The sequence below is a fragment of the Macrosteles quadrilineatus genome, unplaced genomic scaffold (assembly GCF_028750875.1).
Source record: "Macrosteles quadrilineatus isolate MER2022 unplaced genomic scaffold, UCM_ALF_1.0 Scaffold_10__1_contigs__length_6754688, whole genome shotgun sequence".
Classification (NCBI taxonomy): Eukaryota; Metazoa; Arthropoda; class Insecta; order Hemiptera; family Cicadellidae; genus Macrosteles; species Macrosteles quadrilineatus.
This window is the reverse complement of record NW_026542603.1, coordinates 2,002,625-2,074,713: the sequence shown is the minus strand read 5'-3', so window position 1 is coordinate 2,074,713 and position 72,089 is coordinate 2,002,625. Positions and strand designations below refer to the sequence as shown.

The 72,089-nt window shown below is 35.3% G+C and overlaps 4 protein-coding genes and 1 long non-coding RNA gene across 11 annotated transcripts in view; 1 reads left to right on the top strand and 4 right to left on the bottom strand.

Annotated features, from left to right (window-relative positions):
* Positions 1-20,813: 20,813 nt before the first annotated feature.
* Positions 20,814-54,101, bottom strand: LOC129004711 (uncharacterized). Of its 2 annotated transcripts, none has more exons than XM_054433282.1 (3): positions 53,977-54,101; positions 22,115-22,213; positions 20,814-21,211 (listed from the first exon to the last, which is right to left on the bottom strand). In XM_054433282.1, exons 2-3 carry the CDS (start codon positions 22,196-22,198, stop codon positions 20,915-20,917), a joined length of 381 nt encoding a protein of 126 aa, XP_054289257.1. In that variant the 5' UTR covers positions 22,199-22,213; positions 53,977-54,101; the 3' UTR covers positions 20,814-20,914. The 2 variants fall into 2 exon arrangements, with proteins under 2 accessions (XP_054289257.1, XP_054289258.1); XM_054433283.1 differs by lacking the exon at positions 53,977-54,101 and adding an exon at positions 24,066-24,177.
* On the bottom strand, positions 29,057-53,685 carry LOC129004710 (uncharacterized). 3 transcript variants are annotated; one of them, XM_054433279.1, is made up of 3 exons: positions 53,572-53,678; positions 30,164-30,265; positions 29,057-29,465 (listed from the first exon to the last, which is right to left on the bottom strand). In XM_054433279.1, exons 2-3 carry the CDS (start codon positions 30,248-30,250, stop codon positions 29,166-29,168), a joined length of 387 nt encoding a protein of 128 aa, XP_054289254.1. In that variant the 5' UTR covers positions 30,251-30,265; positions 53,572-53,678; the 3' UTR covers positions 29,057-29,165. The 3 variants fall into 3 exon arrangements, with proteins under 3 accessions (XP_054289254.1, XP_054289255.1, XP_054289256.1); XM_054433280.1 differs by lacking the exon at positions 53,572-53,678 and adding an exon at positions 48,780-48,870; XM_054433281.1 differs by lacking the exons at positions 29,057-29,465; positions 30,164-30,265 and adding exons at positions 50,507-50,909; positions 51,608-51,706 and having other exon boundaries at positions 53,572-53,685.
* LOC129004619 (uncharacterized) lies at positions 34,840-39,935 on the top strand. The gene is made up of 4 exons (XM_054433154.1): positions 34,840-34,853; positions 36,874-37,071; positions 38,088-38,431; positions 39,443-39,935. The coding sequence occupies exons 1-3, from the start codon at positions 34,840-34,842 to the stop codon at positions 38,323-38,325; spliced, it is 450 nt and encodes a 149-aa protein (XP_054289129.1). The 3' UTR covers positions 38,326-38,431; positions 39,443-39,935.
* A 3,852-nt stretch (positions 54,102-57,953) lies between the features above and the next one.
* Positions 57,954-62,204, bottom strand: LOC129004716 (uncharacterized). Its single transcript, XR_008491747.1, has 3 exons — positions 62,077-62,204; positions 60,109-60,207; positions 57,954-58,329 (listed from the first exon to the last, which is right to left on the bottom strand). It is a non-coding gene; the product is annotated as an uncharacterized LOC129004716 (long non-coding RNA).
* Positions 62,205-66,551: 4,347 nt separating this feature from the next.
* LOC129004708 (uncharacterized) overlaps positions 66,552-72,089 on the bottom strand; it is a 6,699-nt gene continuing 1,161 nt past the window's right edge. The window contains exons 2-5 of one of the 4 annotated variants that reach the window (XM_054433273.1): positions 68,912-68,998; positions 67,852-67,885; positions 67,718-67,797; positions 66,552-66,693 (exon numbers count right to left, since the gene is read on the bottom strand). In XM_054433273.1, coding sequence (XP_054289248.1) covers positions 66,628-66,693; positions 67,718-67,797; positions 67,852-67,885; positions 68,912-68,998 — 267 coding nt within the window. In that variant the 3' untranslated portion in view covers positions 66,552-66,627. Of the gene's footprint in view, positions 66,694-67,717; positions 67,886-68,911; positions 68,999-72,089 lie in introns of all 4 variants that reach the window. The other 3 variants (XM_054433274.1, XM_054433275.1, XM_054433277.1) reach the window with 3 other exon arrangements.

The window sequence follows — 72,089 nt, the reverse complement described above, 5'->3', positions numbered from 1 at the left end:
AATTTAAACTCGTCAAATTTCCTTTCAACGGCTGATACTGAATGTATTAAATGACAAGGGCTGCATTCCCCGAATAATATAACGTATACTAGATATTCTGAACACTGTAGACTTGACAGAATGTTGTTTATCGCTCTCAGTCCAGTGAAGCGGGAAATGTAGAGATGCTTTGTTTCACCTTCACAGATGAGATATGACAAAACATGATATGACTTTGAGGTCAGAGTGCTATGAGATGCATTTACATCAAAATTGTATTTACATAGCACTGACATTTTAACATGTGCTATAGCATAGTTTCACACATTTATTAGTTGTTTTACAATGATCCATATTATTGTAGTTGTGTATAAATTTAACCATACTTATTTATAGTGAAAAAATGTAATACAAGTTTTAGGTCACATTTCGCCAACAAATTTTTTAACATCCTTGGGTCTTTTTTTATATAGGTATATATAAAATATAACTTTTTTATACAGTACAATTTAGTTATTATTCATTTTTAGAGTATCAACTGTATTTCTTCCTCGAACAAGTCACCTTTCGAGGAGCTGTATCTCAGTCAAATGATAAAAATCTAAAAGTTACAGTCGAAGCACTAATGCACCTAACGATTTCAGGGCACGATGACAGATGTTTAATTAGCCTTCATGACGGTTCACATGTCGAATGCTGATTGTGTTTAGTTAAGTCTGTGATTTGTGGATGAACACAAAATGGCTGATCTTCAATCATTTTGTTAACATTATTAATCAAATGCAACCAATAAATTATTAATAAACATCGTTACAAAATATACTATATCTTTTTTGGACTCAATCTAATTAATTTATGCATAAAATTCATCCCTACACTCAATATCCGTTATTCAATGTGTTATATTAAATTAAAAATACAAGTTGATGTGTAATTTTTTAACTTTTATAATACTTTGTATGATTTTACAATGCTTAAATACAACCAGAACTCTACAGTATAAATAAGTTTAATGACAGCACTACAAAGAAGATAAAGAATTAATTTGACCTTTACTTTTTTATGGGGAGGAGGTAAAAATGCATTTACGCACACTGAGGTGCTCAATGGCCACTCGGTAGTGCCGGACTCCCGCGGGCTCATTGTCCCCGGACTACCGGCAAAAAAAACCCCTCGTCTCCTAGGACACTAGCCTGGAACTTTTTCGCACATTACTTCGGGCTAGGCCTTTTATACTACGCCCCTAGGGCTTTCCTTCTGGTTTCCTCAGAAAACTAAGGCCGATCGAGGTCGACCTTCTTATCCCGAAGTATGGTTTCGACGAACTGCTTTACACAGTTCCAGCCGAAAATGATGTAAATAAATGTTACGATAAGTTCCATGAAATCTTAAATAGTGTCATAAATGATAGTAATAGAATAGTTAATGTAGATTGTAAACTAAGGAAAGCCAAGTTATTGAGTCCTTGGATTACATTAAAGCTTCTAAGAAAAATAAATAAACGGAAAAAACTTTACAAAATTTCTAAAAAAAGACCTTACGATATGGGATTTATAAATTATTTTAACAGGTTCTCTGCAAATTTAAAATTTGAAATCGATTTTGTAAAAAATGAATACTATTCAAAAAAATTAGAAAACTGTAAAGGTGATGTTTCCCAACAATGGAAAATAATAAATAATTTAACTGGGGGCAGCAAAGTAAAATGCATTGACCGGATTGAACTTGATGATGGGAAAACGATAACGGAACCTCAATCCATTGCTCAAGAAATCAACAGACATCTTATCTCTGTACAGTCATGTCAACAAGGTACAATCCCTACCGAACCACTTCCTACTCATGTCTACAATGATTCCTTCTTCATAGTTTCTACCACAGTTGATGAAGTAAAGACAGTTGTCTATAGTTTGAAAAACAAAAAATCCACAGGTTTTGACCAGATTAATGTGAGTTTATTGAAACATATAATTGATGACATTGCGCCCGTTTTGGTCCACATAATAAATAATAGTTTTGTTAAAGGTATTTTCCCAGAAAGTTTAAAGCTAAGTACAGTTGTTCCTATATTGAAAAAACCAAATTCATTACGATTAGATAACCTCAGGCCAATTAGCCTTCTTTCAGTTTTTTCTAAATTGATTGAAAAATTAATGTTATTAAGATTGACAAATTTTCTGAACAAATTACATTTTTTTAGCCATAAGCAGTTTGGATTTATAAAAGGCAGATCAACGGAAAGTGCATTATTAACTGTGACAGAGTTAATATTTAATGGCTTTAATTCAAATAAAAAAACCACAGGTCTCTTCGTAGATTTCAAAAAAGCGTTCGACATGGTCAACCATGAGATTCTTATCAATAAGCTAGAGGCTGCAGGAATTAGAGGCATAGCTTTAAATTGGTTTCGCAGTTTTATTACAGGAAGAAAGCAGCAAGTTAAAATCAACAACAACCTTAGCGATTCACTCATTGTTCAGACGGGTGTTCCCCAAGGGTCAACGACCTCTGCAACCCTGTTCCTAATATTCATTAACGATCTTCTTGAACTTGATTTTAAAGGAAATATAAATGCTTTTGCAGACGACATTGCTCTTTTTTACACTCAAAATGATACTGTTCTCCTTTCAGATTCAATTAACTACGATCTTTTATTACTCAGAAAATGGTGCTCCATAAACAAAATGCAAGTAAATGTTAGTAAGACAAAATATGTTAATTTTGACTTCTTTGGTTTTGACAGCCCATCTCCTTTAATTTTTCATTCCCCTACCTGCAATATCCACTTATGTACCTGCCAACCTTTAGAAAAAGTTAAATCGATTAAATACTTGGGAGTTTTGCTTGATGAGAAACTAACTTTTGAACACCATATTTTAGAACTACACTCAAAATTAAGATCACAAATTAGAAAATTCTATTTTCTACGAAATTTTTGTAACACTTCACTTTTACGAACACTTTATTTTGCATTGATAAATTCAAGATTACAATATGCCTTGCCTTGCTGGGGAGGTACTTACAAAACATTATTAGAGAAGATTAGAAAAACTCAAAATTCTTTCTTGCGAATAATTCTCAAAAAACCTAAACGAACTAGCTCTTTTCCATTATACCAACAGTTATGCATTCTACCAGTTCAACATCTTTTTATTTTTAAAGTCCTGAGATTGTTCTTCATCCGGAGTGGAAACAGAGAAAATATAATTCCAAATCATCCTTACAGTACAAGAAGTTTTGCAAATAAATCTATCAAATTACCCAAAGTAAATAAAACTTTTTTCAGACATTCATTTCAATACTTGGGTCCAAAATTTTACAATCAGCTTCCGCTTCATATTAAAAATACAACAAATTTCAAACACTTTTGTAAAAGAACAATCACTTGGCTTAGTTCTCAACAGGATGTAGGTTATCTTGCCAACTCTTTGGTATAAGATTGTGTTACTGTTACCTTATTTTATGTGTATTTTGTTAACACTTTCTTAGTCTAAGTTTTGCCCAGATGTTACAGCAGGCGGATAAAATATTTGTCATCTGATGCTAGGCTCAACAATTTATTATTTATTATGTATGATTAACCTTTTAACTGGCCACACTACTTGAAAAGTGACCAGTTTACATTTCTCAACAATTACAATTTACAATGTTTGTAAAGTGTTTTGTATTATGGGAAATAAATTCATTTATTCATTTATTCATTTATTCATTTATTCATGTATTCATTTATTCATTTATTCATTTATTCATATTTATTCATTTATTCATTTATTCAGTTTCCTTCCCCCTGGAGCATAGCTCCAACGATGTTATCGGGAGTAATGTCGACGCCGATCTCGGAGATCAAGGAGGCTCGGCGGACATGCCACCTGTCGCAGAAGAAGAAGGTATGCTCAGCCGTGTCTGCAATGCCTGGACAGTACATACAGTCTGAACTGGCAGCCTTCCCCATTCTGTGCAAAAAGGCCCGAAAGTACCCGTGACCCGAAAAAAATTGAGTCAAGTAGTACCCAACCTCACCATGCTTCCGTTCCACCCATGGTCAGATGCTAGGAATGAGCCTGGCGGTCCAACGTCCCCGAGACTCGGCTTCCCATTCACGCTGCCAGCGGTTGAAACTGCGGTTGCGTTCTTTTCTGGCAGCAGTCTCTCTATCTACTTCAGGTCTCCTGCGGTAGATCGCCTGTCGCTCCCTCGCAAGATGAAAGACGGGGATGACACTGGCAATCACCATGACTGCAGGTTCGGAAACCGTGCGGTAAGCGGAAGCAACTCGCAAGGCACCTCGACGCTGAACACGGGAGAGCCTGTCACGGAAGAAGCCTGCCTCTCCAGCACGTGGGCCCAGATTTCAGCGCCGTACAAGAGTACTGATTGGACGGCAGACATCAGTAGGCGGCGTTTGCAGGAGCGGGGGCCGCCGGCGTTTGGCATAAGCCTACTAAGGGCAACAACTCCCTTTGCGGCTTTGTCAACAGTTCGCTTTATCTGCTCGCCGAAAGACATTTTGCCGTCAATCATAACACCAAGGTATTTGGCATACCGCTTGGTCTCCAATTGGGCATGGCCTACTTGCAAATGAAGGACGGTGGGAATTCTTTTCTTGGTTAGGATCACGATCTCTGTTTTTTCAACCGCCAACGATAAGCCGTGGTCCCGCATCCACTCGTTGACACGGAGCATCACTATACCAAGTTTAAGCTCTGCTTCTTCAACGGTTCTGCCTGCAACCAGAGCAGCGACGTCGTCGGCGTAGCCAACGAGGCGGGTCTCGTCTGGCATTTCGAGACTCGAAATAATTTGACCTTTACTACAAACAGGTACATTATTATAATAAAAAAACTACGTTGGGTGAATGCTAAATAGCCTCCTGAATTTATTAGTTGAAGAATTCGTACTACCCTCTTCTTCTTAAGTAAATTCAGTTGTATTAAGTATAAATATCTTCATAATGTAGTGTACAGACTGTTATGTGACGCCAGATTCATCAAGTCCTTATATGAATCCTATCAGGTGTACTTTTTACACCTCGTATAGTGTATGTACGAGGTCGACGATGTCATAATAACAACAATCACGTTGCTAACATTTCTCTTATAGAATTACCTATCAAAATTTGACTAAAAATCGGCTCGAGATGAGTAACCTATCAGTAAACAGCTTATACAGAAAAGTTTTAACATAAATTCTTAAATTTACTCGCTATATCTAATATTTGTTGAATTTAATTTTTACCAGTCAGGCCAAACCTAACGACATCCCACGTCACATATTGTTTGTGAAGGCATAACAAAACATCTCCATATTTTCCACTTAACTGTGAAGAGCAAAATACAGCATTCTGATATATCTACAGAAAAGAGGATTAATATAAGAAACTAGCCTGAGTTTGTACTCTATACTCAATTTACACATTCATAGTATAATTTAATATCTAGCCTAGATTACATTTTTCTTTGTTAGATGTTTGCGGGACTTGAGGTTTTCTCTAAGTCAATATTGTAGTGATTATAGCATTATTGTTTGTACTTGCTTTGCATATCATATTTTTAAATTTTTTTATATTTAGTTGATGGTTCGTTAGCAATATGCTTAAATACTTCTACGTTTATCCTTGATGATTCCTATAACAATGCTATTACTAAATGAAGTATAGAGGGTTGGAGGTTATTTGTTTAATATATGTTAGGACAGATGAACTTGCTTACTTGGGAACTCAATAACAAGTAATTATGTACAAATAAAATTGTCTTCTCAACTAGAACACACAGAATATAATTGGAAATTAATAGATATTCAGTTAATTATTATATCGGCTAACTTGCATTATTTTGAATCAAGATTCAATTTTTTTTAAGATCAGTGTAGCGTATCCACGGTTGGCAACAACGAGTGAAAATCATGTTTTTCTTCAAATTATGAGGGGTCCTTAGACGATCTTTGTAGACCAATAAAATGGTCTTAAATTGATGATATGTGGTGATCGATGTTATACGCCAATGTTATCCGTCCAAAGGGTCTGATAATATTTGGAGTGTCCAGTCGAAATCGATCACCACATTATCATCTTTTATATGTATTTACCGTGTGGTGAGTTATCAGTATACGTGTAGGTATTATACATTTCAAATGCCGTTAGAGAAATTCGTATTTACCGTCGCAAATTTAATTGCTCATGCAGAGATGATCAAGAAGTAATTTAGAAGAAAACAGTACAAATTGTAACATAAAATATTAAACTAAGAAATTAAAAACATAAAAAGTAAAGCAGCAAAAGATTAAATGGTCTTGAAAAAGAATCCGTCTATTTTTATTATAAAGTGTGTATATCCAATGGGTTTGAAAATAATTGAAAACAGCACATTACAAATAATTCTAATCATAGAATAAGAAAACAGTTTTTATAGTATGTTAGATCATACAAATCACGATATATATACAGCAATTAAAAAAATGTTAAATGTATTCTACAGTGTTTAAAACAAGGGTTAAACAGTTCAGTTTTTTCTTTACAAGAAACATTCCAAATTCAGTTTTGGCAAATCTATCAGAAGTCAAAGAATTAATTTCTTATTGAATTTCAATCATAAATTACCGCAATATTTTAACTAGCATGGATGAAAACCAATCAGTATTGTGATAGTTTACCGTAACAGAGATAATAATTGTATGAACACTTAAAAATAATCAGTTTCCAAATAATTACAATTTTAATCAATTTAAATAGTGATAAACACGGAATTAAATACATTAATTAATACAGTTCCCGAAGAAACAGTTTAGGTAAGATACGTTTTAAAGATTGATACTGTTTAATTTTATAAAAAGTAAAAAGTATATTTTTAACATTCAAGTTGTTTCTCTTTATTCATAACTGTTTACAATTCAATCTCATTGCTTAATTGTTATTGACAACATCTGTTAAACAAATTATTTAAAACAAAGACTTGTAAGTTAATATGTAAGTAAGTAATATACAAACATCTCCCTTTTTTAGCCGTCTTGACTGTCCTTCTTTTTTAACATAGATTTAATTTTTCTTATATGGTGTGTGTTTCTTCTTAAAACAATATTACTTTCTAATTTTACCAAATAAGAACGAGGTTCCGGTAATTTTTTAAAAATCACACCAGGATTCCAAAATTTTGTTTTAATATCTTGTACTAAAACCTCTTCTCCCACTTGGAATTCATCTTCTTTCTTCAAGGCTGATCTGTTATACACTTGTTCTGATACCTTTTGCTTTCATTTATGCTTTCATGTACCTCACAAGAAACTGTTTTAGGCTGTAAATAGCTGTTTGGGATAGGTAGTTTTGATCTTATGTGTCTGCTGTTTAAAAGCTGAGAAGGTGAATAATCCAGGTTTGCAACAGGTGAGTTTCTATAATTTAATAAGAAGAGTTCAAAATCCTGTTTACTTTCAGCACGCTTCCGTAACATTTGCTTTACAATTCCTACAGCCTTTTCTGCTAGTCCATTACTTTTTGGATAGTGAGGACTTGGTGTGATTATTGTAAAATTCCAATTTATAGAAAACTGTTTCATTTCATAGCTATTAAATGGTTGATTATCAGCCACCAAATACATAGGGATCCCATTTCGACTAAATAGCTCTTTGAATTTACCAATTATTGTATTACTGTTTTACTGTTCAACTTAAATACATCAATCCAACGTGAATAAAAGTCAACAGTTACAAGATAGTATTTACCTGCATATTCAGCAATATCAGCTCCAATCTTGATGAAGGGTATTTGAGGAACACTGTGAGCTTTTAAAGATTCATTCAATTTTGAACGTTGGTGTTTCATACATATAGAACATTGAGATACTGTATTTCTTATGTCTGATGACATTCCTGGCCAGAAAAAAAATAAATTGGCAGTTTTCAATATTTTAGTTGTTCCCAGATGAGTCTCATGCAGGTGTGACAGCATAAATTTCCTCAGTTTACTTGGTATTATAAGTTTGTCATTCAAATAGAGTAATCCATCTTGATGAGTTACATCATTTCTCATATTGAAATAAGTCTTTAGATCACCATCATTAACAGATTTTGGCCATTGGGTTTTACTAAATTGTATAACTTTGTTCAAAACATCATCATTTCTTGTTTCTTCTATAAATTCCTCGAGTCTTCTATCACTGAACTTCACTTCAGAAGATTCAATACAATGCACAATACCATCTAAGGGTTCATGCCATTCAACCTCATCTTTAATACCATTCCGAGATAAAAAATCTGCAATATGCATTTTTTTTCCTGGCAAATATTTTAGTTTAAAACTGTATATCATTAATTTAAGTCTAAGTCTTCTTATTCTGTTATTGACAATTTTAAACAATGGCTTATTAAAAATTGACAAAAGAGGTAAATGGTCAGTAAAAATTGTTACATTTTCATTTCCATATATATAGTTGTGGTATTTCTTGCACGAAAAACAAATAGCTAATAATTCTTTTTCAATTTGAGCATAATTAACTTCTGCTGTGGTCAGACTTCTCTAGAAAAGTAACTAACAGGCCTGCCATTTTGCATGCAACAACACCCTACAGAATCCTGTGAAGCATCACATTGTATTTCAATAGGAAGTGATGGATCAAAATTCCCTAAGACCTGATTACTACAGAGTGATTGTTTGATTTTTTCAAGAGCATTAGAGTGATGTTCATACCATTGCCAGGGAACATTCTTTTTTAGTAAATCTCTAAGAGGTGATGCTATTGAAGCCAAATTAGGGACGAAATTTCTGATGTAATTTACCATACCTAAAAATCTTTGTAATCCCAGTCAGCACACGAGGTATTATATACATATATCTTAGGTCAATCTTGGTAAACTATGTAAAGTATATTGAAATATGTAAAATTCACATATAATTTACTCGCTGATATTTACATAGAAAATATCGTTACCTTTTGTTTTAGGTCAACATGAAATACTGTCTTAATTAATATGTGATTGATTTAAACCTATTTTCTGGCCTATTTCTCGATACATTTAATGTATACTGAATGTAACTTATTCACATCCCATATACTTTAATATTGACGTAAAATATACATATATTTACGTCAAATATACATAAACCATTTTCCTGGATTCATACACCAGATAGATTTGTAAATTTTGCTCAAAGCCTTGAGAAAGAGATATTTTCACTCAGACCAAACAATTGCTTTTAGAGAAAGTTTTTCTTAGAAGAAGGGACAGTAGGAATTTACAATACAGGCAGCTAGACAAAGAACTGTAATACAAAGGGGTGGCAAGTGCGAAGGTCACTTGTAGAATTCCTTCACCAAGCCAAGAAGTGTAGTTAGACCGAACCGGTTTGGGATTGGGGTTGGGGTTGCAGCGTTGACTTATTGGATCCGAATAAAAATATCGAAGCCAGACTGATAGATACTAGAATTATATCGATAGTCAATATCAACATCGAACTTGATAGGCTCGATATTTCTATTCGATAGCTTACTGGGCAGTTATGATTAATTTAAATTTATGTAACTACTACAGTCTAAGTTAGAAAAACTAAATAAGTTAATAATTAATAACTAATATTATTATTATTACTAAGGTATAACTGAAATCAATCATAAATCCTTTCTACACGGAGCATTACTGGTCTTTCGATATGCATTGAAAATCGTATTAGCACGATAGTATCGAATGGGTCGGACAGTACCGTAACGCCGACTAGCCGTCAGCCGAGGCCGCCATTGTTGTTTTTGTTTTAGTTGTTTTTTTTAGTTCTGTGTTTCTGCTGCAGTTCGAGTTCTTTACTTTATCTCTTCTGCTTTTTATTCTGTGTAGTCTCTGCCCTCTTCGAGATCAATATTTCAATCGTTGTTTCCAAAACTTAGCTGTTAATTATTCAGTTTTTTAGTTAGTTTTAAAAGTTTATTTTACAGTTGTAACTAATTTAAGTTCAAGAATCAAGAAGTTTATTGGCCATCGGTGTTACCGTTGGTCCTAGGCCTACTTTTAAGATTTTAGCTAGATCAACCTAACTTATTTATGTTTTCAATTCATCATCAATTTTCTACAACCCTCAAAGGTAAGTGTTTTGCTTTTATTTATGGTCTAAACTTACAAATACTGGATTTTAATTAGGCTAGGCTAAGTTAAGTTACATCATAGACAATTGGATAAAGAAGGTTTAAGTTACATCTTCATTTTTACTGGTCTTGGATGATATTTTCGGTAGGTGTGTATTCTTTCAAGATTTCGGTTGCACTTTAGTTTCTGTCCTAAATTTACTATTATAGGACTACTAGCCACGAATACTAGAACACGTTTTCTAGTACCTATTTAGGTACGGTACTACACAAATAGGTAGGCCTATTTGTGCTACCAGCTGATGAAACTGTTCTAAACTTAACTTAACCTTAACCAAACATGCAGTTAAGTACTAGGTAACTTGAGTTATGTGAGTAAATGTAGGACAGAAACTAAAGTGCAGCCAAGATTTTATCAAGTAGGCCTACGATAGTAACTAACTTAGGTTAGGCCTATTAATTAGCACATTAGTAAGTTACAGGGTTTTTAAATTCGCAGAGGATACGCATCCGGCAACTGGACGTGGATTAGGCGTCCAGCAGTTACTGTCATAACCTAACCTAACCAACCAAACTTGCTGATAATGAAAAATGATAATGAATGAAGGTTAAATTATGTTCATAAAATAAAATTATAAATGCCAAAAATTCTAACAAAAGATGTACAGTTAATGGCATTCAAAGCAAAATCTTTGACAAAAAGTTAAAGTTACCGATGTGATTCGAACCAGGGACCTCTTGCGTTAATCAGCCTAGCACACTATCCAATACACCACAAACACCGATGGTTGTACATCGTATCGTTGTGGTAATGGCGTTCCGGGCCCTCACAACCCTGTGACGTCAGTGCCGGACGCCTAAGTTAATCCACGTCCTGTTACTGGACGAGTATCCTCTGTGTTTTAAGTTAGGTAATGGTAATTCCCAGGCCTACACTAAGATTTTAACGCAACTAATTATATGCTTCCTTATGTTAAATTATCAAGAGATAAGTTAATTTTTTGGCTAAGGGTTTTTGAACTTGTCCAGTTTTTGTTAGACGGTTTGTTTATTTACAAATGACTAATAGGTAACTATACTATATGCTAATTAACTTAGGCCCATGTTATACGGACAGCAAGAACGCGACAGATAAAACGCCGACGCTGATCTACAAATTCAGTGCTGTTATACAATCAGCAATCACGCTGTGTCATCGACACCAGGGAGCTGTTATATGAGCAGTAAACATGCCGCGACAGGCTCCGAGGGAGCCCGAAGGTCGCCGAACTGTGAATTTCCACTCCCGATAAGTCGCCTGGAAACTATCCTGTCGGAGAAGTATGGTGGGGTGAAGCACGGATCTGCTGTGTAAAAGCTGCCCGTATAACAAGGTACTCGCATAATTTCTGTCGCGTTTTTTCCGCCAGTTTTACCGGTCCGGTCGCGTTGTCCACGCTGACGCCAGGTTTACAGTGTCCGATGCGACAGATAAAACGTTCGTATAACTTGCACACAGTGACGTCCATTGCTCGGTAGGCTTGGCGTCTACGGGGCGAAAAATCTGTCGCGTTTTTTCTGTCCATATAACATGGGCCTTAGGCATACACAATTTCATTCAACAATTATTACAAGGAATTAAGTTAGCTTATGCATGGATAGGTATATCTGTCATAAGTAAATAAGATAAACTTAATTAATTGTGAATGCAACAAATAGGCCTAATTTAAAAAAACATACCTTCTGTTGCTGTATCTAGGTTATGTTATGTTCACTCCTAGGGGCCAGTTGTGGAATCAGGTCTGGATTTACTTATTGTTTTGGGAAATAGAATGGTTATATCAGTCAAATACACCTAAGAAGGTACTTAGCCGAAAGTATAAAACGATTAAATAAGACTAAAAAGTTTTTTTGTTTTTGTAGATCGATTTCTTTCAAAGGATTGGGGGCGCAACAGTGGTGGACTTTGGCCGTCGAGCCCTCATCAGATCGCGGACAAACGAAGTAGATGTTAGCTTCAGTTGGGAGGGAAGGAAGGGAAAGAGGACCCTCCACAGCCTCAACTTCATAAAACACTGGAGAGTGAGTATAATAGTTGCCTACTAATAGTTACTGGAATCTAATGGAATTTAAATAATAGTCCCTGAAAAGTTATTTTATCTGGGGAGCAGTGATTAACTCTTTAGTTTGAGTTATAATTTTAAATCTATTTTTAAAAAGCTACCCAACTTAATATTTATGAACACTCTTTTTTTAAAGGTGTGTGAAATATTTGATTTATTTAAATCTAATCTGTATCTAATCATGGGGAGACTGTGGGAGAAATTTGTAAGGATGAGATGCCGTTTTTGTTTTCTAAAACTAATAGGCTAATGTTAAACGTGAATCCGTTCTATATTCATCATTAGATTCAATTAATACCCTCTTATGTTCCCAACCGGAGACTTTATTTGGGGCCCCTAATTTAAACCAACAAAAACAGAAAATATCAAAAAGAAAAAGAAGAAATAGTTATAAAAAAAGTTAAAGGAAAATTTTAATAAGCTAACAACAAGTTTAAATTCTTTTAGCGAATTTCCCATATAGGGAATAAGCTATTACTGTAGGTCTCATGGTAAGACCTTGACCCGGGACCGATTTACTTTTTCATTTTGGGGTCCTCCATAGGCCAAAAACACCCTCCGTTTAAATTCATATATATATATGAAATATATACATATGTATGTATATGTCCGTTAGCGCGATATCTCGAGCAAAAATGAACCGATTTTGATCAAATTTGGTACTAATGTATAACCTACGTTTATTCAAAATAATTTGAACAGACTATGGGAACGAGGGTTTATGGGGGGTTTTATGGGGTAAAAATTGGGTTTTCTGATTTTTGACTCTAAAAACACAAAACTTCACGATTTCTTTCCATACCATTTTGTATAGCTTATAAAAGAAATAATTTTGTATATTGAAGCGTTGTTGTATGCCTATCGGTTACGGAGATAATCAAAAAATATTGTAAATTAATAATTTCTATGTTATTCTCATGGAGAAAAACTGTTGTAGGCTAGTTTGCTTGTAGGCTATATAAATATATTTTTGTCAAATTTGACAATTTTGTTTGTTTCATTCTATTTATGAACATTTCAATTGAAATAAAAAAACACTTCAATACCTTCCTTCCTTGTAGCAGCAAACCTAAGTACAGTACTCATTATAATCAATGTTACCTATTTTAATAGGAAAAAAATCTTACAATTTTAAGGGAATGCAGTAGAGTCCCGAAAACTCGGCGTAATGTGGACTGGAAGGGTGTCGAGTTTGTGAAATGTCGGGTTATTGGGAACTAGGGTTATAAATAAGAACCATACAATTTGTAATCCTTTTAGCTGCCTTATTTATTTATATTTATATTACAAGTCAGTATTAAGTCATCAGATATAGTACAATAAATCCTTGGTACAAGTTGGGAATGATTTAACTTGAGCCCATGTTTAACTCATGTCGTACTCAAAAATCACTAATTTTCTGAGCCAGGTGATGGCCGAGTTATCCAATCCAGACTGCCGGGTTATCGAGTGCCGAGTTTGCGAGACTCTACTGTACTTAAGTAGAAATCCAGCCCAGTAAATGGAAATTTGCTTAGTCTGCAGGGTTGCTGTGGCGGGGGTATTTGATATCCATAACATAAAAAAACTTTTTGTAAATCATTACTTGGCCTCTATTAATCTAGGTAACTACAGTTGGCTCTCAATAATCGGACATTTACTTAAATAGGCCCATTAGAATGTCAGTTTGCCAAAAATGTTTGACTTCCAATGTGTGGTGATTTTCCCAATTTCATGGCGATCGTAGGTGGCAATGGTTTCATGATCACAGGATATGTTAACGATTTCGCCGTGATCATAGGATAACTGAGGTTAGTTTGACCTAGGTCCGCAAGTACTCTAATTACGGCACTGTTATTAGTAATGATTATTTCTAGATACACGAATAAGCTAGAGTATGTAGGCTATGTCTAAAACATGCAAAGGTCTACCAGACCAGTCCAAGTAGATGACAGAGAAGTGTTGATGAACGAGTCTATTTGTGGGTCTCCTTAATCCTGAACATTGGATGCGCCATTTTGCTTTGCTTCGACCACGTACTATGCTTACTACTCAAACCGGCCCTGCAAAATATTCCCGAGTTTATACTCATAAAGTATTTAGTATTAACTAATTAGTGTCCAGTGGCATCACCGCCATGTCGGATTATCAAGGGTAAATTGTTTTGAACCCCCGTAAAAAGTCTTCTTCTAAGTTGAAGGACAAAGTAGAAACGACCTTATGAGAAAAAACTGAATCAAACACATTAACACTTGCTTATAACATAACAATTATAGTGAAAACTCTGTGGTATCACATTGTAAAATCATGTTTCAGGTGTTGTTGCAGCTTCTCACGGAGACAATGTCACATACAAGGCATTTGAAACCAAGGTTAAAGAATGGTTCCGGCAGGCTCGATGATTAAATTTTCAAATGTAAAGCTGTACTTGATTTATTAAGATTACATTTTTAATTGTAAAGCTGTACTTTGTATTTATTGCCTACTGTTCTGATTTTAGTTTTGTTGGGTACAAATTCAATTCTAATTACTAATTATATGATATTATGTTAATAATTCTAGAATGATTAGTTTTCCTTTTGATTAATGAGAATTTGTTTCCTATAAAGTAACACATATTTATGCATTCAATTCAAACAAATACTAACACACCTTGAATGAGTGAAGACAATTTAAAAAAATAAATTAGAACTTACCACAGTTTTCATAGTAGGCCTACTACCGTACTGACCATAGTTTATCGCCTAAAGAGTCACCCTTAAAAGTGCCTCAAGTTTTTAGGATGAGTAATATTTTTATAATAATTGACTTTAGCTGAGAACTAATCCATCTTTCTTATGTTGATTACTGACAGAACATTTATTATTATGTTTATTTAGGTGCTAAACATAATTGGATAAATTGATTCTTAATACAATTTAATTAGATTCAGATATTTTTTGCATTACTGTACATAATTAAGATGATTTACATAAATAATACTTAAATTTACATATTATTGCTTCAGTTTAGCTTGTACAAAATTTACATTCCATATACATATATCATTGACGTATTATTTTTGTATATGGTTTACGTAAATTGACGTATTAGTAATACGTATTATTTACAAAATAAAGTGGGACGTATAGACGTAAAATAGAAGTATTCTATATCAATTCAATACGTATAATTTATTTTGGATTTACTTTGGCTCAAAGTAAATAATACATATTATATACTTCTGTGTGCTGACTGGGATTCTACCTTAGATGTAGGAGTTTTAAAATTCTTTATTGCTTCTATTTTTGAAGGATCCGGTTGCATCCCTTGTTCACTGAATATAGCACCAATATACTTTACCTTATTAACACAGTATTGCATTTTACTATAGTTAAATCTAATATTATACTGTTTTGCTCTTTCCATTACCTGCTTTATAGTTTTATCATTTTCCTCTTTAGTATCAGTAGCAATGCACAAATCATCGAAATAGATTGAAAGACCATTAATATCTTTGAAATATTTGTGTACCAATCTTTTAAATATTTCAGGTACACAAGAGAGGCCGAAAGGTGCCCTCAAAAATCTGTAAGTTCCAAAGATTGTGCTGAATGAACACATTTTACTGGATTCTTCATCTAGTTTTATATGATAAAACCCGTCTTTCAAATCTAAAATTGTAAAATACTTCTTATTACTTAAGTTTGGAGCCAAGTCCTCTAGCAAAGGAATTGCATACCTCTCTCTTATGATATATTTATTAAGTTGTGTAGGATCAATACAGATTCTTAAAGATCCATTTGGCTTTTCTAGTACTACAATATTATTGACCCATTCAACAGGCTCCTCAACTTGCTTAATAATTTCATTGTCAATCAGCGAATTTAATGCCTTTTCAAATTTATCTTTAATTTTGTATGGTATTCTTCTAGCAGAACTTACTTGTGGTACTGCATCTTCCTTTAATTTTATCTTACAAATGTCAGGGAAACAACCCACACCATCAAAAACATATTTATAATTGTTATAGATTTTAAATTTTCTTCATCTTCTATAACTGATAAACCATTAGCAACAGTATCTACCTTCTTTATTAAATTTAAACTTAGACAAGATTTCAGTCCTAGGATTGGAGTACATTCTCCACTGACCACTACTAACTTTACAACATCCATTTTATTTTCTGTCTCAATCTGTGCATCTATATATCCTACTGGATTTATTTGAAACCCCCCGAATGAAATTAGTTTGCTTAGGTTTTTCTTCATCCTATTTTGTAGTTTATTTAGTTTTACAAAGGAATATGGGACAATGTTTACTTCAGACCCAGTATCAAGTTTCATTCTTACATTGAACCCTTCAACTTTAACACTTTTATACCAAGCTTTTTCTTGATTACCAATGGAATCAACTTCACAAACTGTGTTAATCTCATATCCTTGGCAATTAGACACATGAGAACTACTACTTTGATCAGTTACTTCGTTACATTTCTCATTAGAAAGAATATTTAAGTTTGTCCTACACAAACTTGCAAAATGATTTGACTTTTTGCATTTACTACAGATCTTACCCCAAGCTGGACATTGTTGTTTTCCATGACTACCACTACATCTGTAACATTTAAAACATCTTTTACCTGTTTGGTCCATTTGATTCCTCTCCTCCAACTTACTTGTCCCAGCAAAGGTTTTAGTTACTTGATGAACTTCTTTCATCTCATCATTAATATTTGTAATTTGAAGTACTTCTTTCTTCTCATTGATTTCATTCATATTTTGTTCGGTTAACTCCATTGTTTTGCAGGTTTCTATTACCTTTTCCAATTTTAAATCTTCTCTCAAAAGTTTTTCTTGGACATTTTTTGAACTTAATCCCAGTATTATCTGAGCTCTCAACAGTTTTTCCTCCTGTTCTTCAAATTTACATGGTTTGACTAAATTTTTTAGGTCCGAATAGAATTTATTAAATGGTTCATCTTGTTGCTGCTTTCTTTTGAAAAACTTAGAAATATCCATGATTTCATTCCTTCTTGGCGTGCAATACTTCTCTAGTGTCTCTAATATCGTTTTTACTGTTTCTGGTTCATTTTGTTTGAAATCTTTATACATTTTCAATGCTTCCTTTCCTAGTAGGTTTTTAAGCCTTGCTGCTTGTATAGAGTTAGGTTTCTTTTCGGTTTCAGTGGCTATAAAATATATCTCCACTTCTTCTTTAAATGTCCTAAAATTTTCCTCCGAGTTCCCTTCAAGGCTTAGGATATCCGGTTTGTTAAATTCCATTTCCGTGTATATTCTTCTGATATGATTCTTAATCAAATCTTTACCGACGACGCCATGTTTAATTTTATAAAAAGTAAAAAGTATATTTTTAACATTCAAGTTGTTTCTCTTTATTCATAACTGTTTACAATTCAATCTCATTGCTTAATTGTTATTGACAACATATGTTAAACAAATTATTTAAAACAAAGACTTGTAAGTTAATATGTAAGTAAGTAATATATAAACAGATACATCTTGTACAATACAGAAGGAAACCGCATTCCAAAAATCCCTCTTAAAGATTTCGAACTGAACAAATTTAATTGTTTAGTTTGTATTGTAACTAAACAAATATTGTAAGCATTTAAGTATTGGTAGTAAATATTTTGATGTAACATGCATTTCTATAACATTGAATGATGCCAATTAGATTCGTACATCATGTAATTTCCCATCATGTCTAAGCTTAAACCAACCTATTTATTTTGGTGCTTCCTAATAAGAATTTAAATAATCAATTAATAGTCCTATTTAGTTTCAGGCATAAAAAAGGTCAAAATATGAGGGTTATAGCTGTATTTGCTATCGTAGTGATGATGTCATTAACATCTCAACAACAAACAGTTAAGCCTTCTAGGGAGGTAAGTGTGTAGTTTATGTAGAAATAAACGTAGTTTTGCTATAAAAAAGGGCATTATTCCTTAACATTTACATTTTCATTTTAGATTGAGCTGTTAATTACTTAAGAATATTAGAAAATCCAAGACTATTTCATTAAATTAGTAGCTCCACAGCTGTCTATGATATGTAGGGTCTATATTTTTTTTTGTGTGAAGGGGGCAACATAATCTATTGCTGGGAATTAAAAACTCTGTAGATATAAATAGTTCTATCGAACTTCGGAACGAATAGCCAAAATCCGAATGAAATCTATTTACAGGATTTTATTTCTTTATGAATTTTTACAGTTTGCGATTTTTAATAGTTTAAAACAATTCCTGAAAACTGACTTTTTACCTAACTTGATACGTTCGATACAAAGAATGATAATTGCTAGATTATAGACAATTTTGCTCCCGCATACATATACATATTCGCCATATACATGTCTGTTTTATTTTTTCAGGCGATTAAAGCGGATTTGAACACAAGAGTTGTTGGGCTGCTAAGAGATTTGGGTAGTCGTTTCGAGAGAATTTCAGAAGACGAGTTCATGAGGATTGGAAAGGAAATAGAGATATCTCCTGAATACGCAGCCACATGGCAAAAGTTTGAAAAAAATAGTGGAACATAATAACATTTAAAATATTATTTTCCAAATTAATTGGCTATATTGTTGGATTATTCCACTTTGCCTTAAGCCAAAGTTATAATCCAATTTGAATAGTCATAATCTATATATGAAAGATGATTATGTTAAATTAAACCTATTCCTACCACATGAATGAGTTTTTGTGTTATATGAAACATTTCTTTACAATACCATCGACATGTTAATCTACTACTACTAAGGAAACAATCAACTACAACTATGTATTCTAAAGTAAAAACAAATTAAGGGTTGAGGCAAATTAAATAATTGCGAAAAGATTTCACGCGTCTCAAATGCTTTACCTTAAATTAAAAGAACCGCTTTCTTGATAATCTTATCTTAGTTATCAAAAAACGTTTTTGCTCGCGATCTGGTCATATAACACTTTTAAGCGCTCTGACGAAAACCAACTTAAAATTATTTGATTTAGTACTTATACATTTTATAAGGTTCATCTCAGGCTTGCTTATGAAAAACACTATATTTGGCCCTTTTGACATTAATTCTGACGGTCAAAGCATCTGCAATCTAGTTATAACTTCAAACTCAATAGGAGAGTTAAAAGTAACTTGAACCACAGAGCGTAAATTATGAACTTTTACTCTAAAGTAAATTACTAATTAAGTTCTTGAACTACTCAGCGTCTATAAAAGTTTCCAGACGCAATACAAAGATTGAAAAAAATGTTATAAGCTTTTCATAGATCGTAGGAATTTTTCAGACTACATTATCATACACCTTCAGTCGTATGTAAATCTCTCATTCTGTTTTTCATATGTGTATCGGATTCAACGGTGCTGTGGCTGGATTTTTAGTCAAATCAGATATTTTACAAATCAGAAATAAAGGCAATTGTTCTTCATTCTTTTTTGTTCTCTATAAGCCTACAATGCTTACGTAATTACATTGCGACAAACTATTTATGCGCGATGAGATTATTATTTACACATCCTTACAATCCTAAAGATAGGCAATGACGACTTTAGCCAATACTAAGATTTCTTATCCACTAAAAACTCACTTACACACACTTATATACACACACTTACAAGAAATAAAACACATAATACAGTTTTAATCCACCGTCATTATAAAAAACCTGACAAGATAATTAGGTATTATATTATAGACATATAATCTTTATGTCAATATAATCTTTATAAGGGTATAAGTCTCCAGGCTCCCTACACATCACGCATGAGGGTTGGATTAATGTCTAATCGTGCCAAAGCTGTTACGGTGAATACCCATTTTATCTGAAAATAGCTGCTGTACCTGTGATTCATAACGGAAAGATGTACTATACCACCTAATAAAACAATTGGTCAGTAGTTCAGATTTATAAACAAAAATACACAAAATTTTTACAAAAACTATCACCTGAATGGTAATTGTCCTACTACAATAAAATCTATCAATAACAATATTTCATAATTTATACACTTTAATAAATCGAAAACAGAGCCAGGGTTGATACAGCAATTGTTCTAGAATCTTTTTTATTTCCATAATCAATCAAATAAAATAAATAATCCATGACAAAGTATTGGAATAAATAAACCTACCGCATAGATGTGTAAAATATTTTTTTTATTTGTGTAGATCAGCTGTTTAAAGTTGTGAAATATACATTTAACAGTTCAGTTTAGTTACATAAAATGTCTAGCAAAGAACACTGTTAATTTTCTCATGCTTCAATGGGGACCAGTTAACATTTAAAAACAATTTAAAAACCCTCACCTCAAAATTTTAGACATCCAAGGGGCGTAGCCCGGGGAGCGAGCTGGTCTAGTGGTTAGAGCGCGGGACTTTGGACCAAGAGGTCCCGGGTTCAAATCCCACCAAGTCACCAATGGATTTTATCTAAGTGATAATGCCGCAACCCCTAGGTCCTGAAGTAATGTGAAAAAAATCCCAGGCTCTCGCCTAGCGTCCTAAGAAAGGGGGCGTAGCCCGAGAGGAACTCAGGGAAGTGTATATGCCTAATTCCTAGATATGTGGACAATTTTTTTTGCTTAGTTTTTGCTGTATCGGTTTAGCATCTTAGTCGCTAAAGCTGCCCAGACAGACATACATACACCACCTAAATTTTATAATAGTATGTAGATAGATAGATACATAGATATAAATCATCTTTATACAAATTAATAACACTTTATTTTAATGAGCTTCCTGTAACAACATAATTTGTTAAGTTGTTCAGCCATCTGCTTTTATATTTGATTTTTTGACCGTTTAGGACATGAGAATAGGAGGGAGACATCTAGGAGCGACACCATTTTCGTCAGGTTTCAAAAGGATTTTCACCTTAGCTTTGTATTCGGGCGTTTCTGATATTAGTTGACCAATCTTGTCAAACTCGTCAAATGTAATATCTTTGTAGCGTGTTTGGCTATGTATAACCTTTATAACAACTTGATGAATCTTCTCCCCAACCTCCATTGTTGTATGCTTTTCTCCTTTTTTAATCAAATCGTCTAACATCTCAAAAATACTCTGTTGCAGCTTTGCTCTAAACTCGCTTAGGACTGCCTGTAAACAAATAAAACAATATAGGCTGCAAATGTTTACAAATATTGGTACAATAACGCTCTTAAAAGAGAAAAATGTCATCTATCTGTTTACTTGAGATGTCAGGATTATCATTAATCAGTAAAACAAATCTAAAATATTTCAAAAATAATATTATTTACAGATTATCTTATTTTAATAGTTAGGAATTTCACAACAAACGTAGTAATTGCCTGTAAAATGAATACAATCGTGTGGATTTTAGAATATTAAATCTCACGACAACTTACAAACATTGGAAGTTTGAATAAAAATATAAGTAGGATACAAATTTAAAAATATTTTGTTGTTTACAACGTATTCTCCCGTTTCTACTTACTATTAACTTCTACTTTTTCAAACAGGTTTAAATAGATGACAATTATAATACCTAATAAAATTGTAAGAATTTTAAAATTATTTAAGAAAACATTTAAAACAATCTTAAATATTAAAAAAATGGTTTCAGTGTCAATTAATTGTTACCATTCTCTACGGTTAGGAAATATCTAAATATTTTCAAACATATCTAGACAAAAAATTATCATTAATTTTTACCATATTTTGATTTCTACTGTTTTCCATTTTTTTTAAATACTAGAACGTAAGACTGAACAAATTTTGTTTTAATATGTGCACTTTCTTACCTTAACTGTTTCATCCACATTTAAATGCTATAGCGTTATAATTTCAGAACAACATAAATAAGTGCAATATTAACTTATATAGCCTCATAAAATTGTAAACAAGTTATTTTATTAAATTGTTTGGATAGTGTTTTGTTTAAAGAGTTTTTTTTTTACATTTTATGTCATAAACACTGTAATGACCTGTTATAGTTATGATACCTTTTCCCCTCAGCCCTTGCATTATTCCACTACCTACCGTATTAGAAGGAGGCTTCGTTGGCTTTTGGTGAGATGAGGAGGCGATGGCTACTAAAATAATTATTACAGCTGCAAACTTCATTGTGAGTGTTAAATCCTAAAATAAAAAAACATTGTTATTTATTCGGCTGTAACAGCAGTAATTAATTTAACTTCAGTATATATCATTTTTAATATCCACTGAAATTTGACAACGTAAAACTTGTACTGTATAGCATAAATAGAGATGACAACAACTCTATTTGTCTGGGCCAGGTTTTATTTATTTTATACTTATTTTACCTTCCAATGGTCAAGAAACAATTTACAATGGCATACAATGATGACTTAATCTGACTTAAACATTACAAACAAATATAAGTTTTTTTTTTTTTTTTTTAAGACATGCAGTACAAATAAATAAAAATGAGTAGTTACAGGATAGGAGAACAAATGAGCTTTTGTATCGAGGGTAAAAACCGGGGACATTGCAAGTGCCAAATGTTGTGCGATTTCGGCGATGCGTCTCATCTCCTTGATGTGTGACTGTTCCATTCAGACGGTTTCGCCTGCAGTAGGAAGATGTCAGTTCACTGGAGGACACCCGAGTACATTCTGACAATCAGTACCGCGTTCCAGAAACAGACCAGAAACCAATGTCAGATCGACAGAGCACAAAGCTATCAGAGGAGATCTCCACAGTTGAAGCACCACTTGAAGCAATTGTGTCAGCGACAATTGAACTTTTGGGATAGACTACAAGAGGTACAAGTTAGGGACTTGACCACCGCCTGCAGTTATGGAACCTGCCACTATGACTGCTGTCGTCGACGATTTGTTATCAGAGGGCGACCAGCTAAAGACTTCGTGGATTTGAGCGCGTTCCCAGACTTTCAGAAAGATAATAAAAAAATCACACTGTCCTCCCTTTTTGGACCGTTTCTGGTTCTTGACACCACCGATAGTCAGTGTCGCATCACCGTCACTTCTGGGATCAAACTTGTAACCCGATCTCTGGAACAGTCTGCTATGACCCGAAATTTCTAACGAGACTCACCTAGGCAAATCTAAAACTGAGGACAAGTGATGCTCCGAGTTAAAGAGTAAATTCGGAATCACAGCACGTTGCTAGTGGTCGTAACGACCAAGATCGTGGTCTTAACCAAGAAGAGAATTTCCACCATCTTTCCTGTGAAATTGGGCCAATCCCGTGGTGTTATGATTGTCAGCAAGATGTCTTTCTGTGAGTAGATAAAGTGAACCGTAGAAAAAGCTGGTAAGAGAGTTGCCGCCCTAAGTAGCCATATGGCAAACATTGGTAGTCCTCATGCCTGCAAACATTATCTACTGATATCTGATGTCCATTTGGTGTTATTGTACAGTGGGAATGTCTGGGCTCATGAGCTGAAGAGATTGAAAGTTCATGCGTCTTTTGTGACTAGTTTACCTGTGACGTTCAGCGACGATAATCCAAAGTCACTTCTGCCTACCGCACGGTTTCCTGCAGCTATGATCGTCGCCGCTGTTATCCACGTTATAATATATCTCGCGCGGGAGTGGTAGGTGATCTTCTGCGGGAGACCTGAAGTAGTTAGACTGCTGTCAGAGAAGAACGTTACTACAGTTTCGACCGATGGCAGCGCGAATGGGACGTCGAGTCTATTGGACATTGGACTGTCAGGCTCTATAAAGATGGTTTATAGAGGCACAAGTGAATGTATCATAACTTTTTATAAATAGCTCTATATAGATGTGTATATATAAATATAAACACAAGGAAATAAAAATGTATAAAAACTTACTTACAAACTATGCCAGCCACTAAACGATAATATACATAGTAAGTGAATATTTGTTTTCTAATCAGATCCAAACTGTTGAGTATTTTAGTGAAGTATGAAAATCATTGCTTTTATAAGTTTTAATCCAGTAGACCCAAGATAAATAATTACGCACTAGAAATATCTTACCTAAACAGATTCCTATAGAGCTGTTTAATTAGGGTAATGTGCCGAGCAGATAAGTTCAACTACAACAGGTAATGAGTTAATGAGTATAAGTACAACTACTTATACTCATTAAGTTTGTAAAGGTTGGATGGATGTTAATTTTTGATGGAAATAAAAAAGTGTAATTTATGGCAAGTTTAGACAATGCCCCTTTGTATACAAAGTTTTATCTATAGGTTTTATGACTGTAAGAGATAGAAAAGATAGAATAGTTTATTGCACTATTAATTATTATATTTTCCCATTAAATTTTAATATTTTAATTAAAATTTACTTACATTTGATTGACTATGGTGAAATAGCATACTAAAATAATTGTGCACGTGAAAAACATAAGATAACTGCTTAGTGAAGAAACCCATAACGCGTCTCTTCATCGCCTGGTATGTGAAAATGAAAATAAAGAAGATCAATCCTCTGGATTTTTCTTCCTGCAAAAAATAAAAGTTTACATTTCACCTATTAGGAAAAGTTTAATTTGTAATATTCACAATGCATAAGTACACCATATCATCATATTTATCAGAATATGTACATTTTTTATTTAAATCTGTAACGATCGTAAAAAATCCTAACCCGAAGTATTGCAATGAAACGAAATACCTTTAGGATAGTGTCCAGGGAGGTGAGGGGGTGGGCTGTGCACTACGTCTTCACCAAAACAAAATACAGTATTTGTATTTATGTCCCAGAAATATTTTATAACTTTATTTACATGGTAAAATTTATAGTTGAAATAGGAATGCATTTTAATTGAGAGATCAAACAATGAGCTGTGGAATACCAACGTTCTTGTTTGTACAAATACAGGTATACACCTACATAAGGTATGCATGTTAACACTTGTAACATACATTTAATTTTTCAAAATATTGGTTTACATATCACAATTTGTGACAGATAAAACCATAATCTTAATGCTGAGGTTACTTGAATAATAAACGAAATAGCAACTAAATAAAATATACTAGCCAACCCGTTCAAAGCATTCGCCGTGTATTATCCTCACATCCACACACCATACTGTTAAGACTGCGTAGTTTGTGTGTTGATGATTTAGGTATTGGTTCTACTTTCAGAATAAATGTGGTTTATCATTAAATTCATTGAATAAACTTCATAGAATGTTAAGTTACCCGTACTTACATTTTTATATGTCTACATGAACTCTTTGAACACTTTTTTTAAAGACATGTTATGGTATACGAATTTATGTTGATTGTTTTGTTTTAATCAGACATAGTTTTAACTGGAAAATCGCACCCTTGACATCGGCACAACCAAATAAATGTGTACAAAAATAGAGACAATTAATCTTTTGATATCTTCTGTCCATTGGCTCATTACAGGTACATTTTACGGGAGATTCTTTATTCTTATTCAGTTTGAAAGGATTACGCACTATTCCATACTATACTAGTATACTTATACTATACTAGTATACTTATACTATACTTATACTATACTATTCTATACTTCTATCTATGACTATTAATACAACAACTTCTATACTATACTAATATGACAAAAGTTTAACCGGAATCAGCCAAGCTATGATTTTGTATTTGCCTAACAATCTTAAGCCCTGCTGAGTGGTTAGATTTCTGATGAACATGATTATCCATGCTTAGCATGGATAACTTCTTTTTAGCATGGGTTTTATAATAAGGTGACGAACCTGAAGGACTTAACTAGTTCAGAGATTCAAATGGATACAACAGAGCCTTTTTCGTCCCTCGGTAAAGAACCGAACCAGAACTTAGATACTCGTTTCCGGTTGGTTACAAATGTGACACAACATAACCATTCCCTGTTGTACAGTAGTTCATGTTTTGGAACAATATGGCTCTTGGATAACATTGGTTTATATTGAGTTAATTGATTCCTGTGTCACTGAAAGCATTACGTTAGATGTTTGGATTTTGTAGTCATAGTAGAACAGTTTTGTAACTGTAATAGATAAGCTGTGAGTGTGTATCCATGAGACGTTAGTGTCTAAAGTGGCATTGTATTTGTCCTAGAAGCAAAGGTTGTTGCTGTGAATTGATTTCTGTCCACGAAACTGGCAAAAAGAGTCAGCCCTTTCCTCGTAAAAATATGGCCTAGCGCTATGTGCGCGCAAATACATATTGTACATACTGAAGGTTACACACTGAAGGGATTTCCACATCTTTCAGGACCTCTAATGAAGGATGATATATAATTTTATTTCGAAACTGAGGTATTTTGAATGGACTACCTCATATGCAATGACTTTCTACTCCTCACCTATATACCTATAAGCTGTTCCGTTGACAATTCCTCTTGGATGTTGTAAACGTGTGTTGTGGTTTGTTCCTCGATAACAACTGGCTAAGACAGAAGAAAAGCTTTGTTGTTTTACGTTGCTGTAAAAAATTACTTCTGGTAACTACAGCTATAGCTCTTACAATTACGGCATCGTAGCAAACGAGTAAAATGCAAATGATGGCAAAAATTCGTGTCAATTATGTTGGCATCTAGTACCCGGCAGCATCGAGAAGAGTATTTTGTTTCATTAACTATCATTTGGCGTTTTCGCAGCTTCCTGAAAGGAGTAGCAAAACGTCCCAACCACTGTCCGAAGGTTCTCATAAGACTTGTGCCTCTAATGTGGGAAGTAGTTCTTGCAGATAATATCGTTTGATATATTGGAGGGATGGTGGTGAACTTTCGTCCAATGCATTTGGTTTTATTCTGGACGTCCAATTGGCAGTTAAATCATTCAGTTTTCAGAGACGAAGTAAACGGGTCGTCATGAAAAAAGTAAAATCTAATTAAGCCAAACAAATATATATAAAATGAAAATAAGACAAAGTTTTTGTGTATATAATTCACCTTATCTATAAACCATTCGATTGAATACCTTAAATCAACATTGACACTAGTAAAACCCGTCAAAATTGACAGTTATTGTTGAGGTTTCAAGCAATATTTAACTATAAGTCGTTGATAAATAACTCAGTTTTTTGAACAATTTGGGTTGTTTTTGTTCAGCAGCTTAAGGTACGCCCGATCTTGATAATCAATTACTCAAAAGAAAGCCGGTATTTTACTGGAAGGTCTTAGACCGAAACATATAAGGTAATGTAATCAGAACTGGTGAAAAACATATTTAGTGGAAGTGAGAATTTGGATCATGGCGTCGTCCTATAACCCAGCTACTTGGAGGACACACATTTTAGACATTTATTGGCATAATCTGTTGATGCGATACTTCACCATGCGATAGTATTACGACTACAGTACTATCCTGATAGACCAATGCGTAATTTACAAAGCAAACATTTAATTCAGATTCCACAATAAACTTTTGGCATTGGCTGTATGGGTTATTACTTAACCGTTTTGTCTAAAGCACATGTGACTAACAAGACTAAAGGATCACTCCACTCATCCTACACTCACCTCCATTCATATCTTCACACGGTCGCTATTAAACCTAAAAGTGTTTAGTATTATATATTCATTAATTTATCTTTTACATCATAAAACATAAACAAATGATAATGAGTGATGGAGATCTGTGCGTGCATACCTTTAATGTATGACCAAAATTATGAACGTCGGTCTGGCAGAAGAGCCAAACAAACTCGTAAATCAAAACAAAATTAATATTCACAACAGTACAGGAAGGAAGAATCTTTTGTGGGTCACTCGTAATTTTATGTCTGATAATTGAATGCCGATGCTTGATGGATATTCTGTGCGTGCATACCTTTGATTTAAGACCAAAATTATGAAAATTATTCTAGTAGAAGAGCCAAACCGCTTTGGAAAAGTGAAATAATACTTTACGAATGAAATGAGGAACTATTTGGTTTTTGTACCTGTATAAACAGGGTGTCCCGGAGCTCTCTACCAATATTTTAGGGCATTGCTCCTGGGTAAGAAACATACCTAAATATCATATTTAAATTGTCCGGAAGTCCTTAGTTACTCACACAGCCACCATTTTGTTTTTTTCAGTTATTATTCTTTTTTTAAAGAATGGTTTAACATACGAAATGGGAACTTTGCACAAACATTTATGACAACTAGACAAAGCTACCAAAAAATTATAAAGATTTTTCAAACTCATAAAACAAAATGGCGGCAATTTAAAATTTTTATAAAATCAACGGTTTTTGAGTCATTTAAGAAACAAAATTTTAAATGGTCGCCATTTTGTTTTATGAATTTGAAAAATCTTCATAATTTTTTTGTAGCTTTGTCTAGTTGTCATAAATGTTTGTGCAAAGTTTCCATTTCGTATATCTAACCATTCTTTAGAAAAAAAAATAATAACTAAAAAAACAAAATGGCGGCTGTGTGAGTAACTAAGGACTTCCGGACAATTTAAATATGATATTAAGTATGTTTCTTACCCAGGAGCAATGCCCTAAAATATTGGTAGAGAGTTCCGGGACACCCTGGATAAGCTGTTTAAAATTGTGAAATATACATTTAGCAGTACATTTTCTCATGCTTCCATGGAGACCAGTTAATATTTAAAAACCTTTTGAACCCCTCACCTCAAAACTTTAGACATCCAAGGTGCGTAGCCCGGGGAGCGAGCTGGTCTAATGGTTGGAGCCGTAGTGTAGTGGGGTCTTGTTAGAGCGCGGGACTTTGGACCAAGAGGTCCCGGGTTCAAATCCCACCAAGTCACCAATGGGTTTTATCTAAGTGATAATGCCACAACCCCTAGGTCTATCCTGAAGTAATGTGAAAAACAATCCCAGGCTCGTGCCTAGCGTCCTAATAAAGGGGGCGTAGCCCGAGAGGAACTCAGGGAAGTGAATAGGCCTAATTCCTAGATATGTGGACCATTTTTTGTGCTTAGTTTTTGCTGTATCGGTTTAGTATTTTAGCCATTAAAGCTGCCCAGACAGACATACATACACCACCTAAATTTTATAATAGTATGTAGATAAATAGATACATAGACAAAATCATCTTTATACAAATTCATAATAACACTTTATTTTAATGAGCTTCCTTTAACAACATAATTTGTTAAGTTGTTCAGCCATCTGCTTTTATATTTGATTTTTTGACCGTTCAGGACACAAGCATAGAAGGGAGACTCAAGCTAGGAGCGACACCATTTTCGTCAGGTTTCAAAAGGCTTTTCACCTTAGCTTTGTATTCGGGCGTCTCTGATATTAGTTGACTAATCTTGCCAAACTCGTCTAATGTAATATCTTTGTAGTGTGTTTGGCTATGTATAACCTCTCTAACAGCTTGCTGAATCTTCTCCTTAACCTCCGTTGTTGTATGCTTTTCTCCTTTCTTATTCAAATCGTCTAACACCTCAAGAATACTCTGCTGCAGCTTTGCTCTAAACTCGCTAAGGACTGCCTGTAAACAAATAAAACAATATTGGCTGCAAATGTTTACAAAGTTTAGTACAATAACGCTCTTAAAAGACCAAAATGTCATCTATCTGTTTACTTGAGATGTCAGGATTATCATTAACCAGTAGAAAAAGTCAAAAATATTTCAAAAATATTTTTTTTTACAGATTATCTTATTTTAATCGTTTAGAATTTCACAACCGTTTCAGCTGTGTTTGAAACGTAGTAATTGCCTGTCAAATGAATACAATCGTGTGGATTTAAGAATATTATATCTCACGACAACTTACGAACATAAGAACATATCTAGAAAACGTTTTTACCATTATTTTTTACCATATTTTATTTTCTAATGTTTCCCCATTTTTTTTTATACTAGAATGTAAGATTGAAAAAATTTTGTTAAAAATGTGCAATTTCTTACCTTAACAGTTTCGTCCAAACACATTAAAATGCGCACATTAATGACATTAAAATCCGCTTTTAAATCCACTTTATAGCGTTATTATTTAAAAACAACATAAATAAGAGCCACATTAATTTATATATCCTCACAAAATTGTAAACAAGTTATTTTAATAACATGTTTTGATAGTATTTTGTTTAAAGAATTCTTTTAAATATTCTATGTTTAAACACTGTAATTACCTGTAATAGTTATGATACCTTTTCCCTCAGCCCATGCATTATTCCACTACCTACCGTATTAGAAGGAGGCTTCGTTGGTGACTGTTGGTGAGATGAGGAGGCGATGACTACTAAAATAGTTATAACAGCTGCAAGCTTCATTCTGACTGTTAAATCCTAAAATAAAAATTAAACATTGTTATTTATCAGGCTGAAACAACAGTAGTTAATTTAATTTCAGTATAAATCAGTTTTAATATTCACTAGAATGTACTGCCTATGCATAAATGGAGTTGTTGTCTTATAGTCGAACTTTCTGGGCCACATGTAATTGATGGGGTTGTATCGAGGGTAATAAAATTAGGACATTGCTACATGTTGTGCCATGTTGACGATGCGTCTTATCTCCTCGGTGTGTGAGTGTGGCATGCCGACGGTTTTCGCATGCAAGTTAGGGACAAGCTAGGGACTTGATCACCACCTGCGATCATGAAACCTGTCACTGTAAGTACTGTGACTGCTATCGTCGACGCTTTATAATCAGAGCGCAACCAGCTAAGGACTTTGTGGATTTGTACGCGTCCCTAGCATTTCAGAAAGATGTAACACCGTACCACCCTTCATTCGATTACAAACTGACACCCCGTTGTAGTCTCGTAATCTGTCTAATGCGGGTTTCGCTCCTTATTGGGGTATAGGGGCGGGGTTTTTGTGTCGGTACAGAAGATTTAAAAGCGATTATTACATAAATTACTAAATTGTAGTCAAATAACTCCTACCGCAGAATTCCAAGTCGGGAGTTCGTTGAGGCATCAACCACAAATAACCTAAAAAACTGATATGTTCTCAGATGAATCAAAAGATTTGTCTTAAGGTGCGATCCCACGTACCGGTTTATCGGCGATCCTATGTCCTAGGTTAGGCCTATGTCACATCATTGACCCGCGTCATGTAAGGTGATCTCAAAGTGCGATCCCACGGACCGATTTTCTTAAATTTTGATGAAAAGCACCCTAAATGTATCCTGCAACTGTGTGTGAAAGAGAATTTGTTCTAGCTATTTCGTGAGCAAAGAAATCGGCGATCCTATGTCCTAGGTTAGGCCTATGTCACATCATTGACCCGCGTCATGTAATGTGATCTCAAAGTGCGATCCCACGGACTGATTTTCTTAATTTTTGGTGAAAAGCACCCTAAACGTATCCTGCAACTGTGTGTGAAAGAGAATTTGTTCTAGCTATTTCGTGAGCAAAGAAATCGGCGATCCTATGTCCTAGGTTAGGCCTATGTCACATCATTGACCCGCGTCATGTAATGTGATCTCAAAGTGCGATCCCACGGACTGATTTTCTTAATTTTTGGTGAAAAGCACCCTAAACGTATCCTGCAACTGTGTGTGAAAGAGAATTTGTTCTAGCTATTTCGTGACCGAAGAAATCGGCGATCCTATGTCCTAGGTTAGGCCTATGTCACATCATTGACCCGCGTCATGTAAAAAACCAGACTTGCTGATAAAGAACATATAACAAAAATATATTAATCGGAAATATAAATAGGTCTATTAAATAAAAGTCAATAATAAAACCAAACTTAATAAAACAAAACCAAACCAACCAAACTTACTGTTAATAAAAAAAATCTTGGACAAAAGGCTGAATGTTACCAGCGGGATTCGAACCCGGGACCTTCGGTATATCAGCCCAGTACGCTATCCATTAGACCACCTAGGCCGTTGCCTCCCGACCGTTTAGTTACGGTAAAAGCATCTAGGCTATATAGAGGTTATATTCCACTAATGATTTTTTAGTGCAATCTTTGCTCAATAGTAATAACTGTTGTTCCTCTATATGAGTGGTTTTTACACGTTTGTAATCAATTTTGGTAGTATGGGGGTTATCATTCAAAAATACCACGGTGGCAAAAGTATTTTGTAACAAAGCTATTGAAAAGAAATCATAATACAACTGAGTTAGGCCTAGGTTAAAATGAAATAACTAGGCCTATATACGAACTGTTACCTTTTTGTTACTCGAGATTATTCTGTTTACAAACAAATTGTTCGTTCCCTAAATTCTTGTTCAAGGAGCTAAGTCCTACTGATTATCAAAATAGCCGGTTAACAAACTCGTACCCGTCGAAACCGAGCATCGACGCTGCGCAGTGGTGCACCCTATGAGCTAGGGATGGCATCAATGCAATTAGTTCCTATATTTACCGTTGCGAGGCGCAATGTCCGTAGACACTCGTTACCCGCTAAAGCAATCGAAATTAACGGTAAGGGGGGGAGCTTTACGCGTTCGATGTTAAATAATGTATATTTCGGGTGTTATCATTCAAAGATACCACATACGATATTTTCAAGCGTAGAAAATCCTCTTCGTATCGATCATGCTCTGGATATCGGAGTGGCGAATATCAAGCCTCGGTTATAGCTGGAAACAGGTTTGCAAGGTTGTGTATACCATAAACATTGTCACAAATATTTCAGATCTGTTTCCCACTTTAGCTGGGTCCCCAGTATAACCGACTTCAGTAATGACGAATTGTCCATGATTACCTGGTAGCCCGAAACAACCGCACTCTCGGTTGGCCTGACTTCACCGACATACACGTACAGACCGATAAACATGGGCTGTCCAACAAATGACGAACTGTTCACGATTACCGGGTAACCCTAAACAACCGTACTCCCGGTTGGCCCGACTTCACCGACATACACGTACAGACCGATAAACACGGGCTGTCCAACAAATGACGAACTGTTCACAATTACCGGGTAGCCCGAAACAACCGCACCTCCGGTTGGCCCTACTTCGCCAACATACACGTACAGACCTAGAAACACGGGCTGTCCATAAAACCACAAATTGTTCACAAATACCGGGTAGCCCGGGACGATCATACATAACCCAGCGCGAACGACCCAATAAAGACCACTAACAAGACGGGTTACGACATGACCAGGGAATAAGCCCTGTTATTTCCTTAAATAAGACATATATATTCCCTATTTAAACAAAACAAGATACAACGAGTGCTTAGATTTGCTGCTACGGGGGAGGTGAAAAGTATTTTTTTGGCCATACGTCAATAGTACGAATGAAATAAATAAATTTGCCAAATTTTTTTCAACATTTTTCCATAAACAAGTACAGTTTTTATTTTCTCCATAAGAATGAGAGCCCACGAAGGGGTTAACTAAATGTACGGCATCAATTCTCCAGCAAGGTAAAACTTGAAGATTTCAAAAATGTCTTCAAATTTGTTTATGACGGTTTCGCAATCTTCGAGGCGCAGGGTATGTAGACACTTGTTACAACCTGTAACAATTGAAAATTGATTAATAATACGATTGACCATACGTCAATGACATAGGACGAAATAAATAAATTTGCCAGATTTTATCAAAATATATCCATAAACAAGTAAACTAATAAAGTTGTTCTTTCTCCATAACAATAACACAAGAAATTTAAAACTAAATCGGTCCCGGGCCCAGATCTTACCACGAATACTCCTAATATCCTTATTAGTAAGTAATTCGCTAAAACGTGTAACTGGCATTATCAAAAAACACTGTTTACTAACGGCAGAATCACCCTGTACAACGAAAATCAATTTTTAACATACACGATCACTTATAATCGATGGTACGTTTCCGAGTATTGATTATAACCAACTACTTATCGGAGTCGATCGGTTTAATAGTGTTAATAACAAACTCAAAACATCCAAAATTAACGATAGTAACACACTACAAGAAAATTAAAACTATATGCCGCTGCCACCGACACTCTGTTGAAGGGAATTTCTGTGTTACATGTTAAAATCACGATCCGCGTTATATTACATTTACTTTTTTACCACCCCCCACCATCAACACTTCAGTCCGACCCAAATCTTCCAATCCGTCATCTCGGTCGTCTACACCTTCAACCAACAAGATGCCAAGATGGATGCCACCGAGTTCTACAGCATACAGAATTTACACCAGTTTCACCATTCGCACACAAGCACAATGGTTCTTCACCGGTACAGCATTTTATGTTCTTAACGATGTCGGAAAGATTTTCTCGTTCTGAAGTACCATATTTATCGAGGAACAGGGCCACACGAGTCCCCTATAATCGATCACCTAGTCTACACGCGACCTGTACATTCGGACACCCCAAATAGTAATTAATCACTTTTTGAAAAAGTTTGTGTGGACAACTAATAGTGTATACAAACAGAGTATGTACCACGACAAAATCGAGGCCATTTCTAGGATGTTCACTCTTCAGGAATTCTCGTACAACCTGACAAGGAAAGCATTCGTTGGTAAATCTTAACTTATACTACTTATGTTATACTGAACTTATTTTACCTTATCTACCTAGATTAGGCTGTTTTAAGCACTTTTTACCATTGGCACTTTTGGGGGGGGGGGCGCCTATTTCACCCTGAAAATCACGTTCGAGAGTAAAGAAAAATGCTAGAAATCAATGAGTTTTGGGGCTTGATAACATAGGTGCATAGGGTGATTTTTTTTATTATTAGGCTAGTCCATTTTAAACACACTTGACAAATTCCGTTTTTACCTAAGAAACCAGGTTCAAAAATTGTGGAAAATATTGAAGTAGGTATTAAAAATTAGAGTAGCCTACCACATTTTTTGGAAAAACCAAATTGAGTATATACTAAACTGACGTAACCTAACCTAACCCAACCCAACCCAACCCAACCCATGCTTAGGTTTACAATGTACCGAAATGACCGATTTTGGGTAAACCCTGGTTATGCTAGGTTAGGTTAGTCCTATTAAGTTATCGACACGAAGTAAAAACAAGTTGGGTCTTGGGTCCCTACCTACAGTTTCTTAACTTAGCGATGATAATACCGATTATTAGCAAACATTCATTCGACGATTCCACTATTAGCAAATTTGGTTGGTTAAGTTGGTTATTATAGTATTTTATAACTTATATAGGCTAGCTGGTAAATATATCGATTATTAAACAATATTTTAAATTTGATAGTTGCTATAGACACTAGTATAAGTTAGTCCATGTAAGAAATTGTACCAAAACAGGTTTTACACAGATTCCCATCATTAGTATTAGTTTTTCAAACACGATTTCCATGGTGAAATAGACGTTTTCCCCAAAAAGTGCCAATGGTAAAAAGTGTTTAAAGTAGTACAATTTAGGAAGATAAGACAGAAGAGGTTCAATATAACATAAGTAGTATAATTTCAGTTTTACCAATTCGGTCAACTAGAAAGTACATGTTATCATCACGCATTATAACATGTTTCTTATTTTCACTTCGCCAATTTTAGCCTACTAAATTATTATAATTTCCTTACGTCCTCTCAGGTGCTGAAAAACAACAAATAGCATAACCAAAATTTCGTCCACTTTGTCAATAGCCTATGGCCCGCTAAACAACATCAGATACCATAACCTAAATATCGTCCACTTTGTCAATAGCCTACGAAAACTATTTCGGGTACAGAAAGCTCAACAGCACACTTATTAATAACAAAAAACATGACCCATATCTTATTCAATTTATCAATACCAACTATTCCTGCCATTCAAATTAACCCGAATACCTCGCGAAGCCCGGGCACATCGGGCTCCGGTTGACGGCCCGGGTATAACACCAAAACACACCGGGCAACCGTACAAGCCCTGTAACTTTCAGGTACCGAGTACTCGAGTACTTATTAATAACACATGTTATAGCCTATTCCTTTTACATTTTGTTATTAACAACTGTTGCACCTTCCACATAAACAGATTAATTAAGATTTTGTACATGGCTACTGTACTCTTTCAGGTACTGAAAACTTGAGTACGCCCACTCATCAACAACAGACATGATGACACGTTACTTCTTCACTTTGTCAATACCAATCATTCTAACATTCACACGTATTACAATGTTACTACTTTCAGGTACCGAGTACTCGAGTACTTATTAATAACACATGTTATAGCCTATTCCTTTTACATTTTGTTATTAACAACTGTTGCACCTTCCACATAAACAGATTAATTAAAATATTGTATATGGCTACTGTACTCTTTCAGGTACCGTAAACTTGAGTACGCCCACTCATCAACAACAGACATGATGACACGTTACTTCTTCACTTTGTCAATACCAATCATTCTAACATTCACACGTATTACAATGTTACTACTTTCAGGTACCGAATGCTCGAGTACCTATCAATAGCATTTATTGTAGCCTATGCTCCCATTCCAGGGTCCTAAGTACTGTTGGTGAGATCGTCGCTGGCCCTCGTCGCCCCGTTAGAAAACATGATCCATATCTTATTCAAATTATCAATACCAACTATGCCTACCATTCAAATTAACCCGAATACCTCGCGAAGCCCGGGCACATCGGGCTACGGTTGACGGCCCGGGTATAACACCAAATCAGACCGGGCAACCGTACAAGCCCTGTCTCTTTCAGGTACTGAGTACTCGAGAGTACTACTTATTAATAACACATGTTATAGCCTATTCCTTTTACATTTGTTATTAACAACTGTTGCACCTTCCACATAAACAGATTAATTAAAATATTGTATATGGCTACTGTACTCTTTCAGGTACCGTAAACTTGAGTACGCCCACTCATCAACAACAGACACGATGACATGTTACTTCTTCGCTTTGTCAATACCAATCATTCTAACATTCACACGTATTACAATTTCACTACTTTCAGGTACCGAATGCTCGAGTACCTATCAATAGCGTATATTATAGCTTATGCTCCCATTCTAGGGTCCTAAGTACTGTTGGTGAGATCGTCGCTGGCCCTCGTCGCCTCGTTGTAAATTTTTCGGGTGTTGACACGGATATAACACCAAAGCCCGTCAAAGACGGGTACACTACAACAGCCAGGCCAACGTATGATCTAGTCTTCCGTCGATTTGCACAGGCTCACGCTTATGAGTACGTGATTGGCGATGCCACTTTCAGGTACAGAATGCTCTAGTACTTATTAATAACACATATTACAGCCTATTCATTTTACATTTTGTTATTAACATCTATTACACCTCACACATAACCAGATTATTATAACTTTCGTATATGCCTACTGTACTCTTTCAGGTACCAAAATACTTCTCCGGATGGGGACTGCCACGACGATCTCGCCATCCATTGTGGTGTGGGTATCGATTGTATTGGTGGTCCTGTGTATGTTCCAGTTGTTGACGAAGGTTGTTGGGACCCGCCGTCCATGAAGAAGTTGTCGGTGGATTATACACCGGACTCGGTTATCCCAGAAGAGACTCCACTCCAAGTGGGCCGTACATTTAGAACAGGTCCGATAGTAACTTCCATCCATCACATTTCTTACTTGCCCAACTTCACCAGGCCATCGCTATTGCACCGGGTACACCTTACTAGATTCATTGTAGCAACAAACCTAGATACTCACTAAACCTAATATAATTTAAATAGACCTAATCGAAAATCAATTCAAACGAATGGAAATTCGCTTAGTCGACCCTGTGACACAGGACTACAAATGGTAACCAGCACTGAAGGGCCGTTGAAATAGTCCAGACCTTTCACACACACTTCAGTTCCGTGTAGTCATATTTAATAGCACTTACTAAATAACCCGGGTTTCACGAGTTGCCCTGGCCAATACCCAAGGCCCGAGGGGACAGGGTCATGACTGTTACCCGGCACTGACGGGCCCGTGGCACAACCCGGACTGTTTCATGCATACAGTACTTCAGTTCCACGTAGTCACATTTTATGCCATTTGCTAAAAAAACGGGGTTTAACGAGTTGCCTGGACTAGCCCGGGTTTCACAAGTTACCCGGGTCAATACCAGGTACCCGGTGGGACGGGGTTATGAATGTTACCCGGTACTAAGGTAACTGGGACATAGCATTGACTGTTTGCTATATACACTAGTTCCGCGCAAATTGCTCCAGTGTCCACTCAAGATAACAACAGCTTGAATGTTATGTTACAGAAGACGGGAGAAAAAGCCGAAAAACGACAGACACCAACAAGGAAAGCAGCAGACACCAAGATCAAGAAAAGCACAGACACACGCTATTACGATGGTGTCTCTGAGGTTTCGACACATCAGCTTTGTTGACTTCATGATGGCGTTTAACTTCGTCAGGCGTTCAAGTTTATTGAATATGGCGTGGGCGAGAGTACATACTGCAGTGCACTGGTTATACCCAACAGAAAACCCAGTGTGAACCCGCCTCTCGCTCTCCCATGCCTTTCTCTTCTCGAAGATCAGCCCATCCTCTTATATCGCTCTCTCTACTAGTTGTGATATCTGGAACAGACGCGAAAACAATGGTAATAGAATTATTTGTGTTAGAGATCGGTTAACCCTTGACCTGGCGTTGGTCCCTAGGGGACTAGAAATTGTTGAGTTCTCAGTGGCGGTGGTCCGCTAGGGACCAGAAAGACATAGTTTGGAACTTTCTATTTCTATAATACTGAAACAGTTTAAAACCGAAATCAATCTTATACCATTAGAAAGAAGAGATTCTGAGGATTAATTTGTATGTATAAAACATCATTGAACGAGAATTATGTAGCGAAGAAACATAGTTAGAAAAACTAGAGCGTTCAAAATTTATTTTGGCGGTGGAAAGTATTAGTCGCATGGCAACGAAAACAGCGGTTTTTTGTTTAGGAGTATTTATATGTTATAGATGAGTACGAGTGACCAGAAAGTGTTGCCACTGAAGAGAGGCATGACCCCAAAATACACCCGCCACTGAGGACTAAAATGACCGCCAGATCTAGGGTTAACCCAACTGTCTGGGTTGCAATGCAAATTTACCAAAACGTACTCTCAGGGTACAAGCGAAACACTTAAACTACAAGACTAGAGAAAATAAATATCTGACATATGCATCCGGTACAATACCAACCTGTGTCCAGGATATAGCATTTAGTACTCTCATAAGACTTCTTCCCTTTACCCGCGAGGTTGTAACTCTTACCGATCTCCTTCCTTAGGAGTTATCTCATTAGGTTGCATCCCAAACACAAACCACGAGCTATTTACTCTCCACACAGTTAATACCAATTATTCTAAAACGTTTTATATTAACTTTCCCGTCACCTTCAGATGACCAATGGGACAAGGTTGTAGATGGTGCCCGGTACTGCCGGGGCCAGTGACAAAGCCCGAACTGTTTCGTGTTTACCTCAGTTCCAAGTTGTCATGTTTCACGATACTCACTAAATAACTGGAAAACGGATGTCACAATAAGTGCCGTTTCACGCATACAAACTGATATTACTCTAGTACCGCGACAACTAGGTGTGTATAACAGCTTGAATGTTATGTTACAGAAAACGAGAGAAGGAGCCGAAGAAACAGCAGAGACAGCAAACGTCGAAAGGGGCACAAAAGAAGACTAGCACTGACAACGCACGACTCCTCAAACCCATCCACCGTTTAACCAACTTAAATTTTAATAACTTTACAATATTTAAATCCCATCTTGTATCTAACCACACAAATATTGTACAAATAGTTTCAGGCCACATGTTCTGCCAAACAACCAATTAACACTAATTAATAACTAAACACCGATCAATGACATTTTTTAAACGCACCTTTAAGAGTGCTCCAACGAGTCGTTGTGCACACCGGGTAGTGTGGATCTTGTTTGTATGAATGATTTTGTATTTAATATGTGTTTCAAGTTCATATTGCCTACATTATGTTCTCGAACACCCTCCTTGCTACTCGAACATACTCCAGGAGGCTGCCATGTTTATATTAATAGTTACGACGTACTACCATTCGATATCTATGTATTATTTCATGACAATAAACGAAACTGTGTCACAAAACGAGTTATGATTGCATGTACCCGAACTGAATACATATCTCACACCTAAGCAAGAATCAAACAAGAGTAGACAAAACATGATTACTCCAGGTAACAAATGCAAGTCAACAGAAAAGGAAAAGGGTAACAAAGGGAAACTTTACTACCGATTACTCTAAAGGAGATATGCATATATTGGGCGGCGTGAATAAAAACTAGAATTTGCTTAAACTGAGCTGATCTCAAGTATATATACTACCCATAGTAAATTCTAAAATTACCAAATGACTAGAACCTTTGTAGGTGAATAAATGCCAGTTATTACTAGCAAGCGCTAGTATAGTCCTAAAGATTTTTGAACTAGGGGTAGGCAGGCTAGCATTCTAGTGACGGAGGCAAAACAAAAGGTTTATCAGTCATCATGGCTATGTTTAGTACATTTACTATCACGCTTGCTGGCTTAAGCATATGCAATCGTAACAGTGTTTACTTATATAAACTATAATTTAATTTTCTTACGAATTTCCCTAAAAGAAGTATCTATTACCTAAGCTGATCACAAGTATATATACTACCCACAGTAAATTCTAAAATCACCAAATGCCTAGAATATTCTAACCTTTGTAGGTGAATAAACGCCAGTTATTACTAGCAAGCGCTAGTATAGTCTTAAAGATTTTTGAGCTAGGGGTAGGCAGGCTAGCATTCTAGTGAAGGAGACAAAAAAAGGTTTATCAGTTATCATGGCTATGTTTAGTACATTTACTATTACGCTTACTGGCTTAAGCATATACAATTGTAACAATGTTTAGTTATATAAACTATAATTTAATTTTTTTTGCGAATTTCCCTATAAAGAAGTAGCTATTACCGTAAGTGGCGCGGTAAGACCTAGGCCCGGGACCGATTACCTTTTTCATTTTGATGTCTCCAGAGGCCAAAAGACACATTTCGTTCAAATTTTTACTTTCTCCCCATATACCATAGTATATGGAGAAAGTATTGTTTGCCTAATGATCCAAGTATATTCTTAATAGTTTTAGCAAATTCTCATTCACCTCGTTATAGACCAATAGACACGGGCTACCGGAGAAATCAGAGATTACGCGCGATTACCGGATAGTCAACAAAACCAAGAAACATACTAACCCGGAACAACCAGATTCCGGGTTGGCCCGACTTCACAGACATACACGTACAGACCAATAGACACGGGCTACCGGAGAAATCAGAGATTACACGCGACTACCGGATAGTCAACAAAACCAAGAAACACACTAACCCGGAACAACCCGACACAGACATACACGTACAGACCTACAAACACGGGCTGTCCAACAAATCATGAATTAATCACTACCACCGGGTAGCCCAAAACGATCACACATAACCCAGCGCGAACGACCAAAAAACGAATACGGACGAGACAGGCTATGACATGACCAGGATATAACAAATCGACATATATTCTAGCCGTTGATTATTGTAATAACGCAACGCCAATTGTCCACACCCACCTAGCATTGACTACGAATTCACCCAAGGCCTACAGAGTTTTATTTATCAACTTGACAGTTCTATTCTAACATTCACACGTATTTCACTGTAACTACTTTCAGGTACCGAATGCTTGTATAACCGAATAACCGCATACAGATCAACAGCATATATTATAGTCTAGTCCCTTTTCAAATTCGTTATTACCAATTATCATACTTTCGTGTGTTGTCACTACGACTTCTTACAGGTACAGAGAGCTCGAATACCTACAGTATCGATAACACTTATTATAGCCCATCTACATCTATGTAGGTTGCACTATACCCGTCAAATATCCGGTGAAATAGGCCAATACAAACAGTTAATCGACAGAAGACTAGATCAACAACTATAAGTATAAAAGAAGATATTTGTCGCGAAACGATCACACATAACCCAGCGCGAACGACCCCAGAACGAATGCGGACGAGACGGGCTATGACATGACCAGGATATAATCAAATTTCTGTTTGTCAACATTATCAGTTGTCTACACAAACTTTTTAAACAATAGAAACAATGAAAAACCTTACGGGGTTTTCATGTTGTTGGCTTGTTGTAGTGACTATTGCTTATAGAAATTATATCCCGGACACCGAAGACCTGTTCACACTGGATTTTCTGTTGGGTATTTCCAGTGCACTCCAGTAGGTACTCTTACACTTAGTTTACACGCATTTTTTTGGAGCGGTTCCCTAACACCCCCAGACTCACTGGTTCACCACGCCCTTGTGACTACTATAGATCCGCCACGGGCAGTGTGTGAAGAATTTGATACGAACTAACATCCACATTGACATCCCCTCCTACCCGATGTATTCTGACGAACGTATCTAAATCAGGAAACCGAACTTACATCATGGCCACATCACATGTGTTATAGATGAGTACGAGTGACCAGAAAGTGTTGCCACTGAAGAGAGACATGACCCAGCTATGGTACCGCATGATCGCCAATCATGTACTCATAAGCGCGAGCCTCGGCAAATCGACGGAAGACTAGATCATACTCTTGGTAACGCGAGTCCTGAATAAATAATCGAAATTTCTGTTTGTGAACATTATTAGTTGTCTACACAAACTTTTTAAACAAGTTCAAAACTGAAAACCTTAAGGGGCTTTCATGTTGTTGGCTTGTTGTAGTGGCTATTGCTTACAGAGATTTGATCCCGGACACCGAGGACCTGTTCACACTGGATTTTCAGTTGGGTGTATTCAGTGCAGTCCAGTAGTGACTTCAGTGCAGTCCAGTACTGACTACTATAGATCCGCCACGAACAGTGTGTGAAGAATTTAATACGAACTAACATTCGGATTGACATCCCCTCCTACCCGTTGTATTCTGACGAACGTATCTAAATCAGGAAACCGAACTTACATCATGGCCACATTACATATGTTATAGATGATTACGAGTGACCAGAAAGTGTTGCCACTGAAGAGAGGCATGACCCAACTATGGTACCGCATGATCGCCAATCACGTACTCACGAGCGCGAACCTCTGCAAATCGACGGAAGACTAGATCATACTCTTGGTAACACGAGCCCTGAATAAATGATCGAAATTTCTGTTTACGGGCAGTGTGTGAAGAATTTGATACGAACTAACATCCACAATGACATCCCCTCCTACCCGATGTATTCTGACGAACGTATCTAAATCAGGAAATCGAACTTACATCATGGCCACATCACATGTGTTATAGATGAGTACGAGTGACCAGAAAGTGTTGCCACTGAAGAGAGGCATGACCCAGCTATGGTACCGCATGATCGCCAATCATGTACTCATAAGCGCGAGCCTCGGCAAATCGACGGAAGACTAGATCATACTCTTGGTAACGCGAGTCCTGAATAAATAATCGAAATTTCTGTTTGTGAACATTTATAGTTGTCTACACAAACTTTTTAAACAAGTTCAAAACTGAAAACCTTAAGGGGCTTTCATGTTGTTGGCTTGTTGTAGTGGCTATTGCTTACAGATATTTGATCCCGGACACCGAGGACCTGTTCACACTGGATTTTCAGTTGGGTGTATTCAGTGCAGTCCAGTAGTGACTACTATAGACCAGCCACGAACAGTACGTGAAGAATTTAATACGAACTAACATTCGGATTGACATCCCCTCCTACTCGATTTATTCTGACGAACGTATATGAATCGAGCAACGGAACTTACATCATGGCCACATTACATATGTTGTAGACGAGACCCAACTATGATACCGCATGATCGCCAATCACGTACTCACGAGCGCGAACCTCTGCAAATCGACGGAAGACTAGATCATACTCTTGGTAACACGAGCCCTGAATAAATAATCGAAATTTCTGTTTGTGAACATTATTAGTTGTCTACACACACTTTTTAAACAAGTTAAAAACTGAAAACCTTATACTAGATCATACTCTTGGTAACGCGAGTCCTGAATGAATAGTCATAAGCGTGAGCCTGTGCAAATCAACGGAAGACTAGACTCTTGGTAACGCGAGTCCTGAATAAATAATCGAAATTTATGTTTGTGAACATCACTAGTTGTCTACACAAACTTTTTAAACAAGTGAAAAACTGAAAACCTTATGGGGCTCTCATGTTATTGGCTTGTTGCAGTGGCTGTACCGCATGATCGCCAATCACGTACTCACGAGCGCGAACCTCTGCAAATCGACGGAAGACTAGATCATACTCTTGGTAACACGAGCCCTGAATAAATGATCGAAATTTCTGTTTACGGGCAGTGTGTGAAGAATTTGATACGAACTAACATCCACAATGACATCCCCTCCTACCCGATGTATTCTGACGAACGTATCTAAATCAGGAAATCGAACTTACATCATGGCCACATCACATGTGTTATAGATGAGTACGAGTGACCAGAAAGTGTTGCCACTGAAGAGAGGCATGACCCAGCTATGGTACCGCATGATCGCCAATCATGTACTCATAAGCGCGAGCCTCGGCAAATCGACGGAAGACTAGATCATACTCTTGGTAACGCGAGTCCTGAATAAATAATCGAAATTTCTGTTTGTGAACATTTATAGTTGTCTACACAAACTTTTTAAACAAGTTCAAAACTGAAAACCTTAAGGGGCTTTCATGTTGTTGGCTTGTTGTAGTGGCTATTGCTTACAGATATTTGATCCCGGACACCGAGGACCTGTTCACACTGGATTTTCAGTTGGGCGTATTCAGTGCAGTCCAGTAGTGACTACTATAGACCAGCCACGAACAGTACGTGAAGAATTTAATACGAACTAACATTCCGATTGACATTCCCTCCTACTCGATTTATTCTGACGAACGTATATGAATCGAGCAACGGAACTTACATCATGGCCACATTACATATGTTGTAGACGAGACCCAACTATGATACCGCATGATCGCCAATCACGTACTCACGAGCGCGAACCTCTGCAAATCGACGGAAGACTAGATCATACTCTTGGTAACACGAGCCCTGAATAAATAATCGAAATTTCTGTTTGTGAACATTATTAGTTGTCTACACACACTTTTTAAACAAGTTAAAAACTGAAAACCTTATACTAGATCATACTCTTGGTAACGCGAGTCCTGAATGAATAGTCGATTTATGGCTGTTACTGGGTTCAGTATATCGAAAATGCCACGGTGGCACGAAGTTTACTCCGAAAGGGACACTGTGGCTTTTCACTATTAATGCATATAAGCGCGTTTTAATATTGACATTTATTTCTGGGTTAATATCCTCGAGGGACCTAAATATACAATTAATCAACGCCTATCGTATGGTTTAATTACGTGTAAAATGTTTATCAATTATTCCCGGTTATGCCATAATCGTCGTCACAAATACTCCTTACCTGTTCCTCTGTAAGGCGGGTTGCTAAACACCAATAGAAACGGGCTGCCCAAGAAATAAAATACACACAAAACAATACACGATTACCGGGTAGCCCACGAATTCGAGAACTACGCAAATACCGGGTAACCCGAAACAACCACGCTCCTGGTTGGCCCATCTTCACCGACTTACATGTAAAGACCTATAAACACGAATTATTCGCAATCACCGGGTAGCCCGAGACGATCATACATAACCCAGCAGGAACAACCAAAAACAAACACAAACGAGACGGGTTACAACATGACCAGGGAATAAGCCCGGTCCCGATGTACCGACGCAAAAACCAGTTCCCCCGTATGGCCGGGTTCCCCGACTGACACGGATACACCAGTAGACACGGGCTGCCCAAGAAATCAAGGGTTTGTCCAACTTTACCCGGTCCCTTGTATAGCCGGGTTACCCGACCGACACGGATACACCAGTAGACACGGGCTGCCCAAGAAATCAAGGGTTTTTCCTGGCCCGACATACACGTACAGACCTATGAACACGGCTGTCCAACAAATCCCAAATAATTCGAGATCACCTTTGTCCCTCCAATACGCAGAGCCAAATCCGAACGAAATGGTCTGATACGTTACACATACCATATTACTCAATATACTCGAATTACGCTTTATTTCCGGTTATGCCATAATCGTCGTCTCGACAATGTATAAATCCAACAGACACGTCAAACCACCGAGGTACTAGGTCTAGTTTTTTAATTTTAACCTAGTTGTTATTTAGTTTCCTTATAACCAGTTCCCCCGTATGGCCGGGTTCCCCGACCGACACGGATACACCAGTAGACACGGGCTGCCCAAGAAATCAATGGTCTGTCCAGCTTTACATGGTCCCTTGTATAGCCGGGTTGCCCGACCGACACGGATACACCAGTAGACACGGGCTGCCCAAGAAATCAAGGGTTTGTCCAACTTTTCCTGGTCCCTTGTATAGCCGGGTTGCCCGACCGACACGTAAACACCAGTACACACGGGCAAACAGATAAATAAAAAACAACACACGATTACCGGGGAGCCCACGAAATGAAGAACCCCGCAAATACCGGGTAGCAATAAACAAACACACTCCGAACTGGCCCGACATACACGTACAGACCTATGAACACGGCTGTACAACAAATCCCAAATAATTCGAGATCACCTTTGTCCCTCCAATACGCAGAACCAAATCCGAACGAAAGGGTCTGATACGTTACAAAATACCATATTACTCAATATACTCGAATTACGCTTTATTTCCGGTTATGCCATAATTGTCGTCTCGACAATGTATAAATCCAACAGACACGTCAAACCACCGAAAAACTAGGTCTAGTTTTTTAATTTTAACCTAGTTGTTTTTTAGTTTCTTTTTCCAAATTACAAATACCATCACAGTAAAGGTATAGGTACAGTACTTGTTTACAATAGGTTAGGCAACAAATACTCCTCACACACGCTTCCTTGTATGGCCGGGTTGTCCGACCGACACGTAAACACCAACAGAATCGGGCTGCCCAAGATATGAAAAACAACACACGATTACCGGGGAGCCCACGAAATCGAGAACTGCGCAAATACCGGGTAGCCCGAAACAACCACACTCCGTGTTGGACCGACTTCACCGACAGACCTATGAACGCGGGCTATCCAACAAATCATGAATTATTCACAATCACCGGGTAGACCGAGTCGATCATACATAACCCAACAGGAACGACCAAAAACAGACCCGAACGGGACGGGTTACGACACGACCAGGAAATAAGCCCGATCCCGATGTACCGACACTGAAACGGGGTTGGCCCGACTTCACCGACATACATGTACAGACCTCTAAACGCGGGCAGTCCAACAATTGACGAATTATTCGCAATCACCGGGCAGCCCGAGACGATCATACATAACCCAGCAGGAACGACCAAAAACAAACACGAACGAGGCGGGTTACGACACGACCAGGGAATAAACCCGATCCCGATGTACCGACACAAAAACCCCGCCCCTATACCCCAATAAGGAGCGAAACCCGCATTAGACAGATTACGAGACTACAACGGACCAAAAAGAATCCTTAACTCCGCCCACAATACAACACACCCGTATCTGACGGGTAAACCAGACGGTAGCGACAACGAATCACATTCACCCAGTTTGACGAGCCGGCCAATGGGACGACGTCAAAAGATTATGTTATATGCCGTTCCATAATCTTTGCCACTTTACGAATTAATTACACGAAATCTAATAATCCGATCGCGCTCATATTTACACTGAATACAGTACAAAATTAACTTAACCCATGTGATTTTTTTAACCCGGCTAAACCGGGTTGGTCCCAGGGATATGCTAATTATAGGATTATGTTTTGTCGCCCTTTGAACCGTTTCTGGTTCATTGACACTACCGATGGTCAGTGTCGCATCTTCACTACCTCAAGGATCAATCTTAGGAGCCGATCTCTGGAACAGTCTGCTCTGACCCGAAATTTCAGACGATACTCGCCTCGTTGGCTACGCCGACGATGTCGCTCCTCTGGTTGAAGATAGTAACGTAGAATAGGCAAATCTAAAACTGAGGACTAGTGATGCTCCGAGTTAAAGAGTATATTCGGAATCACAGCACGTTGCTAGTGGTCGGAAAGACCAAGATCGTGGTCTTAACCAAGAAGAGAATTTCCACCATATTTCCTGTGAAATTGAGCCAATCCCGTGGTGTTATGATTGTCAGCAAGATGTATTTCTGTAGGTAGATAAAGTGAACCGTAGAAAAGGACGGTAATAGAGTTACTGCACTAAGTTAGCTCTTGGCAAACGTTAGCAGTCCTCATGTCTGCAAACGTTACCTACTGATGTCTGATGTCCATCTGGGATTATTGTACAGTGGTAACGTGTGGGCTCATGAGCTGAAGAGGTTGAAAGTTCATGCGTCTTTTGTGACTAGTTTTCCTGCGTCGTTCAGCGACGATCAGCCAAAGTCACTTCTGCCTACCGCACGGTTTCCTGCAGCTATGATTGTCGCCGGTGTCATCTGCGTTATAATATATCTCGCGTGAGAGTGGTAGGTCTTCTGCAGGAGACCTGAAGTAGGTGGAGAACGTTACTACAGTTCTTCTGATGGCTGCACAAATGGGACGTCTAGTCTATTGGATATTGGACTGTCAGGCTCTATAAAGAATGTATGGGAGATTTTTTATACATAACTCAATATAGATATGTATACATAAATATAAACATAAGGAAATAAAAATGTAAAAAAACTTACTTACAAACTATGCCAGCCACTAAACGATAATATACATAGTAAGTGAATATTTTTTTCTAATCAGATCCAAACTGTTGAGTATTTTAGTGAAGTATGAAAATCATTGCTTTTATAAGTTTTAATCCAGTAGACCCAAGACAAATAATTACGCACTAGAAATATCTTACCTTAACAGATTCCTATAATACTGTTTAATCAGGGTAATGGGCCGAACAGATAAGTTCAACTACAACAGTTAATGAGTTAATGAGTATTAGTACAACTACTTATACTCATTAAGTTTGTAAAGGTTGGATGGATGTTAGTTTTTTATGGAAATAAAAAAGTTTAATTTATTGCAAGTTTAGACAATGCCTCTTTGTATGCCAAGTTTTAACGATAGGTTTTATGATTGTTATAGAGATTGATATAATGACATAGTTTTTTGTACTACTAATTAAAATGTTTTCTGATTAATTTTAAATATTTTAACTAACACTTCTTTATACACCTTCAGTCGTATAAAAATCTCCCATTCTGTTGTCCATATGTGTATCAGATTCAACGGTGATGTGACTGGCTTTTTAGTCATATATATATATGGCTACCAATTTTAAGAATCAGAAATAAAGGCAATTGTTTTTTATACTTTTTTGTTCTCTTTGAGCCCACAATGCTTACGTAATTACATTGCAGCAAACTATTTATGTGAGATGAGATTATTATTTACACATCCTTACAATCCTAAAGATAGGCAATGACGACTTAAGCCAATACGGAGATTTCTTATCCACTAAGAACTCAAGTAAACACAATTATATACACACACTTACAAGAAATAAAACACATAATACAGTTTAAATCACCATCATTATACAAATCTGACAAGTTAATTAGGTATTATAATATAGGCATATAATCTTTATGTCAATATAATCTCTGTAAGGGTATAAGTCTCCAGGCACCCTACACATCACGCATGAGGGTTGGATTATTGTCTAATCGTGCCAAAGCTGTTACGGTGAAAACCCATTTTATCTGAAAATAGCTGCTGTACCCGTGCTTCATAACGGAAAGATGTACTATACCGCTTAATAAAACAATTGGTCAGTAGTTCAGATTTATAAACAAAATACCAAAAATCTTTACAAAAACTATCACCTGAATTGTAGTTGTCCTACTACAAGAAAATCTATCAATAACAATATTTTCATAACTAATACACTTTAATAAATCGAAAACGGAGCCAGGTTTGATACAGCAATTGTTCTAGAATCTTTTTTTATTTCCATAATTAATAAAATAAAATAAATAATCTATGACAAAGTATTGGAATAAATAGACCTACCACATAGATGTGTAAAATATATTTTTTTTGTGGATCAGCTGTTTAAAATTGTGAAATATACATTTAGCAGTTCTGATTGTTTACATAAAATGTCTACGCAAAGAACACTGTGAATTTTCTCATGCTTCCATGGAGACCAGTTAATATTTAAACACTTTTTGAAACCCTCACCTCAAAACTTTAGACATCCAAGGGGCGTAGCCCGGGGAGCGAGCTGGTCTAGTGGTTAGATTTCGGGACTTTGGACCAAGAGATCCCGGTTTCAAATCCCACCAAGTCACCAATGGATTTTATCTAAGTGATGATGCCGCAACCCCTAGGTCTATCCTGCAGTAATGTGAAAAACAATCCCAGGCTCGTGCCTAGCGTCCTAAAAAAGAGGGCGTAGCCCGAGAGGAACTCAGGGAAGTGAATAGGCCTAATTCCTAGATATGTGGACCATTTTTTGTGCTTAGTTTTTGCTGTATCGGTTTAGCATCTTAGTCGTTAAAGCTGCCCAGACAGATATACATACACCACCTAAATTTTATAATAGTATGTAGATAGATAGATACATAGATAAAATCATTTTTATACAAATTCATAATAACACTTTATTTTAATGAGCTTCCTTTGACAACATAATTTGTAAAGTTGTTCAGCCATCTGCTTTTATACTTGATTTTTTGACCGTTCAGGACATGAGAATAGGAGGGAGACATCTAGGAGCGACACCATTTTCGTCAGGTTTCAAAAGGCTTTTCACCTTAGCTTTGTATTCGGGCGTTTCTCCTATTAGTTGACCAATCTTGTCAAACTCGTCAAATGTAATATCTTTGTAGCGTGTTTGGCTATGTATAACCTTTCTAACAACTTGATGATTCTTCTCCCCAACCTCCATTGTTGTATGCTTTTTTCCTTTTTTAATCAAATCGTCTAACATCTCAAAAATACTCTGTTGCAGCTTTGCTCTAAACTCGCTTAGGACTGCCTGTAAACAAATAAAACAATATAGGATGCAAATTGTTTACAAATATAAGTACAATAACGCTCTTAATGGATAAAAATGTCATTTATCTGTTTACTTGAGATGTCAGGATTATCATTAACCAGGAGAAAAAGTCTAAAATATTTCAAAAATAATTTTTTTTACATATTATGTTATTTGGATCGTTAAGAAAATCACAATCGTTTCAGCTGTGTTTGGAACGTAGTTATTGCCTGTCAAATGAATACAATCGTGTGGATTTAAGAATATTATATCTCACGACAACTTACGAACATTAGAACATATCTAGGAAACGTTTTTGCCATTATTTTTTACCATATTTTAGTTTCTACTGTTTCTCCATTTTTTTATACTAGAATGTAAGACTGAAAAGATGTTTTTAAAAATGTGCAATTTCTTACCTTAACAGTTTCGTCTAAACACATTAAAATGCGCACATTAATGACATTAAAATACGTTTTTAAATGTACTTTATATCGTTATTATTTCAGAACAACATAAATAAGAGTCATATTAATTTATATATCCTCACAAAATTGTAAACAAGTTATTTTATTAACTTGTTTAGATAGTGTTTTGTTTAAAGAGTTTTTTTAATATTCCATGTTTTTAACACTGCAATGACCTGTTATAGATATGATACCTTTTTCCCTCAGCCCTTGCATTATTCTACTACCTACCGTATTAGTAGGAGGCTTCGTTGGCTTTTGGTGAGATGAGGAGGCGATGACTACTAAAATAATTATTACAGCTGCAAACTTCATTGTAAATGTTAAATCCTAAAATAAAATAAAAAAAACATTGTTATTTATTCGGCTGTAACAGCAGTAATTAATTTAACTTCAGTATATATCATTTTTAATATCCACTGAAATTTGGCAATGTGAAACTTGTATTGCCTATGCATAAATAGAGTTGTCAACAACTCTATTTTTCTGGTCGCATTTTCTGGGCCACATTCCTGTTATTTATTATTTATTTATTTTACCTTCCAATGTTCGAGAACCAATTTACAATGGTATACAATGATGACTTAATCTAACTTAAACATTAGATACAAATATAAGTTTTTTTTTATGACATGCAGTACAAATAAATAAAAATCAGTTACAGGATATGAGAACAAATGGGCTTTTGTATCGAGGGTAAAAACTGGTGCGATGTCGACGATGCGTCTCATCTCCTTGATGTGTTCCATTCCGACGGGTTTCGCCTGCAGTAGGAAGATGTCCGTTTACCGGAGGACACCCGAGTACATTCTGACAATCAATACCGCGTTCCAGAAACAGGCCAGAAACCAATGTCAGAGGAGATCTCCACATTTCCATCAACTAAAGTAAGGCGAAGTATTTGAAGCAATTGTGTCAGCGACAATGGACCTTTTCGGATGGACTACAAGAAGCACAAGTTAGGGACTTGACCACCGCCTGCAGTTATGTAATCTGTCACTATGACTGCTGTCGTCGACGCTTTGTTATCAGAGGCGACCAGCTAAAGACTTCGTGGATTTGAGCGCGTTCCCAGACTTTCAGAAAGATAATAAAATCACACTGTCCTCCCTTTTTGGACCGTTTCTGGTTATTGACACCACCGATAGTCAGTGTCGCATCACCGTCACTTCTGGGATCAAACTTGGAACCCGATCTCTGGAACAGTCTGCTATGACCCGAAATGTCTAACGAGACTCACCTCGTTGGCTACGCCGACGATGTCGCTCCTCTTGTTGAAGATAGAAACGTAGAATAGGCAAATCTAAAACTGAGGACTAGTGATGCTCCGAGTCAAAGTGTAAATGCGGAATCACAGCACGTTGCTAGCGGTCGGAACGACCAAGATCGTGGTCTTAACCAAGAAGAGAATTTCCACCATCTTTCCTGTGAAATTGGGCCAATACTGTGGTGTTATGATTGTCAGCAAGATGTCTTTCTGTGAGTAGATAAAGTGAACCGTAGAAAAAGCCGGTAAGAGAGTTGCCGCCCTAAGTAGGCATATGGCAAACATTGGCAGTCCTCATGCCTGCAAACGTTATCTACTGATATCTGATGTCCATTTGGTGTTATTGTACAGTGGGAACGTCTGGGCTCAGGAGCTGAAGAGATTGACTCGAAAAGTTCATTCGTCTTGTGTGACTAGTTTACCTGTGACGTTCAGCGACGATAAACCAAAGTCACTTCTGCCTACCGCACGGTTTCCTGCAGCTATGATCGTCGCCGCTGTTTTCCACGTTATAATATATCTCGCGCGGGACTGGTAGGTGATCTTCTGCGGGAGACCTGAAGTAGGTAGAGAGTCTGCTGCCAGAGAAGAACGTTACTACAGTTTCGACCGATGGCAGCGCGAATGGGACGTCGAGTCTATTGGACATTGGACTGCCAGGCTCTACAAAAAATATATGGGAGATTTTTTATACATAGCTCAATATAGATATTTATACATAAATATAAACGTAAGGAAATAAAAATTTATAAACACTTACTTACAAACTATGCCAGCCACTAAACGATAATATACATAGTAAGTGAATTATTTTTTTCAAATCAGATCCAAACTGTTGAGTATTATAGTGAAGTATGAAAATTATTGCTTTTATAAGTTTTAATCCAGTAGACCCAAGATAAATAATTACGCACTAAAAACATCTTACCTAAACAGATTCCTATAGAGCTGTTTAATTAGGGTAATGTGCCGAGCAGATAAGTTTAACTACAACAGGTAATGAGTTAATGAGTATAAGTACAACTACTTATACTCATTAAGTTTGTAAAGGTTGGATGGATGTTAATTTTTGATGGAAATAAAAAAGTTAAATTTATGGCAAGTTTAGACAATGCCCCTTTGTATACAAAGTTTTAACTATAGGTTTTATGACTGTAAGAGATAGAAAAGATGGCATAGTTTATTGCACTATTAATTATTATATTTTCCCATTAAATTTTAATATTTTAATTAACTTATGATATTATATACTTATACTTATGAAAATCATTGCTTTTATATTTTTTTATCCAGTAAACCAAAGAAAAATAATTACACACTAGAAATATCTTACCTAAAAAATGCCAGTATAGCTGTTCAATTAGGGTAATGTGCTGAACAGATAAGTGTCTAAAACTACTTATGGGCTACTCATTAAGTTTGTAAAGGTTGGATAGATATTAATTTTTGATGGAAATAAAAAAGATAAATTTATAGGTAGCAAGTTAAACAATGCCTCTTTGCATGCCAAGATTTAACGATAGGTTTTATAACAGTTATATAGATAGATAAGATGACATAGTTTATTGTACTACTAATTACAATATTTTCCCATTAATTTTAAATATTTTACTAACATTTCCTTTTATTTGATCAAATATGGTTAAACATATTTAAATAATTGTGCACGTGTAAAACCTAAGTTAACGGTTTAGTGAAGAAACCCATAACGCGACTCTTTATCGCCTGTTATGTGAAAAAAAGAAGTACAATCCTCTGGATTTTTCTCCCTTCAAAAATAAAAGTAAATTCACCTATTAGGAATAGTTTAAATTGTAATATTCACGATGCCTGAGTACACCATATCATCATATTTATCAGAATATATAGCTTTTTTTTATTTAAATCTAATCTCTTTCGGTATGTGAGCTAAAACCAATCTTAAGCCCTGCTGAGCGGTTAGATTTCTGATGAACATGATTATCCATGTTTAGCATGGATAACTTCTTTTTAGCATGGGTTTTATAATAAGGTGACGAACCTGAAGGACTTAAGTTCAAAGATTCAAATGGATACAACAGAGCCTTTTTTGTCCCTCGGTAAAGAACCGAACCAGAACTTACATACTCGTTTCCGGTTGGTTACAAATGTGACACAACTTAACCATTCTTTGTTGTACAGTAGTAAATGTTTTGGCACAATATGGCTCTTAAATAACATTTGTTTTTATTGAGTTAATTGATTAATGTGTCACTGAAAGCATTACGTTGGATATGAGGATGTTTTAGTCACAATAGAAAGGTTTTTTTCTAGCTGCGATAGATAAGCTGTAAGTGTGCATTCATGAGACGTTAGTGTCTAAGGTTTCTAAATGTCTGAGACATTGTAGTTGTCTGTAAAGCAAAGGTTGTTGCTGTGAATTGATTTTTGTCCACGAAACTGGCAAAAAGAGTTAGCCCTTTCCGCGTAAAAATATGGCCTAGCGCTATGTGCGCGCAAATACATATTGTACAAAATACTGAAGATTACACACTGAAGGGATTTCCACATCTTTCAGGACCTCTAATGAAGTATGAAATATAATTTTATTTCGAAACTGAGGTATTTTGAATGGACTACCTCATATGCAATGACTTTCTACTCCTCACCTATATACCTATAAGCTGTTCCGTTGACAATTCCTCTTGGATGTTGTAGACGTGTGTTGTGGTTTGTTCCTAGATAACAAATGGCTAAGACAAAAGAAAAGCTTTGTTGTTTTACGGTGCTGACAAAAATTACTTCTGGTAACTACAGCTATAGCTCTTACAATTACGGCATCGTAGCAAACGAGTACTAAGCAAATGATGGCAAAAATTCGTGTCAATTATGTTGGCATCTAGTTCCCGGCAGCATCGAGAAGAGTATTTGGCATTTTTGCAGCTTCCTGAAAGGAGTAGCAAAACGTCTTAACCACTGTCCGAAGGCATGAGACTTGTGCCTCTAATGTAGGAAGTAGTCCTTGCAGATAATATCGTTTGATGTATTGGAGGGATGGTGGTGAGCTTTCGTCCAATGCATTTGGTTTTATTCTGGACGTCCAATTGGCAGTTAAATCATTCAGTTTTCAGAGACGAAGTAAACTGGTCGTCATGAAAAAAGTAAAATCTAAGTAAGCAAAAAAATATATAAAATTAAAATAAAACAAAGTTTTTGTGTATATAATTTACCTTATCTATAAACCATTCGATTGAATACCTTAAATCAACATTTTAAGTTAACACTAGTAAAACCCGTCAAAATTGACAGTTATTGTTGAGGTTTCAAGCAATATTTAACTATAAATCGTTGATAAATGTCTCCATTTTTTAAACAATTTTTGGTTGTTTTGTTCAGCAGCGTGCTTAAGGTACGCCCAATCTTAATAATCAATAACTCAAAAGAAAACCGGTATTTTACTGGAAGTTCTTAGACCAAAACATATACGGTAATGTAATCAGAACTGGTAAAAACCATATTTAGTGGAAGTGAGAATTTGGATCATGGCGTCGTATTATAATCCAGCTACTTGGAGGACACGCATTTTGGACATTTATTGGCATAATCTGTTGATGCGATACTTCAATATGCGATAGTATTACGACTATAGGCAGTACTATCCTGATAGACCAATTCGTAATTTACAAAGCAACAATTTCATTCAAATTCCATTATAAACTGTTAGCTTAGCTGTATGGGTTATTTTTTAACTGTTTTGTCAAAGGAACATGTTGCTAACAAGACTAAAGGTCGCGCCATTCATCCTACACTCATCTCCATTCATACCTTCGCACGGTCTCTATTTCAGCTAAAAGCGTTTAGTAGTATATATTCATTAATTTATCTTTTAAAGCATAAAACATAAATAAATAATAATGAGTGATGGAGATCTGTGCGTGCATACCTTTAATGTAAGATCAAAATTATGAACATTGGTCTGGCAGAAGAGCCAAACAAACTCGTAAATAAAAACAAAATTAATATTCCACAACAGTACAGGGAGGAAGAATCTTTTTTGGATAACTCGTAATTTTATGTGTGATAATTGAATGCCGATGCTTGATGGAAAGTCTGTGCGTGAATACCTTTGATTTAAGACCAACACTCTTTAAATTATTCTAGTAGAAGAACCAAACCACCTCGGAAAAGTGAAATAACACTTTACGAATGAAATGTGGAACTATTTTTTTTCCTGAATATATAAAGCTAGTATGGAACGTGGCATTTTGAGTAACCTGCAAGCCCTACCTTAACGCAGCATACCTACTTAAATGAAAGGTCTTTATGTGCAACTTTTCTGGAAGTACCATTTTATTTAAGAAAACTTCCCCCCCCCCCCCCAAGAGCACGAAGCTTAATTATAGGGTCATATTCAATCACGTGATATAAAGTATTAAATGTATGTCAGCTTTTTTGTTTTGATTTATGATTTCTTAATATTTTTATGAGTTAACCTTTTATGATCTTTTATACGTTTTCTATGTTAACAATAAGATAATGTGATACGTTTGATTCTGCAGATTTTACATACATAAAAACTATACCTTAATTAACATTAACAATAAGTATGATTGAGATTTTCGTTCACAATCAATGGTGTATGTGTAAATGTTATGTAAAAAAAAAAAATAAAAATTAAAACACCATGTAGAAACGACAAAAAATCCAAATTCTCTTATGGGTTCTTACATCGTAACAAAGCACGGGCTGAGCAACTAATATAGAGGGTGTCCCCGAACACTCCACTGATATTGTAGGGCATTGCTCCTGAGTAAGAAACACGTCTAAATAATATATTAACATTGTCTGTAAGTCCTTAATTACTCACACAGCCACCATTTTGTTTTGCACTTATTATAAAAATAAAAATAAAATGGTTAAAAATACGAAATTGAAACTCTGCACAAACAGTTGACAATTAGACAATGATACACAAAATTATGACATTTTACAGGAATAATCTTTTTAAGGAAATGTTATTACAAATCAATTGATTACTTATTTTTTTAGATATGACGAATATTAACTGAGATATGGCAGCTTTACGGTTGCATGCATTGCAACTTTTTAGGTAAAAAAAATGAAGGCTGTGTGAGTAACTAAGGACTTCCGGGCAATTTAAATATGCTATTTAGATATGTTTCTTACTCAGGAACAATGCCCAAAAATATTAGTAGAGAGTTCCGAGACACCCGGTTTATTATTTAATGTAATTTAGTAAATATTGTATAAGGAATGCAAACTTTTAAGAAAACCGTAAGCCGCATTCTTGAATGTAGGTTTTGATGAGGGATTTCTCTAAAAACCCATAAATGCTGCTAAAAAAAGTTTATTTAACATAAATTATATTGCATAAATGGTACAAAATGATATAACATATCCTCTGCACGCATTAAGAAAAAAACATAAGAGGAGGACATCTAGAAGCAATATCGTCAGTTTCACCAGGTTTCAAGAGCGTTTTCACCCTAGCTTTGTATTCAGGAGACTCTGCTATCTCTTGACTAAAACTTCTTAATTCTTCCAATGAAATATCTTTGTTGGTATAGTTCTGTAAAGCCTGTGTGCCTACTTCGTGAACTTTCCTCTCTACCTCCCTCAATGTGAATTTTTCTCCTTTCTTATTTAAATCATCTAGCATCTCAACTATACTTTTTAGCACCTTTGTTCTAAATTCGCTTTGGACAGCCTGTAAACAGATATAACAACGTATGTAGTACAACAATGCTGGTAAACGTTACAGAATTTTTTAGAGCACCTTAACGTTTACAACGTATTTTCCTGACTGTACGAATAAATCAGAGATTAAAATAGTAAGATTGTAAGTACTTAAAAATAACGTAACAAAACAAAAGAAACAACCAGCTGCATTCTCGAAATAGGTCTACAGTTCCAAATGGTATCCACCCTATGGTTAAAAAAAAGATTATTAATACATCCTCAAACGAAATCCACAACAATCCATTCAAAGTTCAAAATAAACAAATTTTACTTTTACCGTTATTAGCGAATTTCCCATGTAGGGAATAAGATATTACCGTAGTACTCATGGTAAGACCTGGACCCGGGACCGATTTACTTTCTCGTTTTGAGGTCCCTAGAGGCCAAAAACACCATCCGTTCAAATTCGTATATATATATATATATATATATATATATATATATATATATATATATATATATATATATATATGTGTGTGTGTCCGTTAGCGCGATAACTCGAGCAAAACTGATCCGATTTTGATGAAATTCGGTACAAACGTGTAAACCTACGTTTATTCAAACGAGTTCGCGAACCAGCATGATCTGACTATGGGAACAGGTGATTATGGGGGGTTTTATGGGGTAAAAATTGGTTTTTCCCATTTTTAACCCTAAAAACTTAAAATTTAACATTTTCTTACCAAACTATTTTGTAGACCTTAAAAAAACAAATAATTTAGTATACTGAAGCGTTATTATGCGCCTAATGGTTACGGAGAAAATTCCATAAAACTGTAAATTTAAAATTCCCATGTTATTCTTATGGAGAATAAATAAACTGTTGTAGTTTGCTTGTTTATGAACATATTTTGATCAAATTTGGAAAATGCATTCATTTCATTCTAAACTATTAACATTTTACAAAAAAAAAGACATTTTTACCCTCCCTGTTGCAGCAAACCTGAGTACTCGTTAAATTAATGTTATTTAAATAGGGAATAAATGTGATATTTTTAAGGAGACATTTTTGTGTAAATCCAATCAAGCAAATCGAAATTTGCTTAGTCTGCAGGTTTGCTGCGGCGGGGGTATTTTATTTTTAGTTAGTACCGTTTCTAATTTTTTTAAAATTTAAACTAAAACTATTTTCTATGTCTTTTTAACTGCGACAATTTTGTTTCAATATTATTTGTTTCGATTCTCAACATCTTTAACATTTTTGACAAAAATGTGAATTAACTTAGCGTAGGCTCATTTAATCTAAAATCATTTGAGATAATTATTTTAAAAATTGAAATACTGTTCATATTAGTTCATTATGAGTTCATTAAATTATTAGTTTTTAATATAAGATTGTTTATTGAGTTTTAAATTTTAAAATTAAGTTCATTATACCTATCAGAGTTTATTTATATTAAACGTGTGTTTATGTAATTATATCTGAAGTGTAGATTCTGAAGCAATTCGTTGAAAATTTTGAAATCTCAAAGTTAACTAAAGTCACGACAATTAACAATATTTTATTATAAATATAAATGTATCATGGCAGTGGAGTGAATACCATCACCAGGAATATATAGTACTTAATTTAACTACCGCCTATATTTCGTCGGTAAAAGTAAACACGTCTCAAAACTGTAAATATATTTTATTTTACTTACTTGTTTGGATTATTGTTTAAATTAATATTTTATCTGCTAAAACCTCTAATTACCAGTAACAAAATCCCTTTCATATCCCATATTTCCGATATTACAATACCTACCGCAGCAGTAGGAGGTTTCGTTGGCTTTTGTTGAGATGTAGAGGCAATTACCACTAGAATAGTTACTACAGCTGCAAACTTCATTGCGATCAAAAAATCCTAAAAATAAAAATAAAACATTGTAATTTTAGCGGCTACAACTCAATGTACAGTAATAAGCTTAGTTTCTGTATAAATATGTTTTAATATCCTCTGAAATTTGGAATTGTAATACCGATACGTAAGAGTTGGTGTTAAAAACTTTATTTATTTTTTTTTTCTTGTATAAGCTAAGGAGTGTGATGGGAAAAGCGTAAATCCGTACAATACAAATAACTTCAAAAATATTAACTGTTTGGTATAGTGTAACCAATATTGAGATTCCAATTTCTCTTGTATGTATTCGTATTACATTTTACACAATTTAACATATCTTACATTGTTATATAACTTGCTCAAGTGCTTGCATAAACTATTTACCAGTTGTAATTAAAAGGGATATACTGCAGATTTGGCATTTATATATTTATATACGCACACATTTAAAATACACTATTTCAAAATACAAATCAATTATCTATATATATGAAAGGCAAAGCCCTCACTGACTGACTGACTCACTCACTCACTCACTCATCACTAATTCTCCCACTTCCCATTTACCTAGGAGGCTGAAATTTGGTACACTGATTCTTTAGGCATTAAATAGGAAAACTAAGTGGTTTTTATTCTGATCGGACTCTCGGGCTCCGCCCCAGTGGCTCTGGAATTTCCCATGTTAATCTTATGAGTACTTATATTTAAATGGAATTAATGAATCTTAACAGCTGTTTCAATTAAACAAGTTGGTTCTGTTCTATGATGTTCAATAGCATTAAAGTTACAAGAATTACCAACAGGGTGCAGCACCATTATTTCTTTTACATTTATGACAACAGCTAATTTGTAACCAAAAGGTGAGTGAGCGTAGCGAACGAACTTCAACCTCAAGGCGAGTGAGCGTAGCGAACGAGCTAACCTGAAGGCAAGTGAGCGCAGCGAACGAGCTCCAACCTAAAGATGAGTGAGCGTAGCGAACGAGCTCCAACCTAAAGGTGAGTGAGCGTAGCGAACGAACTTCAACCAGGACATGATTGAGCCATGCGAACGAGATCATCTTGAAAATTAAGAAGTGAAACGGGGCAAAGCCCGTGGGTTACAGCTAGTATCTATATATATAAAAGGCAAAGCCCTCACTGACTGACTGACTCACTCACTCATCACTAATTCTCTTACTTCCCATTTACCTAGGAGGCTGAAATTTGGTACACTGATTCTTTAGGCATTAAATAGGAAAACTAAGCTGTTTTTATTCTGATCGGACTCTCGGGCTCCGCCCCAGTGGCTCTGGAGTTTCCCATGTTAACCTTATTAGTACTCATATTTAAATGGAATTAATTAATCTTAACAGCTGTTTCAATTAAACAAGTTGGTTCTGTTTAATGATGTTCAATAGCATTTAAGTTACAAGGATTACCAACAGGGTGCAGCACTATTATTTCTTTTACATTTATGACAACAACTAATTTGCAACCAAAAGGTGAGTGAGCGTAGCGAACGAACTTCAACCTGGAGGCGAGTTCACGTAGCGAACGAGGTAACCTGAAGGCAAGTGAGCGCAGCGAACGAGCTCCAACCTAAAAGTGAGTGAGCGTAGCGAACGAACTTCAACCAGGACTTGATTGAGCCATGCGAACGAGCTCACTTATGAAGTTAAACGGGGCAAAGCCCGCGGGTACAGCTAGTGTATATATATATATATATATATATATTTAATTTACGAATTGTGTCAGCTATCTAACGTAAATTTACGAACAAGATTTAAGTAAATATTTTTAGGAAATTTACACAAAGGTATTTAGCATTTTAATGACTTATGTGGATAATAAATTTTGTAAGTTGTATGACGGTTTTCCCAAGATAAATAATTAAGTAATCGATTAATCTTACTTGAACTGATTCCTCTTTAAGTATGTTGAAGTAATGGGTCGAGTTTAGTGCCTTTCACTAGTCATAAAGTCGTAAATGTTAGATGGAGTTTAATTTAATTTTGAAACAAAGAAAGATTAAATTTCGTTCTATGGTAAGTTAAGACAATGTCCCATTGTTTGCAAAATTTTATTGATTGGTTTTATGACTGTAACAAAGATAAATAAGATTATATAAGCACTTTAACAAAAAATATATTGTCATGCTTATATAAAAATGTTAACTCATATTTTCGTATATATTATTGACTGTTGTGAAATAATTAAATAAATAAATGTAGGCGTGATCTGCAAATAACATTGATCAAAAATACAATTTAAAATTAAGAAAAAGGAATTGTTTGAATATTAATATTTACACTCCACCGGCTAAGTACAAAATATTTTTTTTTAGAAAATGTATCTAAGTTTTAAATCTACAATCTGCCCTGATCGTAGAGACGCCAAACAATTGCGACAAAGTAGGCAGTTGTCGTAGGAAGTGAGGAGGTGGGATTCTTTGGCAGGATTTTCCCCTGTCAACACTCAAAAAATATTTGATTATGGTATGGTACAAAAAATATTGTAACTTTTGTTTATAAATAATTGACATTCATAGTATAAACATATGAATGCAATTTCTATTGAGGGATGTAAAAATGTTGAAATACGGAAGTACATGTATACACGTATATGCATACGTATACACTTAATAACATAAGGTATATATTGCTGACTCTTCATCAAAAACACATAATGCTGTATTTACTTAAATAAAAATCTAAATAGCAACTTAAAGGAAATAGTATCATACTACAATTTTAAAACATGGTTTATCTTGTATTTCCTTTGATATCAAAGTAGGCTATATACCACCAACCTTTTCCTTGCGTAAACATATTTAAAAAATGTTGTATTAATTTTTAAATTTCAACCGAACAAAAAAACCACAGTCACATTTTCCCCAAAAAAATCTTTTTCGCAATAAAGACATTTTTGAAGAGAAGCTGTTTGCCCAAGTAAATACAATCACTCAAGCGCCGTTCATGTACGTAAATTAACATTGTTACGTTTTTCTTTTAAGTTACGTAATTGATTTTTTATAAACCGAAATGTGAAATTATGATTTTTATAAGAAAAAAAAAAACAAGACACAATCACGCATAAATTGAAGGGGTGAGTGGATGAAGCGGGCAAGTAACAATTTTGTAAAAATTGAGTTAGATGCATGGACGAAGGGTGTAAGTGATGCTCTATTTAGTACACTGACTCCCATAGTCCTAAGTATAATAACAGCTGAGTTATTTTTTTAACTTAGGGGTTAAGTACAGGATATGCACCCAAATGGAGTGTATAAATGTGGTAAGTGCCTCACTTGTCCCCTTCATCCACTTTAAGTTTCACTTACACCCTTCACCCATACTCTCTGTGTGCTTCACTTGCCCCTTTCATCCACGTAAAGTTTCACTTACACCCTTCATCCATACTCTCTGTGCTTCACTTGCCTCCTTCATCCATGTAAAGTTTCACTTACACCCTTCATCCATACTCTCTGTGCTTCACTTGCCTCCTTCATCCACGTAAAGTTTCACTTACACCCTTCATCCATACTCTCTGTGCTTCACTTGCCTCCTTCATCCATGTAAAGTTTCACTTACACCCTTCATCCATACTCTCTGTGCTTCACTTGCCCCCTTCATCCATGTAAAGTTTCACTTACACCCTTCATCCATACTCTCTGTGCTTCACTTGCCTCCTTCATCCATGTAAAGTTTCACTTACACCCTTCATCCATACTCTCTGTGCTTCACTTGCCTCCTTCATCCATGTAAAGTTTCACTTACACCCTTCATCCATACTCTCTGTGCTTCACTTGCCTCCTTCATCCACGTAAAGTTTCACTTACACCCTTCATCCATACTCTATGTGCTTCACTTGCCTCCTTCATCCACGTAAAGTTTCACTTACACCCTTCATCCATACTCTCTGTGTGCTTCACTTGCCCCTTTCATCCACGTAAAGTTTCACTTACACCCTTCATCCATACTCTCTGTGCTTCACTGTCTCCTTCATCCATGTAAAGTTTCACCTATCCCCTACCCCCTTCATCCATAACTCTTTGCACACTTGTCCCCTGCACTTACCCCCTTATTGGTAGGTAATAGTAGCGTACGTACTGAAGCTAACATCTTATCCAAATCAGCTGACAATAAAAATTACCTTGAACATTTCCAATTTGCATTTTAGTGTGTTTAAAAAATGTATCAGACCGTAATGGACCCACTTAGTACAATGAGTTGTTAGCTATTCTTTATAGGTAACTGCTTCCAAGAAGTAAAAGATTGTACATGAAAAAGAAATATTTCTTAGAGAAATTGCAGAGATAAGACTGATAAGCATCTAATAAAAGACAGTTATTACTTGAACATTTAAAAAATATTTAGTATTTTTAATATTGTGGTATTTCTTTTGTATGTCTTTTGTATGTTCTTTTGGTATGTCTTTTAGTTATTATTTTTTGGACAAAATTACAAATCAGCACATAAAGTCTATGATAAGGACTTAAAGTAAGTTTACTTTTAATATTTAAGTTTATTTTGGTGCAACAACCTTATTTAAATGTACTTTTTATGGTAACATGTTGAAATAAAGTATTTTTTTACCAAAAATAATTTATTTCAATCGTTTACATCACTTAACCCCTTCTTCCACTGCGAAACAATTTTTTTTAAGTGGATAAAGGAGGTAAGTAATAGAAAAGTTAAAATTTTAATAGTAAGGAACATTTCAATTTTTATTAAGTATTGTGCAAAAAAAATTTACTTCTCTGCCCTTCCTAATAACGTTTTAAGAATGAAAATAAATTAAAAAATTTAAAAGTTATAACCTGCAAACTTTAGGTCAATTTATCTCAAAAGTTATTGTGCAAAAAAAATTTACTTCTCTGCCCCCCCCCCCCCGGTTCTGTAAAACTGTTATTTACCCCCTTCATCCACTCACCCCTTCAATAAAATTTTACAGGTAATATAGACAGAAATTTAAATTACTCTTTTTGCAATCGGACACAAATACAATAGTGTCGGTTTTTTTGTAATATTTTTACTAGATGATATAAAATTGTTTTTTAATATTTTTTTGTGGTTGAAATCAAAATAAGGGTTTTAATATTGGAAAGTATATGTGTTTAAATATATGGGGGAATTTAATGCAATATTTAGTATAAAGTTCGTTAATATTAGCCTTTATGTAGGTGGTTTATGATAGGGAATAATAAAGTAATAAAATAATATAAAATAATTAAAGAACATAAAATAAAAATGATACCCAACAATATCAATGTCTATAACAATAAAACAATAAAAATGTCTATAATAAGTCTTTTGAAAGAAACAACCCAAACAGTTTACGAGTATAGCAATTCTTTTATCAAAACTGTGTATCATATATATATATACATACATACATATATATATACATATATATATATATATATATTTATTTATATATGTATGCGTGTCCGTTAGCGCGATAACTTGAGCATACAAGTTCTGATTTCGATGAAATTTGGTACAAACGTGTAATTTGGTACTACGTTTATTTGAACGAGTTATTTGAACGAGCAGGATTTTCGCGAACCAGCATAATCGGACCATGGGAACGAGGGGTTATGGGGGGTAAAAATGGGGTTTTCCCATTTTTGACCCTAAAAGCATAAAGAAATTCAATTTCTTTTCAAACCGTTTTGTAAAGCTTAAAAAAGAAATAATTTAGTATATTGAAGCGCTGTTGTATACCTAACTGTCATGGAGAAAATTCAAAAATAGTGTTATTTAAAATTCCTATGTTATTCTTATAGAGAAAATGAAAACTGTTGTAGTTTAATTGTTTATGGATATATATTGATAAAATTTGGCAAATATATTTATTTCATCCTATAGTATTGACGTATAGTCAAAAAACGCTTTTTACCTTCCCCGTAGCAGCAAACCTAAGCACTCGTTAAATCTAATGTTATTTAAATTGGGAATAAATATTGGATGTATTATTTATAGAAATATTTTAGTAAAAATGTAATCAGTCAAGTAGAAATTCGCTTAGTCTGCAGGTTTGCTGTGGTGGGGGTTTTAACTGTTACGTTCTTTCATTAGTTAACCTTTAGGTTATTTAATGGATTTTCCATAATTACAATGCAATAATGTTATACGTTTCGGCCATACAACTTATTGGGAATACTCAACTCTTACTATAGAGATCTTTCAGTAAATGAGATTTAAAGTTTCCTATATAACCAATGTTGGGTGGGTAACAGATTTTTTTTAGTGCATTCAAAACACCATATTCTTATCTTCTAATGGCCTAAGCAACTATTTAATACTTAACGTTAACGTGAAAAACGAACCTTTCAACCGCATAAAACACAATAATGAAAGGTCTTATAAAACATAAAAAACTAAAAAATTCTACGAGAAAAAGTTTATTTAACATCAATCATATTGCATACATAGTACAATATGATTTAAAATATTGTGCTAAATCACTCAGGTAAGGTGTTAGTCTTAGTAGGAGGTTTCGTTGGCTGTTGGTGAGATGCGGAGGCAGCCTGTAAACAGATAGAACAGTGTAGGTAGGCGTTTGTTAACAAATTAGGGTACAATAGTGCTATTTAAGAACAAATCTGTTCACTAGTTTTGTAAATAATATCATAAACTAGTGCAAAAAGTAAAAAGAAAATAGAACTACAGAACTCAAATCCGCTAGCCGTGGTTAAAACGCAAGGTCTCCCTTTAATGATAACAAAATCTTTAAAAGCATATCACATCCCGAAAGCTTACTGACTTTAGAATGTTATATGAAAGAATGTAGATAAGAATTATAAATTTCAAAGATTCCTACGTAATAACGGATATTAAAATTTCTGATTATCTTTTACGAAAAAATACATTGTTGTTTATAAAATAAAAACAATTACAAAAACTTGATTGCACGAATTCGGATATTATATGACAAAACCTTTTATTAACCAATCAACAGCATTACAAAAAGACTACAGTGGTAAATCTTATTTAGCTATATTGTTATGAAAATACTCTCATAGTTCAATCCAACAATCCAAACAATATTGAAATCTGTTACTAGTAAACATAGTTTTCGACTACTGTTTCCAAGCTTGTTACCACTGTTTCTTCATTATGTTTGAATTGAAATAAAACTGTTCTCGTGCTTACCACTGTAACAATTTTATTGCAATAGTTATCACTTAGTTCCTTAACAGTAAGATAATTCATATAGTTAAATATGGTTTTAAAATATTTTAGTTTTATTTGTCGTACTCAACAACAACAGAATTAAGATCCACTTTAATCTATATTTTGATCCTTATAGTTTAATCTTGATTGTAAGATTGTTATGATGATTTTTTATTTTAAAACTTAGTTCATTATCCCTATCAGAGTTTATTTATATATAACATCTATTTATAAAATTTTACCTACTCTAAGAGTAGGTTATGAAACAATTCGTTAAAAGTAAAAAAAATTCATAGTTAAATAATACCTTGAAAAAAACTTAAATGGCAAGCCCCTTTTTTATCCCAGAATTTTTATTTTCATTAGCCCACTACCTACCGCAGCAGTGTTAGTGTTAGTATGAGGTTTCGTTGGCTTAGTATTAGTAGGAGGTTTCGTTGCCTTAGTATTAGTAGGAGGTTTCGTTGGCTTAGTATTAGTAGGAGGTTTCGTTGGCTTAGTATTCGTAGGAGGTTTCGTTGGCTGTTGGTGAGATGCGGAGGCAGCCTGTAAACAGATAGAACAGTGTAGGTAGGCGTTTGTTAACAAATTAGGGTACAATAGTGTTATTTAAGAACATATCTGTTCACTAGTTTTGTAAATAATATCATAAACTAGTGCAAAAAGTAAAAAGAAAATAGAACTACAGAACTCAAATCCGTTAGCCATGGTTAAAACGCAAGGTCTCCCTTTAATGATAACAAAATCTTTAAAGCATATCACATCCCGAAAGCTTACTGACTTTAGAATGTTGTATGACAAAATGTAGATAGGAATTATAAATTTCAAAGATTCCTACGTAATAATGGATATTAAAATTTCTGATTATCTTTTACGAAAAAATACATTGTTGTAATAGTTTTAAAATAAACAATTACAAAAACTTGATTGCAAAAATTCGGATATTATATGAAAAAACCTTTTATTAACCAATCAACAGCATTACAAAAAGACCACTGTGGTAAAACTTATTTAGCCATATAGTTATGAAAATACTCTCATAGTTCAATCCAACAATCCAAACAATATTAAAATCTGTTACTAGTAAACATAGTTTTCGACTACTGTTTCCAAGCTTGTTACCACTGTTTCTTCTTTATGTTTGAATTGAAATAAAACTGTTCTCGTGCTTACCACTGTATCAATTTTATTGCATTAGTTGTCACTTAGTTCCTTAACAGTAAGATAATTCATATCATTAAATATGGTTTTACAATATTTTAGTTTTATTTGTCGTACTCAACAACAACAGAATTAAGATCCACTTTAATCTATATTTCGATCCTTATAGTTTAATCTCGATTGTAAGATTGTTATGATGATTTTTATTTTAAAACTAAGTTCATTATCCCTATCAGAGTTTATTTATATAAAACATTTCTTTATAAAGTTTTACCTACTTAAAGAGTAGGTTATGAAGCAATTCGTTAAAAGTAAAAAATAATTCATAGTTAAATGATACCTTGAAAAAAACTTAAATGGCAAGCCCCTTTTTTATCCCAGAATTTTTATTTTCATTAACCCACTACCTACCGCAGCAGTGTTAGTATTAGTAGGAGGTTTCGTTGGCTTAGTATTAGTAGGAGGTTTCGTTGGCTGTTGGTGAGATGCGGAGGCAGCCTGTAAACAGATAGAACAGTGTAGGTAGGCGTTTTTTTTAACAAATTAGGGTACAATAGTGCTATTTAAGAACATATTCACCACATATCTGTTTACTAGTTTTGTAAATAATATCATAAACTAGTGCAAAAAGTAAAAAGAAAATAGAACTACAGAACTCAAATCCGCTAGCCGTGGTTAAAACGCAAGGTCTCCCTTTAATAATAACAAAATCTTTAAAGCATGTCACATCCCGAAAGCTTTCTGACTTTAGAATGTTATATGACAAAATGTAGATAGGAATTATAAATTTCAAAGATTCCTACGTAATAACGGATATTACAATTTCTAAATATCTTTTACGAAAAAATACATTGTTGTAATAGTTTTAAATAAAAACAAGTACAAACACTTGAATGCACGAATTCGGATATTATATGACAAAACCTTTTATTAAACAATCAACAGCATTACAAAAAGACTACAGTGGTAAATCTTATTTAGCCATATGATTATGAAAATACTCTCATAGTTCAATCCAACAATCCAAACAATATTGAAATCTGTTACTAGTTAACATAGTTTTCAACTACTGTTTCCAAGCTTGTTACCACTGTTTCTTCTTTATGTTTGAATTGAAATAAAACTGTTCTCGTGCTTACCACTGTAACAATTTTATTGCAATAGTTGTCACTTAGTTCCTTAACAGTAAGATAATTCATATCGTTAAATATAGTTTTAAAATATTTTAGATTTATTTGTCGTACTCAACAACAACAGAATTATTAAGATCCACTTTAATCTATATTTCGATCTTTATAGTTTAATCTCGATCGTAAGATTGTTATGATGATTTTTTATTTTAAAACTTGGTTCATTATCCCTATCAGAGTTTATTTATATAAAACATCTATTTATAACATTTTACCTACTCTAAGAGTAGGTTATGAAGCAATTCGTTAAAAGTAAAAAAAATTCATTGATAAATAATACCTTGAAAAAAACTTAAATGGCAAGCCCCTTTTTTATCCCAGAATTTTTATTTTCATTAGCCCACTACCTACCTCAGCAGTGTGAGTCTTAGTAGGAGGTTTCGTTGGCTGTTTGTGAGATGCGGAGGCAGCCTGTAAACAGATAGAACAGTGTAGGTAGGCGTTTGTTAACAAATTACGGTACAATAGTGCTATTTAAGAACATATCTGCCACATATCTGTTCACTAGTTTTGTAAATAAAATCATAAACTAGTGCAAAAAGTAAAAAGACAATAGAACTACAGAACTTAAATCCGCTAGCCGTGGTTAAAACGCAAGGTCTCCCTTTAATGATAACAAAATCTTTAAAGTATATCACATCCCGAAAGCTTACTGACATTAGAATGTTATATGACAAAATGTAGATAGGAATTATAAATGTCAAAGATTCCTACGTAATAACGGATATTAAAATTTCTTAGCCCACTACCTACCTCAGCAGTGTGAGTCTTAGTAGGAGGTTTCGTTGGCTGTTTGTGAGATGCGGAGGCAGCCTGTAAACAGATAGAACAGTGTAGGTAGGCGTTTGTTAACAAATTAGGGTACAATAGCGCTATTTAACACGTTCGCGGCGGCATGGGAGCGATCGCTCCCACACGGAACCCTAATGTCATCTTGGTGGGTGCTTTATTTTTAAGTAGGATTAGAGCTAGAAACTTGAAACCTCGCACAGCACTGCTCAATAGTATACTGTATTTTGTTGTGGTGTAGGTTGGTAGTAAATTTCCCCGAAAACCCCCCCCTGGCAATCTCAAAAATCTACTTTTTGTCCCGCCTTTTTCCCTCCATTTGGCAATACAATTCCAATAGGACCGGCTATGTTCCAAGCAGTGCTGCTATCTGTGAGTGTTTAGCGAACTACGTCGACTCTCGTCTTAAAGCAGGACATCCTCGCACGTTATTTGCTATTCGTCCGACCAAAATTGGAAAGCCAGTCACACGCGTCAATCGGGTTTGTTTGACGCTGCGGGCTGCGCCGCACTGGGGATACGCCCGCCATTTGACGTGCCTCCGCGAACGTGTTTTAAGAACATACTGCCACATATCTGTTCACTAGTTTTGTAAATGATATCATAAACTAGTGCAAAAAGTAAAAAGAAAATAGAACTACAGAACTCAAATCCGCTAGCCGTGGTTAAAACGCAAGGTCTCCCTTTAATGATAAAAAAATCTTTAAAGCATATCACATCCCGAAAGCTTACTGACATTAGAATGTTATATGACAAAATGTAAATAGGAATTATAAATGTCAAAGATTCCTACGTAATAACGGATATTTAAAATTTCTGATTATCTTTTACGAAAAGATACATTGTTGTAATAGTTTTAAATACAAAAAATTACAAAAACTTGATTGCACGAATTCGGATATTATATGAAAAAACATTTTATTAACCAATCCACAGCATTAAAAAAAAGACCACATTGGTAAATCTTATTTAGCCATATAGTTATGAAAATACTCTCATAGTTCAATCCAACAATCCAACAATATTGAAATCTGTTACTAGTAAACAAAGTTTTCGACTACTGTTTCCAAGCTTGTTACCACTGTTTCTTCTTTATGTTTGAATTGAAATAAAACTGTTCTCGTGCTTACCACTGTAACAGTTTTATTGCAATAGTTGTCACTTAGTTCCTTAACAGTAAGATGATTCATATCGTTAAATATAGTTTTAAAATATTTTAGTTTTATTTGTCGTGCTCAACAAAAACAGAATTATTAAGATCCACTTTACTCTATATTTCGATCCTTATAGTTTTATCTCGATTGTAAGATTGTTATGATGATTTTTTATTTTAAAACTTAGTTCATTATCCCTATCAGAGTTTATTTATATAAAACATCTATTTATACAATTTTACCTACTCTAAGAGTAGGTTATGAAGCAATTCGTTAAAAGTAAAAAAAAATCATAGTTAAATAATACCTTGAAAAAAACTTAAATGGCAAGCCCCTTTTTTATCCTAGAATTTTTATTTTCATTAGCCCACTACCTACCTCAGCAGTAAGAGTCTTAGTAGGAGGTTTCGTTGGCTGTTTGTGAGATGCGGAGGCAGCCTGTAAACAGATAGAACA

Coding starts and splice junctions, on each gene's coding strand:
- LOC129004711 (XM_054433282.1), bottom strand. CDS start 22,198: ATGAAGTTTGCAGCTGTAATAATTATTTTAGTAGCCATCGCCTCCTCA. Junction 21,212..22,114: donor CGAAGCCTCCTTCTAATACG/GTAGGTAGTGGA, acceptor ATTTGTTTACAG/GCAGTCCTAAGCGAGTTTAG.
- LOC129004710 (XM_054433279.1), bottom strand. CDS start 30,250: ATGAAGCTTGCAGCTGTTATAACTATTTTAGTAGTCATCGCCTCCTCA. Junction 29,466..30,163: donor CGAAGCCTCCTTCTAATACG/GTAGGTAGTGGA, acceptor ATTTGTTTACAG/GCAGTCCTTAGCGAGTTTAG.
- LOC129004619 (XM_054433154.1), top strand. Junction 37,072..38,087: donor ATTGGCGATGCCACTTTCAG/GTACAGAATGCT, acceptor GTTATGTTACAG/AAGACGGGAGAAAAAGCCGA.